Here is a 72,089-nt window from a genome sequence, read left to right as displayed (position 1 = left end):
AATCTCTCCCTTAATTCAACAATGTTACTTCTCCCTCTCAATCCAACATGTCTAATTTCAATCCTTCTACTGAAGCTACAATCAATAGTCTCTCCCAAACAATATCTTCCTTACAACAACAAATAGCTTCTATGAATCAATCCAAGTATAATGTGCCCACATTTGATGCAGCGAGCCCATTATCGAATGACATTGTTAGAGTTTTCCCTCCTAAACATGTAGAAGTCCCTCAATTGGAACTTTATAATGGAAAAGGTGATCCTTTAACTCATGTTAAAACATTCCAAACTTTGTGTAGTGACTTTGCTCATGATCAAAGGTTGTTAGTGAAATTGTTTACTAGAATATTAAGGGATAGAGCTTTGCAATGGTATTTTTATTTGCCTCCCTATTCTATTACTTCTTTTCAACAACTGGCTAATACTTTTATTCAACAATTTCACAATAACATTGGTCCTAAAGTTACCTTGACTGATTTGATGCATTGTAAACAAGGTGTTAAAGAAAAAGTGATTGATTTTATTGGTAGATATAAGAATTTGTATTCTCAGGTTTCTTTTCTTGTGCCTGATCAAGACATCCAAAGAATTCTTATTGCTAATTTGCAAAAAGATATTAGAGATAAACTTATCTTAACTGAGTTTACTTCCTTTCCATAGTTGTGCACAATACTTCACAATTTTCAATTGTTTGTGAGTCAATTGGAACAATCATCTCCTTCCATGGATCTGAGTGATAAGGGTGATAGTTCTCAACAACCATTTGCAAAGTTCAAACCAAACAAAGGATTCATCAAATTCAATGACAACAATAACAACAATCAACTGGTAGCTATTACGGGTGTGCCTCCTTTGTCTAAATACTTTAAAAGAGAAAAATAATTTACTCCTTTGAATGATTTTTTGCATAGCATTATGTCTCAATTAATACAAGGGAATGTGTTAAAACTTACCCAAATCAAACCAATTGATCCATCTAAGACAACTTCACCTTACTTTTATGCTAAATCCTTTTGTCCATACCATCGTCAGCTAGGTCATGACACTAAAAAGTGTTTTTCATTGAGAAGTAAGATTCAAGAATTGATTGATAACAATACCACATCTATGGTTGGTGTGAATGATAAAGGAAACAAATACATAGATCCTCCTAATCAAAACATTTAGATTTTCACTGATCCTTTACCATCCCATTCCACTAATGTGATTGAGACCGATCATCTTGCTTTCTCTCTTGATGATGTTGGCCTTGAATCTAATAATGTGGTGAACCTTCTAGATCCATAAGAACCTCCTAAGGATATGTGCATCACATTTGATCCTAGTGAGACCATTAAAGAACCCAATGGCCCATTATACATAAGTGCAAAAATCAAAGGTATACCTGCTAAAGGAGTGCTTATTGATCCTACTTGCATGGTTAATATGATAACTGGAGGATTTCTTTATACTTTGTAATTGCATCAAGTGATATATGATAATATCGATGTGGTAGTTAAATTTTTTGATGGTTTTTCTTGTCCTGCTATTGGTTATATCACACTTCCTATTGATGTCAACACTAAATGCTTAGATGTTCAATTTGTTATCATTCCTACATCTGATCAATTTCGTGTGAAGTTGGGACATCCTTGGCTTTCTTCCATCAAAGTGATCGCTTCTACTATTCATAAGTGTTTTAAATTTCCTCATAATGATAAAATCATAACTATCAATCATAGCATGTATCAACTTGTAGTAAGGAATGAAGACATTTATCTTGATTACTTTTGGTCCAAACGATTCCATCCTCTTCAACCTAGAACTGATGCTCTCTTTAGATCATATCAAAATTGGAAAAAATGAGATGATTTTATCCTTGATTAAACCTATAAATCCAACACTTGGCCTTCCTCTTGATGACCATACACCCATTCTCAAGGATAAGATTATTCTTCCTCCTAAGGAAAGAAATAATCTTCTTCCCAAGGAGACATCTAGTACTTCTCCTTCTAAGGATAAGTTTATCTTTCCTCCTAGGAAAAGTCATATTCTTTTTCCTAAGGAAGAATCTATTTCTTCTCCTATGAATGAGTCCACTCTTCCTCCCAAAGGTGGAAAAACTCTTCCTCCTAAACATCAATATATTCCTCCTAAGGCTAGACCTATCCCTCCTCCTCATGATGGACCCGGTCTCCTTCCTACACCTCTCATTCCTCCTTTATATGGTGTGGTTCCTCCTCCATCTTATAGAGATAAATGATCGGCCTTTCCTATTGTCCAACCTAAAAGACCTCAACCCATTCATCCTTCCCTTAAAAAAGAGACAAAGCCTATATCTGATGAACCTAAACCTTCAACCAAAACTAGATGAAACTGTTATGCGAGAGAACACTGACGAAGACGTCATGCTAGAGATCATGAAGTTGTTTCCCAAACCATTTCTTCTCCTAAAACACCAACTGTTGACATGGTTCCATTTTCTCCTGAACAAGATGTCAAACCTAATTCTCCAAGATGCAAAATGATTAAGACAAATAATGGTTCAAGTTCTATTCCTATTAGAGCTCCTATTTTTATTAATCCTAATGAAGAAATAGGTGAAAGTGTTGTTAATGATGAAAATTTTGATCCTAATATTTCTGATGATGAATATGAATATGTTGATGTTGACAATGATTTATCTGCAAAATTTTCAAAAGCATTAATCCTAGCTCCTAGCAACAAACAAAGTGACTCATCATTAGAGAATGGTCCTTGTTTGGAACTTGTGATAGCTCCATCTACTGTGCTCAATGTGGCTCCTCTTGCATGTTGTCCACCTTCCTGAAATAATGATCAGCAAGATCGGGGGGAGGATGACATGCTTGATCAGCTCCATTCGCACCGTAGATTCTCTTTCTCTCTCCTTTCTTTCTTATTTATGACATTCTTCTATTTTTTCCCCTATTCTTCTATTTGTTGTCCCTAGTGTTGTCTACTCGAGGATGATGCAAAGCGTTGAGATCTCTTTTGGTCTCTTCCATGTTGACTCAAAAGACACACGTGTTCCCTTCTTCCATGGTGGTTTCCTTTCTTTGGGGGATGAGGAAAATTCTATGCACACACACACACAAACACACACACACATATATATTCATGATATACATGAGTTGTCATAAAAAGCATACTGACTCCAAAGCTAGGTTAAACCACCTCATTTTTTATGCTTTGTGTTCATTATCCTTTGATTTATCCTCTCTTGGGGGCTAAATTATTGTGATAATGTGCTTGTCTTTTTGGGTGTATCCTACCTTACAGAAATTGCTCCCGACAAGGCATGTGTAATCGCTTTAATGTGGGGGCATACGCTCTGCTCATGATTCTCTCTCTTGATACTTAAAGTTACTTAGCGAATTTTGTCTTTGCTTTGTAATTTTTGGTACTTTTTCTTTTCACGACTCATAGTAAGGGAACCTTACTATTTGTAGTCATGGTTCTTTCTTTCTCTCTCATGATCTTCCCTTTTACCTTATCATTGAATTTGTAAGATCCTAAAGTCCACCGAGGGCTTGGTGTATCTTGCCTCTTTGATGTGGTGAAAGTTTTTCAATCTAAATTCCTTGTACTTTACCGCGAGTATTTGTGTAAACTTATACTCCAACTAAAGTGGGAGATAAATGTAGGGTCCTAAAATTGTACCCCTCGCAATTTTTGATCGCATTTGGGTCTTCACCTTAGTGTTTGCGCCCCTCAGCCTGATTGGAGACTTGATTATGCTCATACATGTAAAAGACAACATCCTAGCTCAAAGGTGCACCCTATGCCACCTTGATCCTACCCCAAAATAGGGCAAGACTAGGGCATGGTTCCTTGGTCCTCACTAGGACCGGGGTGTGGCACCATGGTCCTCCCTAAAGGGGACCTAAATTGGACCCCTTGACCTATCTCAAATGTGAGTGAGAAAACACCCCTCTATGTTTGCTCATGTCGGAAAATTAGTCAATTCATCCTACTGACAAGTATATAAGAGGATTTCCCCTCTCATTTTAATTTCTATCACACACACATAAGAGGTCTTCAAGCATTCAAGAGCAATTGAGCCTTTTTTAGTCTTCCTTCAAGCGTTGGAGCAACAATAGAGTCAAGATTTCAAGCATTGAAGAGGAGATCATCATTCTAATTCATGAAATCATAATTCCATGTTGAGGAAAGAAAAACTTCACAAGGAGGTATAAGCATTTCATTTTCAGTCAATTCAACATCCCCTCAAAGAGGAGGATTTCTACTTTCAGTCATTTCAGTTGCATTATTTCAACCACTTGGTTAATTCCAAAACTGGGGTTTGACCTAAAGGCAAACTCCTATTCCCAACATATTTTTGTTTCCTTCTATGTGCTAGAAGCAGGTGCATAGTTGTGCCTCTAGAATTAAGCTTTATTTGCAGAGACGAAAAACCCTTTTCGACGCGCAAAAAGTTCGAAGGACCAAGAGGGTGGGAATCCTGGTCTGGACACACTATCCCTACTACTTTTGGTGGATTTCTTAGAGTAGCTCTGAATCATCTCAAACTTCTCAGATCCAGGTGCACGATGAAATACCAAATCTGTAGCTAACTGTTTTCTCATATTTGTCTTCATTTCCAGCACTTCATCTTAATTCAACTAGTCAACTTACAAAAGAGGGTCAAACACATTCAATTTCAATCCATCTACTTAGTATTCAGTCCTAATCTTATTAGTGATTGGATCTAGTGGATTTATCCCCATCTTTTGAATGTAACGGTATCATCTCCTCCAAGTGGAAATAGTTGATTTGGTGATTTCTCCTTCTACCTTGCAAATTGCCAAGTCACCTAATTTTCCCCTTTATAAGTGTCATGGTCTTGGACATCAGGGCTTCAGGATTAAGGGGGGACAAAGTGCAGATAGTGAAAAAGTTTAGTTTGATGTTGGTGTGAGCAGAATCAATGCTTTAATCAGGCCTTAGAGGACAAATGCCAAAATGAAGACAAAATTGTAGGCGAGTACAATTTAGGAAGCTACAGTGGCTACTCGGTCCAATTATTATAAACTATATTTTGATGAATGGAAAGGCTTACCAAATTATTACCACTCTTGGATCATAGAAGTTGATTTGGTTAAATATAGTCAAACAATCTCATTCTATGAATGAAAATTGATAAAATATTAGGGGTCAAAAGAAGGGTTTCTTCTTCCCTACATCAATTAAGTTTGCAGACTTCACCACATCTAATAAGGATGGATGAGAAAGAATCTACTCAATATTGCAAACTCAAAGAATGATATATAAATCTCCAAGGGATTTTGACCTAGAAGGTTTCATATGCCATGTGAGGGTGAGCATCAAAATACTTTTTATTCATGTAATGGTCTTTGAGGAGGATGTGATTAGAAATTGTACCACTATTGAGGAAATTTATGATGAAAGAAAGAGGTAGAATACAACCATGAAAGTAGAGGAGATGAGGAGAATGGAGAATCCCAAATTCCCTATTTTTTTTTGCTAAGAGAAGCATCCATTTATTATAATTTAGAGATTACTAGAGAATTTTGATACTTTGATTCCAAGAAGAGAAGTAAGACCCAAGAGGCGACCCATTTCTCTTATTGTCAAAATTAAAGGCTTGACGAGCAATATCCAAAGAAACTAGGGATAACTAACTTGGAGAAGCTCAAGAAAAGAGAATTGACATAGTTGATGTTGAGGACAAACCTCAAATTGTTGAAGAGCACCCTATAGTTCTGGAGCCTCAATCTTCTTCAAATTCTTCATCAAGGATGATAGTTCCATCAATACCTCAAAGTTGAAGTCTTGAGAATTTTAGTATTATCGAGGATCATACTAATGGATCAAAGCTTTGTCATTTACTCAATTTATTGATGATGACAATTTTGTGCAAATATAAGAATTCAAATGCTTTGTCATTCAGTTAAGAAAAAATCAATATCATAAGTTGGTGACGAAAACCAAAAATAAAGCAAACCCCTCAAAGTGGGATGATATTGCAATGCAAATGTTAAGCAAGGTGAATCTTAAGGTTGGTAATATTCCACCTGAGAAGGGGAGAAAATTGGTGAAAGAGAGTGAGATACTTTTACTCCCCAACTGAGGTTTTGCCACAATTCTTTTCTTTGATATAATTAGGAGGCAAGATAAAATACTGTACAATTTATAAGTAGAAGCAGAACATGACTTTTCCAGTTTATTGTTTAGTGTTAGAGCATATTTAGCTATTAGTTATTTTTACAAGTAGTTATACTTTTTTGCTTAAGTTCACTTAGGAGTGCTTGCTTTTAATTTAGGGTTTGTGCATTTAGCTTAGCTAGAGTTGAGCTTTATTTACAGTTGCACTTTATTTAGCTCCCCGTGCTTGTACTTTAGTTCTCCTAAATTCATCTTTGTGCCTTTTTTATAATCACCTCTTTGTACAATTGTAATTTTCATTTTGTATTCTTTGCTTTTGAGTAATATAACATTCATTTGGGGAAGGTGTTTTGTTCGTCATTTGATCTTGCAAGTTTTTGTGTTGCAATCTTTTATGTTACAAAATTCAACATGGTATCAGAGCTCAATCTTTAATTCAAAATGGTATCAAAGCATGGGTTCGACAAGCCCCTTCTCAAGCTTTGAGGATTTTCTTTGCTCAAAAGTGTTGTAGGGTCTTATATTTGTTTTTTTGTGGATCTGGTGGTGGGCAATTTTTTTTTATCAGTTTTAGAGAAAAATGGGCATCATCGTTGCATTTGTAGCATCAAAAAACCCTAAGATTGACTATCATTTTGTCAAAATCTGAGCAATTGAAATTTGGGGCTAATTTGGCTAAGGGCACATTTTTCGACGTAAGTTTTAGAGGTAGCTATATTTTTGGCTAGTTTGGAGTGAAACAAAGGCCACCATTGTGCTCAAAAGGCCTAAAAACCCTAAAATTGCCTATCAATTTGTCAAAATTGGAGATCGAGGAATTCTTTGCAAAAATTTTCAATAGGATTCCATTTTCGAAAAGTTTTTTATTTTGTTTCTATTTTCGAAAAATTTCTATTTTTGGAAACTTTCTATTTTTGGAACTTTATATTTTTGGAAACTAGCTATTTTGGAAACTTTCTATTTTTGGAAATTTGTTATTTTCAGAAAGTTTCTATTTTCAGAAAAATTTCATTTTTTGGGAACCCTTCAAGCCTTCCAAGCCCTAATTGACATGTAGTTGGTTTTTTGCCCATAAATTCGTCATACAAAGTCAAAATAGGGAAAACAAGATATCATCGAAAAGGTGATTCTGACACTCATATGATTTTTTAAGTAGTTATGTCAGATTCTATGCAAAGTATTCATACTAGGCCTCCAAAGTCAGCCTTTAGTTTTGTGCTTTCAAGGCCATTTCTTCTACATCCAGAATTTGTTTTTTGACTTTTGTACATCATCGTAAATATCTCAACATCTTCTATCCATATCTTCTATTGTTTTTAATAGATTATGTTCTAAGTAGATTTTATTTAGTATTTTGTGTTTTTCACTATTTGGTCAATAACTTGGATGTTTTTGCACTTGAGATGGATTTGTATGTTGGAGGTTTCTCTACTTGATGTGTTTTACATGTTATGAGATTCTTGAGGTTCGAGCATCTTATGTCTTCACCAACATCGTGTTATGCGCACCTACGGCCCTCTAGTTTTTCATCCGTTTTGTTACATCTGTTTTTGCATATCTTCTTTTTCTACACGCCTCCTATATTTTTCTCTACTCTTCAACTTCTTGTATTAACCCACTAGCTATACTTAGTGGTAATCTTCGTACAGCTGAGATTTTTCCCTCCAAAAGAAAAATCAAACAAAATCTTATCAAGCCACTGCATGATTTGCCTTGTCTCATCATTCCAGTCTGGTAGTCGTCCACATTTAATGTTGCCTTTTCTTCTTCTTTCAGTAAACTCTACAATCTTTTGAATACCTTCTATCTTGGGCACACATGGATCTTCCTACCAAAAAGATTAAAAAATAGACAGCTCCAACAAAGAAAAAAAATCTTATCTCAGATTTTCATTCGTTCACATTAAATAGCTCTTTCCTTCTTTGCTCAACAAATCTCGGTAATCTGATTTTTTATTTTGCATGCAACCTCCACTTTGAAAATATATATTTGGCTACAATTCTGCCCAACATTTACTCCTCTTCTAGTTTTTTACTCAGACTGAGATCACATTTGATATGCATGCCTTTTCAAAAATTTGTCCACCTAATATCTCACATGTCAATCATCCACATGGCAGATGGTGGGACCCATCAACAACTCCTTTTGTTCACAAATGATCCACGTGTGGAAGAAGTCCATGTTGAATTCACGATTTGTGCTGAAGAGTTTTGTGGATTGACTAATGTGTGTGTTATGTGCATCGTGGAACAACAAAACCTTCCTTCCTGCGAGCTAGCGAGATAACACACATTCCACTGTTTTCTTTATCCCGCATAATTTTTTCTCAACCCTTCTTACCCTTGCGGGTTGGTGGGATGCATCAATTTTCTTCATTTTGTGTTGCCCTGCAAGACCATTTTTCTTCAATCCTGCACACTATGGGATAGCAGGGTGCCTCTATTCTTTCTAATATCTTTATCCAGGGTGACCATTTCTCTTTGATTTTACTTGTCGCGGGATAGCAGGGGCCTCCATTTGCTTTGCCTTTTTGTTTCCCCACAAGATCACTTTTCACTCATCCATCATGTCGTTAGATAGTGAGAGTGTGGGATAGTGGGGTGCAACAAATCCTTTGCTTTTGTGTTATCCCGTAGGGTCACTTTTCTTCAACCATTATGTCGCGAGATAGCGGGGGCGCATAACCTGTCGTGTTATTGACATCTCCATTGTATTTTAGCATTTTCCCACAGGGTCATCTTTCTTCCATCTTTCATGCCGCAGGGTGGCAAGGCGACTAACCTATTGTGTTATGCGCATCAGTGGAAACTACCTTGCAGAGATGTTTGTCTTGCACCTTTCTTGTTGCGGGATGGTGGGGTGACTAACCTATCATGTTATTGACATTCCTTATCATAGTTTGCAGTTTTGTATATAGTGATAACCTGCATGTTATGCACTCCTCCAGTCCTATCACAATAGCCTTTGGTCAATGCAGAGAGTTGACCATGAGATAGCAATAGTGATAACACGGTGTGTTATGCGCATATTGATGCAATAGAGTGTGAATAACATGACAAGTTAGTTAAACTACAACCATACTTTTTTTGATTCAGATCAACTTGCCCAATGCATTCACCACACTATGACTCATGTCATCCTTGTCCAATTGCACATCCCAATAATACACATCAATCTTTCCTTCTGTCTATACTTGTGTGCAACTAATACGACCCTGTAACTGCATGCAACTAACTTGCATGTTATACATACTGCAACTGCACTTTTTTTGAGTCAAACCAAATTACTCAATGCCTTACCAACTCAATGGTTGATGACTTCTTTGTCCAATAACCAGTCCCAAAAGCACATCCCATGCTTGCCTTCTATATCTTCATGTGGGACTAACATGTTGTATTATGTTATGCCACAACAACACTTTTTCTCTTGGTCAAACCTATTTGCCCCATGCCATCACATCTCTATGGCCTTGTTCCTCTTCCACCTGCAAGTTCAATAGCTGACTCCATTTTCCTCTCTATCTTCTTTGAGGCCACCAACTCCATGCAACCTCCATGCATACTCATTCAACCTAAACAACCTTGCTAACTTGATGCAACAGAGTATCAACCAATCTGATCTTCCTCTAAAACACTCATCATCCAACATCTTTGTACTTTGCCAACTTGAGATAACATAAACTCTATCAATATGTTCTTCATCTAGGACATTTATCATCCCGCCTCTCTATCCAATGGATGTCTCTACATGCCTTTGCATCTTTGACCAGTGGGTGTCTCAGCATGTCTATGCATCACCATCTAGTGGGTGTGGAGCTATCACTTTGCATATTTTTTGTCAAGTTGCACTTGTCCTATGTGGCACCTATCATCTCTACATCTTTATCCGCTGCATCTTCTCAACTGTTGACATCAATGACAATTTAAGTTGAGTGTGGTTGACATCAATGACAATCTAATGCCAACAAGAATATAGATTTAAAATGAGATAATAGGAGGGAAATAAGAGATCCACTAGACGTTTAAAATATTCTGAGCCGTTTCCACTGACCAAGATAGGTGACAAGTGTCAAAATGTGCACAATCAACATTTGAATGTTAATATGTCATAGGACGAATGTGTGGCATGTGGATGTCCATGTGACATACTAGTATCTAGACAAATCATGCTAAATAATGACAAGTGGCAAGAGAAACACACAACTAACATGAAACAAAAGGTAAAGGATAGCTGCTGAAAGGTGTCTTGAGCATCCTGAGAGGGAAAAAGGTTGATGCAAGGGCTAAAATGAGCCTACTCAAATGCTAGGGGAATGGACACTAAAGTGGCTACAAAAGTGTAGGTGGAATTGCAAAGGGGTATGCAATTTCTGACTCTACAACATCATAGTTCAGACATGTGGACAGTTGAGCAGTCTTCTATGGCACACATCTTGAGATTGCCCCTTCCATGATCTCCTTTCATGGAGTTGCCTCAACCTTGGGTAGTGGATTTGTTTCTTCTTAAAGGGAGACACGTGTCTTGCCACTCTTGGACCATCTTTAGCATTCATCGTTGAGCCTTCACCTTTGATATTAGAGCTTCTCTCTTATGGGGGAATACATCATCTTTTCTTTCCTCTCCCATGGGGGAAATATTGATTGTACTTTTGTGAAGGAAGTTGTCCTTGGGGGGTCTATATAAGGCCTTCCTTTCCTTCCCTTTTTAGCAATTCCTGTTTCTTTTCATGTATTGCATCTCTCACTTTTAGAGAGGAGTTTTTTTCCACATTCATGTTTCTTTTCTCCCACATTCATATTTATTTTCATGTATAGCATCTCTCACTTTTGGAGAGGGTTTTTTTCCCACATGTTTTTCTCCTTTTCTCTATTTAGAGAGACTTCATTGGTTTGTACATGGGTACCTAATCATGCCTTTAGTTGTTGGGACCCATCTTGCATTCATGCATTTTACTCACCCTAAGTTTCACTTAAGGGGGGTGTTAGAGCATATTTAGCTATTAGTTGCTTTTTTATAACTAGTTATGCTTTTTTGCTTAAGTTCACTTAGGAGTGCTTACTTCTAATTTAGCTTTTGTGCATCTAGTTTAGCTGGAGTTGAGCTTTATTTAGCTCCTCACGAGTGTGCTTTAGTTCTCCTAAATTTAGCTCTATGCTTTCTTTATAAGCACCTTATTGTACAATTGTAATTCATTTTGTATTATTTGCTTTGAATAATGTAGCACTCATTTGTGGAAGGTGTTTTGTTTGTCATTTGATCTTGCAAGTGCTTGTGTTGCAAAAATCAACATTTAGTCCAAGATTTGAGATCTTATAAATTTAGGCCTTATCCAAAAATACAAGTAAATCAAATGTGATTCAAAATATTGAGGATTGAAAGAGAATTAAATTATAAAAAAGAGTTTTAGATGCTCCTGCTTGAAAAGCCACAACCTTGGCAATTGATACTACCTTATTTAGTCAAGCTACTACTAACAAGATTCAATCATATCATGAATTTTTGAAGAAAGAGTGTATGAAGATTGCACTTAATAATAAATATTTAAGGGTTAAAATAGAGGTATTGACAAGTGCATCAATGTATATAAAATATACTCCATCTTCAACCCAAGTATTTCTATCTAATAGAGAAGCAGTATTGTCAAAAATCAAGGGATTGAAAGATCAAGTAGAAGTGAAGGGAAGTAAAATGCAGATGGTGAATAAAATGGTCATTGATCTAGTTAATCATAGGTTAACCAAGATAAATAAAAAAATTGATGACGTATACAAAGGATATTGTGACTTGAGTTATGTCTTGGTTAAACATGATTTAAATGTTGAAAATCTAAACTTTATAAGAGAAAAATGGCTTCCAAGGACTCAAAGAATCAGAGATATGGTTAAGAAATCATAATTTGATCCTAATAAGACAATGGAACTTCAAGGAGTCCTTGAGAATGTTTTATTTCTAGAGCAAATAGTCACACATATAATGAAACTTGATAAGCAATAGAAGGAAAAATTAAAGATAGTTAATCAATTGGAATGCAAAGTGATGCCTAGCATCAAAGATGAATAAGGTAATGCCAAAACATTAGAGCAACGGACATCAAAGTTCAACAACTTAGGCCCATGGGTGATTTATTTAGTTTGTTCTAATGGTGATTTAAACATGAGTCAGATGAATTCAAATTTGGATTAAATGCATGCTTTGGAAGTGATATGTGATAATTACCAAAAGGAGGCTAGAGTAGTCATAGATGCAAAGCATATAGACCATAATGAAAAGATTGCCAAGATCCAAGAGTTCTAATGGCTAGAAGATATTTGAATGGAGCATGGGACGATAAGTATGAAGAAAAATGCACATGTTCATTTTAAACAATCATTAGATTTGAATTAGACTAAATAAACTCTACAAATGACTAAATTCTAACATCTCCCTACAACATTGGCTCCTAATATCTCAATGTGTAGAAATTTTTTCTATTCTTGAAAATGGAATCAAGTTAGTTTTTGCATATTTTCAAGATTTCTAAGAGATCTCATTTTCTTCTTGTTTGAGCTCAAGTTTCTATTTTATTTTCTTTAGATATGACATGCTTTCCTTTTGGCATGATTGGTAATTGATTGCCAAATATAAATATGACAAGTGTACAATTGGCTTTAAGCTTGTTTGCTCCCTTGTTTTTATATAAAAAAGGGAATTTTGAGCCATTTTATCCACTTCTAATTTTGATTTTTTTTGGAGAGCTCAAACCTTTTTTATAAAGTGTCATAGCTTGATGTCTATTGTAGAAAGATATAGTTGATATCTTGCATGTTTGTGTAGCAAAACTCAATTTGGAATACAAAAAGCTTCACAATTTCTATTGCAATTGTCTCCATAATATTGTATCTCAAACTCTTTGAAATATAATAGACAAGCTTCATGTATTTCAAGCCTCTGATGTTTTCATAGTGTATGTTCAATTTGTTGCATATTTTTAAGAAAGATTATTAAAATTGCTTTGGATTGAACATGAAGGTTTTGGGTGTGATGTTGAGGATCTAAAGTAGAGTTGTATCATTTGCCATGGATAATTTACAAAGATCTGCGTGGCATACATTAAAAATCACAGCCACACATTCGATTGGATCCATTGGGTTAAAGAGTTGGGAAGATCGTTATTATTATTTAGTATATCCCAATCTTGCCGTGGATTATATGTGAATTTTCTCGTGTATATTCATGTTACTATGGGAGATTCAAATAGATAGATTAATTGATCATAAAAAATTGTAAAGCTAGGTTTATTATTATTATTATTATTATTATTATTATTATTATTATGCCTATAAATTCATAATATTTATTTTTTACACTGATCACATATTCATTTATCTTATTGTATTCATTGCATTTGCGTTTGCGCTTGATTTTTAAACCTGTAAATTAAATTTCAAAAGGAAAACATCCAATTTTGTTCTAACTCATGAAAGGTATAACTAAAAGCAAAGATCTCTTGGTTATTATGGTTCTAGTTCATAGGATGGGATTGTTTGACTATATTGAAGCAAATAAACTTTTGTGACCCAAGAGTTCTAAGAATTTGGTAAGTCTTTCCATTTAACAAAATATAGTTTGTAAGAGTTGGATCAAGGCATCTTTAATACTTCTACTCCCTCTTCTTCTTTGGCAAGTGTCTAGCCCAACTATCATTTCCCTTCTCATTTTGCTCATCTATCATAAGATCATTACTATCTATAGTTGAGTGTGAATATAGATCAGCTACATTATTGGCATTCAAGCTTCTCCAATTGAATGTTGTTTTGGTAAGTTTTGTGAATTTTTCTTTTTTTATGCCTTCTTTGATAGATTGTCCCATATTGCCCATAATCTAATGACTACTTGAAGTGCCTCCTTAGTGATCTGGTAGGGTTTGTCAAGATAAAGATACGTGGTTGAGCACTATGCAAATCCATTTGTCTCATAAGGTAAACTTTGGGAACTCTTTACAACATCTTGTTGATTTTTTTCCAACTAATTTCTCTAAAAACCCTCTAAAGGTTAGCCACTTCTTATATTCAAGGGCCTTACCCTTAGGCTAAACCCTTCTGCATTTTTGGTTCTGCAAGACCAATGGGGGTAGCCCTATGACAATACCTATTGATCTACTTTAGATAATTTATGACGTATTGTGTAGCAAAAATATTCTAACTTATTCAACCAAAAAAATGTTAAATAATCCCTTGTTTTAGCTATTTATCTTGGATTAACTACTTTTCTTGCTTTGAGAATATGGAATTTAAATCTGACCTACCAAATACATGAAATTAAAATTTGATTTTTGATTTAGTTTGATTTATGAAATGAAAGACTCAAATCCCTTAGACCAGTGACTCATTGGTGGCTACTTGATCCAACTCTTACAAACTATATTTTGTTAAATGGAAAGACTTACCAAATTCTTAGAACTCTTGGGTCACAAAAGTTTATTTGCTACAATATAGTCAAACAATCCCATCCTATGAACTAGAACCATAATAACCAAGAGATCTTAATTTTATCCAAGGGGAGGATGATGTGGAGCATTTACAATCACCTCCACATTTAGTTAGGTGGGAGGCGATTCAGTCCTTTTAGGACTACTACCATGCTATTTTTAGACTTTTGTTTTGTAGTTTTTTTTTTGTTATCTATTGACAATTGTCTTTCGTTAACTATTAGTTGAGTTAGTTTCATAGGTAGTTCATAGGTTTTTAGGAAGCAGTCTAAGGGAATAAATAAAAGAGAACTTAGATTCGAAAATGGGGAAAAATAGTATACACAAAATAGGGTATACATTTATGAATTATATTAAGTGTGAATGTACATCATTGTATAATTTAATATTTTTTGAGAATACATGATGTTATAATATTTTGATGTGTATTTTCATATATGTATACCATGTTTGTTCCTTGTCCGTAATTCTAAGTCTTTGCTTTTAGTTATACCTTTCACGAGTTAGAACAAAATTGGATGTTTTCCTTTTGAAATTTAATTTACAGGTTTAAAAATCAAGCGCAAACGCAAATGCAATGAATACAATAAGATAAATGAGTATGTGATCAGTGTAAAAAATAAATATTATGAATTTATAGGCATAATAATAATAATAAAAAACCTGGCTTTACAATTTTTTATGATCAATTAATCTATCTATTTGAATCTCCCATAGTAACATGAATATACACGAGAAAATTCACATATAATCCACGGAAAGATTGGGATATACTAAATAATAATAACGATCTTCCCAACTCTTTAACCCGATGGATCCAATCGAATGTGTGGCTGTGATTTTTAATGTATGCCACGCAGATCTCTGTAAATTATCCATGGCAAATGATAAGAGGAAACATAAGTAGGGTATAAAAATCACTGCAGAGGAATTGCAAGAGCACAAACAAAGACGTGGAGCGGGCGAAGTTTGGATTAGAACCGGTCACACTTATCCATTGGGTTTCCTGGGTTAAATCTAGAATTGGTTTCAGTTGTTTTTTGAACTAGTGACATTATTTCAAAGGTTTACAAGCGAATGCTTTGATAACTGGGGTTTCAGTTCAATTGCTGAACCCTTTGTCGGACAGTGCTATTTTTCCACCACAATTTTCATCCAATCCAGAAGTATGCTGATAATCCATTTGAGAAATTTCATTTTTTCTGGTACCGACTTTCTTTTTCTTCCCAGTTAATGTGAATTTGATGATTTTTTAAGTTTTAAGTTTCAAGACAGTTCATAATACTTCTGCAATGTCATTTACTCCTGCTTGTCCACGATGGCCATTGAGTGCTCTTCATTCTCTGGCATCCTCAACACATTGCAATGGTGCGTGTCTGCAAATGTCAATAAGCCCTTGCTTGTTAACAGCAAAACCTAAAATCAATAAACAGATATGTACAGACTCCTCTTATAATGTCAACAAACAGAAGACGTACTCAAACAATCCCAGACATCTTAGTGATAAATTTGACAGGCTTTTGTCAGATAGGGATAGTAGGCAGAAACAAAAGTACCCGTGGAGAAGTGAAGAAGAAGAATCAGAAAAGCTTCCATGGCAAAAGGAGGGCTTATCTCCAAAGAAGCACAATGGTCCTTATTCTTTGAAGAATCCTTCCAGGGATAACAAGAAAACAGGCACGCTTAGAGACAAGCAAAATACGGAGTTCAATTCTTCGAGAGGGAGACCGCCATTTGGCAACGGCCCCATTATGCCTACTGCTCCCTGGATGCAAGGATGGAGCAATGTTCCAATCAAGGACACCAAGAAGAAGGCCGAAAAAAGTAAAGTGGACTTGGATTCTGAAAATGATGACTTGGGTCAAGTTCAGCATTTCGACGGAGGTAAACGGAAAACTGCAATGCACAGGATAGTTAACAGGCTTAGAAATCTTAGTAATATTGAAGAAGCCAGAAAAAGGGACAGAGATGATAGTAGTTCAAATTCACCTGAAGAAACATATTTTGCGGAAAAGAAAATTATGCCAAGTAACAACATTGGAACTTTACTTGAGAAAAGCTGGGGTGATACGGATCAGGAGATTCAAGAAAATGGAAAGGGGTCCATGAATATTCCTTTGCCTTGGGAGAGAATCAATGCGATTGCAAAATCGGCAAAGCCTGAGAGGGAGAACAGAGTGAAAACCCCAACATTGGCTGAACTTACGGTTCCTGACGCAGAGCTAAAGAGGCTGAGAACGCTTGGAATTAGACTGAAAGAAAGAATTAATGTACCAAAGGCTGGACTCACTCAGAATGTTCTTGACAAGATACATGATCAGTGGAGAACCTCTGAGCTAGTGAGGCTCAAATTTGACGAACCATTATCTGAAAATATGAAGAGAGCTCATCAACTCTCAGAGGTCAGCAAGTCTTACTTAAAATTTTAAAGGAAAAGAAATATATTTTAAATTATCCTTATGCTTCTGTAGATCATAGTTTCTCTGCTACAAAAAAGAACTTTTACTAGATGATTGGGTTCTGAAAATCTGTCTTATCCATATCACTACCAGTATACTGGTAACTTACAATGCACGTATCTTTATAGTTTTATGAGAATTCAATTTTTTTATTTCATTATTTGTCTCTAGGCTAAAGATATCCATCAGTTTTCGATGAAAAATAATCGGTATTCATTAGTCTTCAGCATCATTTGTTTTCAGGATAAAACTGGAGGATTTGTTATTTGGAGGGCAGGGAGTGCTCTTGTTCTTTATAGAGGAAGTAACTACGAGCCTCCTTCTGTAAGAGCTGCAAGGGCTCAGGCTAAAATCAGCTCAGGTGTTGGTATCCTGGTTGCAGATAACAAGCCATTTGTACCTGATACAAAGTCAGCTTACCCAGTGACAAGAAGGAAGACATCTGATGTATTGAATGGAGATGCATCAAGCAGATTGCTTGATGCCTGTAGTGCAGCCAGTGCTCAACTTGGCCATGAAATTATTACTAATGAGGCACAGCTCATTCCATCTATAGGAAAATTGGATCCTGAAAAGGAAATAAATTCCATATTAGATGGATTGGGCCCTCGTTTCATTGATTGGTGGGGGAATGATCCCTTGCCAGTAGATGCTGACTTGCTTCCTGAAGTGGTTCCCAATTACAAGACACCTTTCAGGCTTCTTCCTTATGGTACGAAAAGGTCAAAATTGAGTAACTCAGAAATGACCAATTTGCGTATGCTTGCACGGCCACTACCGATTCATTTTGCCCTTGGTAAGCCATTCTGTGTTCTCGAACATTTTAGACAAATGTCAACTACATTTTAATATTGACTACCTTGTTATTTATTTCTCTGTGATTTTTGTTATTTAATCACGATTCATTGTTCATAAAAGGGAGAAATAGGCGTCTTCAAGGACTGGCCGCTGCTATTGTAAAGCTTTGGGAAAGAAGTGAAATCGCAAAGATTGCTGTCAAGCGGGGGGTTCAAAATACCAATAATAAACTAATGTCTGAGGAGATTAAGGTGAATACCATGTTTTCACCTGACATCAGTATCTGACCTTGGTTGAACTTTGATAGGTAGAAAAATAATGGCAATTCTGTTAGAAATGATTGTAAATCATAGTTTATTTCTCTTACTGCTATATCTATGAACACTGAAACCTGTAGATAGACACATACATGCTTTGTTAACGATTATCATTAAGATATACCATATTTCTCGCTCTCCCTCTCATGAGCTTTGTTTGTGTTGCTAACAAAATCTACATCTTTTGATCCATCTCTCTTAAATAAACTAGATCAACCTATCATATTTTTATCTCTTGTTTCTGAGGGGCAATGAAATTGATGAATATTTTTCATATCAGGGAAGGGCATTTGGCCTGTTTTGGAAGGAATATGCTTCTTATAGCATATAGTAATGAACATTGCACACATTTGAAATGATCACTCAGAACTTCCTTCATAAGCCAAATCAGAGCAATCTTTCATTGCACTCTTGCACATGCAGTTACAAAGTTACAAGCATATTAGACATTAGGTGCATTAAATATGAGGTTTGGAAATAAATTCAGCTTTTAGACATTAGGTGCAGTAAATATGAGGTTTGGAAATAAATTCGTCTTTCAGATCCATAAATTGGATTTTTCACTGTAGCTTTGCAACAACTTATAATTTCAATTATGTGCCCTTTCTGGTCTACCTTCAGATGAGATATTGTGAGAGTTGAATCTGTTATGTGTTGCACTTGGCATTGCTTGTGGGTCTGTGCAGATGGTTGCATCCTCCTCCGTGCAGACACTTTGGGGTTGACAAGACATATAATCTCCTTAAGACATATTTCTATTGACTGAACGCATAGACAAATGTTGATGACTATATCTGCTAGTTTGCTTTTGCAGCCAGTCCAAGCCTTCTGATTGGAATCTTGGCCTGTTTTAGTTAGTTGCCATTTCTTCTTTGATCACATAAATCTTTTTTCCTGAATTTTATTAGCAGTTTGCTGATGACCCAATGGTAACATAATAGCATCTTTGAAATAGTGTGCCATTTTTCCTAAATTGCTGTCTTCATTCTTTGTAGAAAAACTATGATGTATTTAATATTTATGACAAAAGATCTTCTTTTAGCACCTTGGAAGATACTATAAGTTGTACTTACCATCATTTCAGATGGCCACTCCATATTCCTAAACCTTTTTGGCTTTGTAGCAATTGCATTTCCTTACTACTTTGACCCTCAGACTGATGGTAAGATTAAAGCTAAGCCATAATCGGACCCTTGTGCAGGCTTAATGCATATATAGTCATTTTAGTAGACACTGAGATAAATACCTCCGTATCATTGAACAAAATCCTAACAGGAAACTCCATGTTTCTACATGTCATGAATATATTGCCCGAGGAAAATTAGTAGTACATGCCAATGCTTTTGTTTAGCAGTTAGCACATGCATGTGCTGAAGACAAATGATATTCTTCTTCAGACTTGGGCAAAAACTTAATTCCTGTTGGACAAACATTGAGTCTGATATGAATTAAATTGGGATGCAGAGTCTGACGACACGTAGTCTAGCATATGCTAAAAAACTAGTAGAATCCTAATTGAAGCCTATTTATTACGATTTCTATATCTTCCTACAGGTTTTTAGATTTAATACCTCCCACCTTTACTAGCTTATCTATGGCCGCTTGCTGTGGTCAGCACCATCAATTTCAAGCTATGGGGAGCTGCCACATTTAGAAAATGACTTATATGTACATCCACTGTATACAATTATGTTTACCAATCCCTTTGTCCCAGCAGATGTGCTATTCAATACAAAGACGCTAATAGAAACAGGTAACCTACAATATACCATTCAGAAAAAATAGAAGCTTGCCTTCACAAGCTATTTGGATCTCCCAATTGACACTTGAGCAGCACATTACTCATTCACGACAGAAATTGGAGACAGTCTCTTTCAAATAGGGAGGAAATGAGGAGCACTTCAGATTTGTAGTGCTCACATTTATTGTTTTCTGTTAGTTCTGTAGAATCTAATGTCTAGTGAAATTTGTAAATATGACATATAGGAGACACTTTGGCTCTGCAATTTGGAATCACATTGTTTCACTTTTCAGTTATGAATGGTATCAGAAGAGTTAGAGATTTTTTACCGCTGTAAATATCCTGAACTTTCATGAATTGTATCATTGGTGTTAGTGGATACAGAGTTCAATCTCTTACGACAAGTCTCTTCTGTCTTTTTTGCACTTTGTAGGATCTGTTTAGGATTTACCATCTTCCAATAGTGTCATGCCCCGCCACAAAAATAGTAATTTATTACTATTAGAATCGCCAACATACCAAGGAGCGGCACACCAAGGAAAGAGGTGACTATTACATGCAGATTGGCCATCCCTTATTAATGTTAATTTAATACTCTGCAAAGATGGTCAGCAATCCTTATGAATATCAATTATCCTTAACATTCAGCAAAGCGGGGGTCATTTGGTGATTGTTATTCATGGAGGGCAGCGCTTCATTGCAAAGGCTACATCATTTCGAACCTAAGGAGTATAAACCCTTCTAATTGATGATTTACTTGGAGTGAATGATATTAATAATCATTCATGTTAGGCGATGGTTATTAGTTAGGAAGCAAGCGAACATCTTGAACAGCTGCGACTGGAAGGGAAGGGCGGCATGTGTGAACAGGTGTATCCTTTCAAGTCAAAAGGATACGACCCTCTCCATTATGGAGGGTATAAAAAGGAAGGAGGCCTCATTGGAAAAAGTATCTGTGAAAGATCATTGAATAAGAATTCTGAGTTTGATTTGAATTCAGAAAAAAAGGCAGCCAACTATAATATTTGGTAAAATGATTGGTATGCAACATGGTTGAATCCATTATTTGTTATTAAATCAGTTAGAAAGCATTGATTTATTTATTGTATTAAATTGCCAATCGATCAAGATGCTTAGGACTAGTAATTATTCATATGATTTTCATAAAACAATCATATTAGGAATTGGCAAGGAAACATATTAGGGAGATGCAGGAGTATGAGTTCCCTCAATTAAGTAGACCATCCATTGAGTTGGATTGCTTGTGGGCCAAGGGTCAGATTGACTTGGTTGGTTGTTCGGTGCTCTTGGGCTTAGTTGTGGAGGACGATCTCCCGGTGCTCTATTGTTCTTTCCCCTCAAGTTTCTAATATGGTTGGTTATTAGGAATAAGCTATTAGTGTGCATGTTTACAATAGAAGTCTTCATTATTATTTTGTATGATGTTAATTGATTATTTTCCTAAATTCAATTGCTATTGTGTAATTTAGTGAAAGAATACTCGTGTAAATAAATTGTATTATTGGATTTGTTATTTTTGGGCAAAAATCATGTACTCCCTCAACAGGTGACATTACAAATAGCTAAGTCTATATCAATTCAGTGGTAGAGAATTTGTTGGGTTACATGTGCTGGTTGTCCACAAAAAAATCCTTTGCAAATTTATCAAAATCGTAAAGATTTAATAACGCTTTTGATGCCAACTAAAAGTGAACAATTGACAACTGGAGAGATTTAAAGAATTAACACTATTAGAATGTATCTTGCTTGAAGGTTGAGACAACACAATGCTCAAAGAAAACCTTTCTTCTTGAATCTGTGTATTACTAATGCCCATTCTTGAGATCTAGGATGACTGAAGTTGATCAAGACCCCAAATAAGCCGACGCCACCTTAGAGGAGAATCTTGAGCAATTATGAAATATCTGTATGAAATATTGATAGCGTAATCTCTTATGTAAGTCTATATCATTCTTGCATTTTATGGCCAACAAAAACTTGTCCAGGATATGTTGTGAAGTGTGCAAGTAGGTGGTGCCTAAGAAGATAATGTTGTTTTCAAATTCTGCATTGTAACTATTTTGTTTCCTTTATATTTGAAGCCTTTCATTCCATTAGTTAGTTTTGACTTGTTATAAAGCCGTTTTGATACTTAAATCATTGAGTGTAAAGGGAGGGAAAGAAGACTTTGTTGTCTCAATCCCATAAAAGCCCTGAAACAACTTGGTACTGGAACTGAAGGCTCAAGTCATGTAAAAATTGCCTAATTTTAGAGGACCATTTGTGATCCTAATTTCACATTACCTATTAATTACATTTATCCTAAGTTACCGAATCGTGGGAAAATAAGGCCGATTTCGGGTACGAAACGTGTTGGAATTGGAGGCAGCTTGGAATCGTTGGAAAAACAGCCAGGTTCATTCACTTTGTTTTGCCCACTTTCCGACCTCTGAAAACCCTAAACAAGAAATTTTGTACTCCCAAAATGAATAAACATGGATCTCAAACTTGACTCCGAGGGCATTGCGACGATTTCCATATGCTGGCTCAGCTCAACGCTCGCAAATAGCTGTGTCCAAACTATTTACTCTGCTCGAACGAAAATGTTTTAGACGAATATAGTTTGCCTGGACGATAATGACCATGACGGAATCCATGAATGCTGTCGCGAACCTTCATCGTTATAAGATAGATTTTTAAAAAGTAATTATACATTATATTAATATATTGTCCCGTAAACTATATGTTACTAGTTATATAATTAGATTACAAATTTAAAATAATACAAATTTTATAAGATATATATTTAGTATTCTGATAATAACTCAAACTGTTCTTGATGATACTTGGGACTCGCCCGGGCTATAAGATATATATTTAGTATTAATTTATAATTATTATATTTAATTTTTAATGATGAAATATATAAAATAGTTTATTTTAAAATTATTATACGTTATATTAGTATATTGTTCGTAAAACTATATCTTAATAGTTATATAATAGAATTATAAGTAAAATAATATTAAATTTATAAGGTAGATATTTAATATTAATATATAATTAATATATGTAATTTTTAATATATATAAATATTTTTTTAATTTATAATTAATATATTTAAATTTTAGTATACATATTTATGTTTTTTATACTAACGTACCCAAAACGTACCCAACTCCCTAAATTTTTTTTGCCGTCCCTGCAAACCGTACCCACTTACCCGATTCTAATTCGGTAACTTAGTATTTATCTGAAAAAATGCCGAGCGATAGCAATTTGTAGTAATTTTATTTTACTTTAGAATTATTTTATTTATTACATACACGGACACATAAATTTTATTGTATCTACATTACTTTATTTTTTTATTGTTGTTTTACTTCTGTATGTGGCTTTTAATTTTACATTTGGAAAAACCACCGTAATTATAATTTTGAAAAATCATTTATTTACATTTAATTTTCATATTTATATATAGTTTTTTATTATTTAAAAATTCATTAAAAATAAAAAAATTATAAAATAAATATTTTGAAAGGGATTAAAATTTGATTTTTCTTAACGTTTACTAATAAATTTATGTAGTAAATAAAATAGTTCCAAAGTAAATTAAGATAGCTTTTACGTTTTAAGTAAATGAAATAGCTCCAAATTGATATCTCTCAACATTTTCTAGATAGATGTATTTAAGATATCTATACTAGTTAAAAATTTATCTCAAATCAACAAATCAAAATATTTTCTTAATTTTTTTTTATTGATTATTACACATAAATTGAAACTTCATATAAAATTTGAACTGCTTGATATCAAAATAATTGCTAGATGTAAATTATTTCTACTGCCCAAAACAATTACACACCCTTGAGTTTTTTTTGTATTAAATATAAGGAGTAAAGCAGTACATAAGTGTCATACAAAAAGAATATCCTCGAGCCAGGGCACCCTGGCTATAAGAGTAATATAGAAAATAGATCCACTAGACAAGACAAAATAGATGAGAGTACGAGCTTTGCCCTAGACTACGAGTACAAAAGCATCCCTATACAAAGAGAGACTATACATATTAAGTCTGCAGTCCTATACAAAGAGAGACTATACAAAAAGCAAGTCTGTGCATTACAAGCTGACACATCAGGATCTATTAAAAAAGTAATCATCAGGGGTTTATCCAAGAAGTCCACCCCAAAGGGCCCTCCATCCATATCGCTGTCCTGCCCTCCTGGAAGATCACCGGGATAGCAGCAAAGGTTTGTTGTCTTTTGAAGTCATAGGCCTCCCTAACCGCGGTGTCCAGTGTCGAGGAGAATGAAGTACTTTCCTTGATATGCCTTGACCATGCAGATCCGTATGACAGTTCCGAGATGTATATTCTAACAGAGCCTTTGTCTAGGAGTCTGTCAAATTTTTCTTCTGAGATCTTTATGTACATGAAACCTTCTACCAATCCTCCTTAGTGTACTGCAAGCTCCAAAGAGTGTTAAGATGCACAAAAATACCATCATCAAAAAGTAAAGACTTATAAATCAATTTAGTGCTATCCCTGGGCAGAGGGGGCCCATTCATCCATGTGTAGGAGGAGGACCTGGCCTCCCTCACTACACATGGAATGGATAGGTCCAACCTGTCACATGCAGCTTTAATCATGGAATAAGTCCTCCCATTGGACTGGGGGATATGATATCTGAGTTGCAGAATGTCCCAAGGGATAAGAGCACCATCACATAAAATATCATTAAATGTATTAATACCTTTGTGTGCCCAACCCTTAGCTGAGCATCCTTGGATGAGAGCCAGGGGTTTGTCATTATGCAATAAGTTCTACCAAATAGATTTTTCTCCAGCAATTGTATTGTTATTGTCAACCAGCCCATTGTTAGCAATCAAATGCCTAGTATATTCCTAGGCTTTTCAGATAGTTTTGAAAACAGGGGATCCTGTTGGGGATACAGGGAATCTGCCAGCAATTAAGTCAACAAAGGGGAGTCGTTTCCATCCTTTGTCTTGTTGAGGAGTAGCAAAACTAATATTGTTTCTCACAAGGATTTTCCAAGGCTCATCTCCTTCTAGAGCATGGAATATCCATTTAGTTGCGAGTGAGATACCCTAAAGGCGAAGGTCCTTAAGTCCTAGCCCGCCCATGCACTTGTCCAGACAACACCAACTCCATTTGACAGAGTGCTACTTCCTGTTGCCTTTACCATTAGACCATAAGAATCTTCTAATACTCTTTTGATTATCATTAATCTGATAATTACAAAACATCCAAATGGACAAGTAGTACAAAGTATAGGATGAGAGGATCTTCTGACAGACTTGCACTCTGCCCGCAAGAGAGAGATACATCTTGTTCCATTTGTTAAGCTTATGTTCCACTTTCGCTTTAACCCACAACCACATATCCTTCAAGTTGGGTTAACCAAAAAGGGGATGCCCAAGTATCTAACTTGCTTTGAGGGACCACCCCATTGGAATTCAAATTTGGAGAGCCACCCGGGAGGGGTGTCATCCCATCCCAACAACATGGATTTGGGAGCCAAAACTTTGGCTCCCGAGGCTTCACAAAAGATATTTAGTTTGTGAAGAGGGGAGCGGAAGTTATATTCTAATTGCAGAAAGAAAGCTGCGTCATCTGCAAATTGTACATTGATTGTTGGGAAGGGTAATGCCCTGTACTTTGGGGGAAAGTGAAGCATCCCTGAGTAAATAAAACATAGCATCAACAGCTAACACAAAGAGTGCGGGGGCCAAGGGGCATCCTTGCCTGATAGATCTGTTGAGAGAAATACTCTGCGACCGAGAGCCATTAATATCAATTTGAGCTAAAGCATCTTTAAGTAGTACCTCCACCAACTTGCAAAAATCTTTAGGAAAACCTAAGGCATCAAGCATCATAAGTAAAAATCTCCATTCCATTCGATAATAAGCCTTTTCAAAGTCAATGAGAAACATAGCCACTTTTAGATTGGTGGTCTTCGCCCAATTCATAGCTTCCTAGCTTGTGATCAGATTCTCAAGGATGTACTTGCCCTTGATAAAATCGGTTTGAGTGTTACTCACCACCTTGGGAAGGACAATTTCTAATCTGAGTGCAAGAGTCTTGGCTAGGATCTTGTACAAAACATTGAGAAGAGTGATACGTCTCCAATTTTTGACAAGTGATTTATCCCCATCTTTGGGAATAAGTTTAATAACCCCTTTATTGATCTCTGGACCAAGAGTTCCAGTGTTAAGGGCTTCTTGATAAATTTGAAGTAAATCCTCGGAGATCCAATCACAATTGACCTTTCAGCAGGGAGCCCATATGGACCAGGGCCTTTGTCGTTACTTAGACTCTTAATGGTCCTCTTGATCTCCTCGATGTCGAGGGGCTTACTAAGAGAAGTAGTATGTAAGTCTGAGACTTTTTTAGGAATGAGACCTCTGCACTGTCTAAGAGCCCGGTAGATCGAGAAGGGACCCATTCCGAGGTAAAGAGATTCTCATAGTATTGGAGAAAGGCCTTCTAAATATCCTTTGAATCGGTCAGCTCCACACCATCCTCCCAAATCCTATCAATCCTCTCCTTAAACTCCTTCTATCTGAGCATGTTAAAGAACTTGGAGCCCTTATCGCCATGTTGCATCTACTTGAGTCTAGCACGGACTTTGGCACCTCGAGCTTTCTTGTGTTGGATGTTTCTGAGTTTATCTCGAGTATGAGTAACTGCCAGGGCACAATTAGGATTGTTGAGGTATTGCTGAATTAGAGCTTCCTGAATGAGGAGTTTGTCAGTGAGCTCTTTCTCTTCTTTCCTACCATCCTTAGCAAACTTGGTGCCTAAAGTCTGATAGAGAGCCCTCCAACTCTCTACATTCCTGTTCCAATTGTTAATAGCAGAGTGATCTCTAAAGTTCCATTTACTGATTTGTCTGACTATGAACAAAGCATCCTGATATCGAATCAAGAAGCCTAACATTGAGCATGAAGTTGTTAGTCCTTCTGGGAAGAGGGGAGGCGCTAGAGTTAACCAAAATGTGAGCCATGATGGGATGGTGGTCTGAGAGGGTATATGGAATAACCTTGATCACACATCTAGAGGGATCCGGATTGAAAGAGCAAGCATCAGAGTTTGCATAGAATCCATCCAGTCTCAAATATATCCTCTTGGATCCTTGCTGGGCATTGCACCACGTTTACCAAATGTTGTTGAGCTCCTTTTTTCTGCCCTGGAGGGGGTCAAAGAGGTGAAGCTTTTTCTTCATCCTATCCCAGTATAACTTCTCACCACACTTCCAGTCCATGTTAAGCCCACTAACCTTATCTTCAGCTTCTTCAATCATATTAAAGTCTCCTCCAAAAATCCATGGACTATTAGGGAGACTAGTCAACCATTTCCATAGCTCTATCCTGTCTCTGTAATCATTTGGGGCGTAAATAGAGCAGATGCCAGTTTTGTGTCCATCTTTCTCCAATATTACCCATGTAGCTCTATTGCAAGGAGAGGATCCATTATCTACAATTAGTGAAGATCATTTCCTATTAATCAAAATGACTGCCCCACCTCTACCTTTGTCATGATTGGTGGTGAAATGAATAGCATCCCTCCAAATGAATTTGAGATTTACCTCTAGTAGAAATTTGGAGGCTTTAACTTCTTGTAGAAGCAAGATATCCAGGTTGAGAAATCTCCTGATAATGAGCTTTCGATCAGGGGACTCAAGACCCCTAATGTTCCAGGTGATGAGTTTAAAATCCATCACAAACAAAATTAATTAGGAATATCTTGGCAACTTTGAAGCCACTAAAGCATTTGGGAACATCACTTTTATTGTTCTTTGTCTTAGGGAGAGGGGATATCTTCTTCTTGCCTAATGGCCTCCTTCTCTTTCTTTTAACAACAGTGAAAGGACCTTCACCGTCTGTGGTAAGGGTGTCCCCATCTTCAGTCTCCACACCCGGGGAGAGCTCCTCATTGTTGGCTACATCGGTGGACTGGGATCTCTGCTCCCCATCAGGATCTTGAATTAAGGGGTTGGAAATGACTCGAACAAATTGATCAGAAACCAGATTCTCAGGGGATACCGACGTCTGACTACTAACAATGGGCTTGGCCATGATGATTTCAATACTCTCCACCTCTCGGTCACAGACAATGGGGAGAGAGTTTTGCAGAGATGATGAATTTTTCTCATTAAAACTACTCTTGTAAGGGGGGTCAATATTATTGGTGTTAACAGTAACCATATGTTTAGCATCCTTATTAACAGAATTAACATCTACATAATTAACAGAGATAGCATCTTTACTAAGAGAATTAACATCTACAGAATTACCAGAATTATCAACAGAAATAGTATCCGTATTAACAGAGTTCACATCTACTGAATTAACAGAATTAACATCCAGAGCATTAGCTTCCTTATTAACAGAATTAACAACAGCAGAATTAGGATCCTTATTATCAATAGTTATCTTATAGGCATCACTATCCTTATTCAATTTATCCACAAAAATAGATTTTCCTTCAAGATCTTGGACCATCGATTTAACAAACGAGTGTTTACCTTTAGGGCCGGGAGGAGAAGTAAGATTAAAGGCCCCAGAATGAATGGTCTTGGGATGAGGGAGGGATTTCAATTTATCCAGCACCAACTGTTGCGTATTTTTGACCCTCATCCTTCCTGATTTGGGGGGGGGGTCATCATTCATCTGAGCCAGAGATATTTCCAGCGCAGGAGGCAGGTCAGCATTAAAGCTCCCGAACTCCATATTTTCATCAAAAGACGGGAGAGGGCCAGCCGGCTTTGCCATAGCCTCAGCTATCGATTTACTCATCTCATTTAACTTGTCTAAAACAGGGGCTTGCACTTCCATCGGTTCAGCAAAGGAGGCTATATTCTGGTTTCTCTCTGGGCCTTTCTTAGTAGTCGGGTTAGGGTTACGTTTAACCAAAATAGGGCAGTTTTTACGCATATGCCCTTCACGTCTGCAGAGGAAGCATGCGTTCAGCCCCCCGAGAATCTCAATGGAGCAGGTAATGAGATCATCATTCATCAAGATTTCGATGGTGTCGGGAATATCTTTACTTGGGTCAATCGTAATGAGCGCCCGAGCATCAAGGTTTGGGATCAAACAGGGCGAATGATCAACCCTAATAATCCTGCCAACTGACTGAAGGAGTTGTGGAATGAATCTCCACAACAGCGGGGGAAGACTCTTGATAATGATCCATCTAGGGCTCGAAAGGGCAAGGATCTCTTTGCTAACCGCCTCAGAAGACCACTTGATAGCTCTGAAAGTACATTTGCCAACCAGCCACAATTGTTCGCTAACAACTTGAGCCTGCGAACTAGCATCTTTGAAAAAAAATAACATATAAAACCTTTTGAATCATTCTGCAGAAAGAAAAATGCAGACCTAGTTTTTTAATCCAAATGTTCTTCAACCATTCATCCATAAATTTGTGGGCCGGACAATTAGAAATGTTCGTGGCCACTAAAAAATTGCAACATCCTTCAATCTATTTTTTTCTGCATCAATAGCATCCAACATGGAAGAGTTTGGAGTTACAAAGAGGGAAGAGCAAGAAGAGAAAGGGGGCGTACCTTCTTTTCCGTCGACCCCATCGCACCCTGCAGGAGAGTCTGGCGCCCTAATGTCAAATTTGGCTAAATCAGAGATAGGGTTAGAGTCCAAATCAAGCAACGCTGATTTGAATGACTTAGGAGGAGTCGAGCCCTCGGCACGAGGGCCACTACTGGAATCGCTTGACATAAATGTTCGAGCGTGCAAGAGGGCATAAAGAAAAACAAAGAGCCCACGGAAATGACCGGATGGCGGCCAGACATTAACAAGACAATAAATGAAGAAGAGTCGAGAGAAAGAGGCAGAGAAACTTACCTACGTGGCACTCCTCCACGTCAGAGGCCAAGAACCCCTACACGAACGCCGAAACCCTACGGACTCGACGCAGTTGCAGACCATCAAACTTTGGTATTTTGAGCATATACTTTTCTCTACACCCTTGAGTTTCATTTAATATATACAAAATAATGTTCAATTTTTAAAAATTTCTTGAGTTTTATTTTCAGACTTTCTTGCTACACTTTTTTGCTTGGTTAGTTTCAGCTAGGCTGCACTGTTATATTAAAATTCGAATAAGTCATTACATCAAAATGCTCTCAGGCAGATTGCCATTGAAAGCCATCACGAGATTGACCAGAAACATACATTTACAATTACATTTATCGTTATACTGCTTAATGATTAGACAAAATCCAAGCCAAGACTTTAAATGTTACATACTAAACCACTCAGAGCCAAACAAGGATAGAACCTTTGCCAAACCCACTCTTGTCAAATTCATGAACCCATTCCAAATCAAATATCGGCACCATATTGTTCACCCACATCAAGAATCCACACCCCTTCTTGGCCTTGGCTCGATGCTTGCTGAGAGTAACAGTATGGAAGTTGGCCAGGAAAGGAACCCACTTGACCATCGCAGCCTCCTCTAGAACCTGAGGAAAATCATGGGGCTCTGGAATCCCAACAACGTGCTTGGCCAGACCAAGCACCTTATCAAACCCTCCCAGGTAAATTTTCTTAAAGAGAAGCAAACAGAGGGCCTAGATCAAATCCTTAGGTTCATCTAAGTCATGCAGAGAGGCAGCAAACTGGGATGAAATGTTTGTGTTGACTTGATACCTGCATTCATCTTATAGATATTAGAAAGTCATTGCCCAATACCCATTTAACAACTCTCAGAGTGCATCCATTGAATTCCTTTAGAATCACCTTGAGGCATTGATCAGAAATCGACCCAAGAAAAGCCATTTGGCTGTGGGGCAACATTAAGCACACAAGAGTATCCATCCTCACCCTCCCAGCCAAAAGGAAGACAAACATTATATGAATTGCCATTCTCTACCACCAAAAGATATAGGCTCAGTCCGCCCATCGCACATGCCAAACATAACACTGAACTGGAGGTGCAATGATTTCTCCTTCAAAATCCCATAAGTAATACGATCATCCTCACGAGTCAAGCAATAATTAACATCCTCCAAACCATACCCACAGTACTTTGATACCACATGGCAATAGAATGGCCTGAGCTGTCAAGCAAACAGGCATGAAACCCACATGTCATTTAGTATTGCGAGATCAGCACACGGCCTACTATCTCTTCACCATTTTGATTGAAAGGCTGTGATCATAATGGCACGAGGGAACCATCAATACTCTGTAATGTCCCGTCAATAGAATACCTTAAAATGTTGGGACAATTACTTTGAATTCTCCTCTTTACTTTAATCTGTATGTATGCTTAGATCCAACAAGGGAAGATGTGCCAAATATCTACTGTTGTTTTAGATTCAATTCAACAAAGTGTATATGCGATATGATATAGGTACTAATATGATTAATAACAATGTCTGTTACAGGGTTATGAAATATGTTATGAATGTAATATTCCTTTCACTAATAGTGATAGTCAATGGTACTATGTCTGACATAAACAAAAGTATACAATTAAGATGTATTACTGACAGCAATGTATTTGCTATATCTGGTGTGATAATGTAATTATGCAATATGATAATATTGCTAAGAACGATATGTTGCTGTCTCAGATTCTGATTTATATACTTGCAACTAAATAATCGATGCTGTTTCTGATATGCTACCTTAAGGCCTATGATCACTGCTGTTGCCTCTAATCTGAAGTTTTATCCTTGCAACCTATAAATACCAAATTGCAAATGCTCGATTTGAGCAGATTCAGAAATGGATATCAGAAATAAAAATGAATACTCTCCCTCCTTTTTGAATGATGACTGATCTCTTATATCTCCGTCCTTGAATGGGGGGGTTACGTGGGATAAGACATATCCTCCCCCCTTTTTGAATGACGACTGATCTCTTATATTTCCGTCCTTGAATGGGGGGTTATGTGGGATAAGACATATCCCATGTCCTTTGACAAACGCACCCTTCCTAACAATTCTGATCGCACCTCTTGAGTTATTGATGAAGCTTGTACGCTTAACTGATTTTGTCTAATGATAATCACATTCATTCGTAATAATTATCAATCGCTGCACTCTAATTGTTTAGTTCTCCTTGAATATCTTTGTTACTGAAGATACTAAATTGTTGTCTAGATGTGCCTTTCCCGATATCAACTATAACAGCCTCCTAAATTGATGCCAATAGTAATATTCTTAACTAACCAATGTGCGTCAGCTAGTATGATGGTAATCCCGCTCCTTGGTTTGCTAGATATCATAGTTAATTGCCTTCTGTCGTCACTTAGTCATTATCGTATCATAACTGCTGTTCCTCCATGCCCATATCAGTTATGATCGCTGTATAATCTAACTCCATTATCAATGTAATTGCTACTCAGTCATACGTTGATTGCCGTTCATCTTAATCGTTGTCTCCAACTTATATTTATCGATACTTGCCAATGCTTATCAACAACTTAGCCGCTCAACTGATCTGCATATCATACCAGTACCTATTAATTGTTGACCATCATAAGTATGATCAGTATTCATGATCATCGATTGCTTGGCTTTTGTTCTTCATAGAAGCTACCATTCCCATTGACTCTTAGAGTACCTATTACCAATTCCTCATTCATCGATGATCTTGTCTCCATAGTAATCGATTCATTAACCCATCGCTTCACTCATGCTATCTATTTGTATTGATTAGTATTAGCGATGCTGTTGACCAATCATAGATTTGGCTGTTATTAATTATCGGTGCTTGTAATTAATTATGACTCTTATTCCTTATATTTAAGGAAAAATCGTCTTATTTATAAGACTTCATGATTTTCCTGAATGCAAACTATCTGTTCTAAACTATAGGTGTTCAAGGTCTTGATCCCACAATTGTTCATTGTTGTTATCTTTTTGGCTCAAAGATGGGGACATGGCAGTCTGCCCTCCTTGAAGATGCTTGCTCACAAGCATTCTCAAATTTTGTCATAAGGGTTCTTGACTTTGGAACCCTGTAATTACATTATGAACCACATATGCAAATATACATATATACATGTCTCATTGTAGGGATTAAGCGACTACATCATACATAATGCAAGCATGTTAGAGTTTGGGAGGAAGAGACGGGATGGGTTTGCTTGGAGCCATTTCTACACCAAGCCCAAGAGAGGTTGTTATAGCCCCCTTGCTACACTTGGCGGCTCCTACTTGCTTTCCCATCAAGGCCTCATTGTTGATTGTAATTAGGGAATGGCGGATTCCAATTGCCTTGGGCAACATTGTAATCCGCCCAAGGGGCCAGCCCCTTCTCCAACGTGTAGGGCAGGGCCCTATACCTCACGACACTTCATTAAAACCCCACGCTACATGATAAAACTCCACGCCACATGCAAGTTAACACGCTAACATGAATAGGGCCAACCCTCTTATAATGCATTTCGGTTAAAGAAATTAAAGGTCATTAATTTACTATAGGCCGACATAAATGGAGCTTGCATCACATATAAGTAAAGACATTCACCTCATTCAAACATAATTCAATATCATTCCATGCGAAATATATATCTCTGCCTAATGCAAATTTGAAGAAGCAATATTACAGCGAATCATATTTGCCATTACAGCGAAGTATATCTGCCATTAAAGGTGCAAAATTCAATCATAAGAAGAGCGAACTGAGGTGCTAAGGTTGCAGTCCAGCAAAGTGCAGACTTCAGATGCAACATAATGCAGACCTAGGGTTTGGACCTGATTACTGTTGGAAGTGTTAAAGGGGGCAGACTTGACAACTTGATGCTTGTGAAGGGTGCAGTCTTGTGGAAGATCTTATCAGCCCTAAGAGCAAACATCTTCAAGTGCTTGAGATAAGTGTTGTAATCTTTATATGACTATAATCCATAATCAGATCTGAGGATCTTTTCTGGCTGGGTTTTTCCTCCTAGGAGGTTTTCCCAGGGTAACTGTGTCTTGTTCTTATTTCTTTGTTCATTTCTATGTTATGCCTAAATCTAGAAATCTTTAAATCTTTCAGCTAATCAAACAAAATTCTGATTTCTGAGTTTATATTAATCTGAAAGTAGTAAAAACAACACTCATCTCCCTGAAGGCACTTGCCTTGTTGTGAAGTTGGGGGGAGAATATAGCTAGGTTACTTGACTCTTATGAGCCCCTCGCAACCTCTCCGCTCAATCTCAAGCCCACAACACAAGATGGGTTTTATACAATTAATCTTTATGCATTCCCTCTTGCAGGATCAGGGGGAGACGTAAGGGGTGACTTGACTCCTTGATTGTAAGTACCCGCTTTTAGGTTACTTACGAGTCCCTTGTGACCCAACTCTTACTCTTCAAACCCTCTCCCATAAGAGGATTACAAATAGTATTTAACATGTATGTGAAAACACAAAGTATACATATGAATGCATGAAGACACCGAGCATACACAAAGTATACACTTGTACAAATACAGAGCATACATTTGGAGAACTATATTGTTAGATTAGGATTAATGCATATTATCTTTAATATGTAAATATCAAAAATCATACCATAAGTCTGCTCAGAATTCTTGAGTAGTAAGTATCCTCCTTTCCTCTCCTTTCGAATAGGAGCTACTATGGTATCGGTTCCTCCATGAAGCTCCATCAACGGATGCTTCAATCATATGGACTTGACTTCCCTTTCTGCATGTGTCTACGCTCCCATGGTTCATTGCACTTAAAGCACAAATTCCTCTTTCTTTGACCATCTCGTCGTTTTTGGCTATTTCCATCTTGGCATACATGTCCATGTTCCCATTTCTCATTACAATAAAAGCATGTTTTTCCTTGGAATTCCTTTTTATGTCCCTCATCTTTATGATGATTTTTGGAGTGTGTTAAAGTTTTGGACTTATCTTTGGATGAGTGATTATCAAATTTCATAGCCTTTAGGATTGCTTCCTCTAAGCTTGTGGGGTCCATGGCACGTACTATATTGCGGGTAGATTCTTTTAATCCTTCCACAAAGAGGTAAATGAGTCTTTCTTGAGAGATTTTTGGTACCATGACAGCTAAATTTTGGGAGTTAGTTCTTTGAAGTACCATTGTGGGTGCTTTTGATCAAACCTTTTGATGAGTTTTTGTGTAAAATCGTCATAAGTGGTTATGTGTTGATGGCCTTGGGTGATATTATGCACATGCGAACACAGAATAAAATACCAAGGTATCTTATCCTCTCTTGAACAAAGTTTCCCGACTGCTGAAGATCTCGCTGAAGGATCAATCAGAGTAACTCCAAGGTTCTTGTATGTAGGGTCTCTACGTGTGGATAAGCTTCTCGCGGTATGATGTGATTTTGCTGGAATCACAAGGGGACTTAAATTCGATGACCTGAGCGTCTGATTTGATGGAATCACAAGTCCTATTTATTGATTGGAAGATAAAGAAATGGCAAAAGATACAAGGTTCAGGAAGTCTACTCTAAGACCTAGAATGCGAGAAGATGGATGAATGACTGGAGTCCTATTGGGCTGGGTCTCACCATCAAGTTGAACAATTCAACACCAACTCAGTGCGATCTTCTAAGGGATGTTTCAAATATGTCCAAATCGTACACCATCAGATACTGATCACCATTTAAGATAATGTGTGAACAACAGAGGTGTTATGACTTGGGATTAAGCTCGTTCTATGCCAGTTGACCATGCAAGGCACTCTTACAGTCAGCAAGAGGCTAGTGGTTTGCACTAGGTGGATTTCATGTGAGTGCATTCAATAACTTCTTTCATTCAATTTAATTATCTATCATGTAAAATGAAGATTCAACAAGAGACCATGCATATTGCAAAGAAACAACACACTTCACCATAACTTCAATGAAAATGGAGTTTATTTACAATCAATGGCAACAATTTCTTGCCTTGTCCTCCTAATCTACTCTAATTGCTATTCTATCAGTTGACTATTCACTATTTCTCACTATTCACTGACAATTAACCTTTTACAAATGAGGAGCCAGGGTTTTATATAGGGAGCCCTTTACAAACAAACGACTCTGATTGACTTAGAACCAATGGCTAGGATTACAAGATAAAAACCCTAATTAGGGTTTGTTACAACAAACTTCCTCTAGCCAATGAGAAAATTACATTCTAAGAGTGAGGACCAATAGGAAGCAGGGGTAGGTGCCTTGAAGTTTGTGCCGTCCCCGATGAGTCAGGTACATTGAATTTGGACACGTTGAGGTGGACCAATCCGATCGAAGGAATGATGACTGGGATGCCACCTTGCCTAATGCTTGTGACTTGGTTGATCCTCCTCTGTCTTTGATATGATGAATGATGTACTTCCTTTGTTTGACCAAGCTTCCTTATTGTCAAGTCTTCCTTCTCCAGTAGCATATCTCGCCCTGAAGTGCTGGCAAAGCCTTTCTTTGTCATCTTGTGGTAGAATGAGGTCTTGAGGCTAACTTGAACTCCTTGAACAATCCTAGTCATCCAATGCCTCAAAGCATCTTGAGTCTTCCCCTTTTTCCTGTGGAACGTCCTTGATGATGATTGATTGGAAGTGGTCGTCCATGCCCTAGCCTGGTCTTCTTCCATTTGCAAAATAAACCAAGGATGATTAAGGACACATTATAAATTCATTCAACATAGCATTTTCTACCTTAAAACATCAACAAGAGTTATCAAAATGAAGTTCGCTTGAGATCCTTCCTAGGGAAGGGCCCCATAAAATTTCGCTCTGGACCCTGGCCAAGGACAGGACCTATTTGGGATTTTCGCCCTAGACCCTTTGGAAGGGTCAGGAGCGAAATTTACATTCCAGGACAATTCTATCACTTCTTTACTCCAAAATTCCTCCCAAGGCAAGCATATGCTTAGTTTTCTCTTCTCCAAAGCCTAGAGATCCATGTCTTGACCTTGGTTATGGGCAAGTTAGGTGAAATTGAGAATTTCGCTTTGGACCCTTTGGAAGGGTCAGGAGCGAAATTCAAGCTTTAGACTTATTTCTTGACTTCCTTCGCTTCAATTCACCTAACAAGGCAAGAATACCTCACTCCACCTTCAACCATGCCATAGGAATCAATGTTTTGGCTTCACTCAAGGAGAAAATGGTTGATTTGGAGAATTTCGCTTTGGACCCTTTGGAAGGGTCAGGAGCGAATTTCTCTCTTTGCTTGTTTTCCCTCACTCAACTCCATTTCTTTCACTTTGTTATTACTTGATTCTCCATTTGAATCCTTCTCTCAACTTGACAACACTTACTTGGCCTCAAAAATGGCTAATAAGGAGAATTTCGCCAAAAACCATGGCCAGGGACAAGACCTATTTAGGATTTCGCCTTGGACCCTTTGGAAGGGTCAGGAGCGAAATTGAAATTCGCTTTGGACCCTCTAGAAGGGTCAGGAGCGAAATTTGACATTTTGGTCTCTCCGTCAGGATTCATATATGGAATATAACATTTAAGTATAAGAACTTATACTTTAAGTTATATTCCATATATATTGTCAGGATTTTTGAGAGTGGTTTCGGACCTCCAGGAGTTATAATGCAAAATCTAGTTTTTGGAGGATTCTTCAATTTTCCAGACTGTCAAATTTTAGGATCAAGATGACATTCCAGACTTGGCCAAATTTCAGGACATTTGAAGATCAGGATGACATTCCAGACTTCATCACTCACCAGTTTGATCTAACTCGGATCTTCAAAGATGATATTCACTCACTAAGCTTTATTGACCTCCTGAAACTCAAACAAGACACTATTAGCAACAAGAGCAAAACCTTGTCCTAAGGAAGACTTTCAAAGATGACCCTAACCCGGAGCATCCACTGACTCAACTTTAGCTAAAACAGAGCCTGCTCTCTTAGTGATCCCTCTGGCAACACTCAGCATGCAAAGGCTAATAGACAAAACCCTAAAAGACCTAGAAACAAACCCCAGAAAACAAAAAAGTAGGGGTCCCCATTTGCAATGGGGCGATGTGTGAATACGTCACAACAGGACTTAGTGATAGATAAGTATCTAACTTTTGGACCCATGAACGTGCTGTAAATTTTCCAGATCCGTCAAAGCAAGGAAGGGTTATTTTCCTTATTCTCTCTTTAAGATCCTTGTCAGATTTTCTTTTTCTTTTCATGTTAGGGATGGTCTTCATTTTGTATCACAATAATCTCTAAAAGACACATTCCCTTTAATTCTGGGTCAAGTTTAGAGTATGCTTCTAGGATTGCATCAACATTATCCACAGGTCGGGTTTTTGCTTCTTCTCCTTCTTCCTCTTGAACTTCATTAGGTAGGAAGGGGGCTCTGGTTGGCCTCATATTGGAAGTATTATTGTTATGATTATTTTCTGAATGATTGGAATTGGTGTCCCTTCCATTACTTTGGTGGGGTCTATTCTGATTGTTACTGATTGATTGTATAGCTTAAAGGAGAAGTTGATTGGTTCTCTCATTTTGTTTAATCAGCTCTTTGGTGGTTTGAGCTGTTTGCTCCATAAAGGCTCTCAAATCATTGCTTATCTATTCACTAATCTCGTTTCCCCTTCTCTGCATTAATATATACTCCACAGGATGGCAGGAAAGTTGCTCTGATACCACTTGTAATGTCCCGTTAATAAAATACCTTAAAATGTTGGGACAGTTACCTTGAATTCTCCTCTTTACTTTAATCTGTACTTATGCTTAGATCCAACAGGAAGATGTGCCGAATATCTACGGTTGTTTCAGATTCAATTCAACAAAGTGTATATGCAATATGATATAGGTACTAATATGATTAATAGCAATGTCTGTTACAGGGGTATGAAATATGTTATGAATGTAATATTCCTTTCACTAATAGTGATAGTCAATTGTACTATGTCTGACATAAACAAAAGTATACAATTAATATGTATCACTGACAGTAATGTATTTGCTATATCTGATGTGATAATGTAATTATGCAATATGATAATATTGCTAAGAACGATATGTTGCTGTCTCAGATTCTGATTTGTATACTTCGCAACTGAATAATCAATGCTGTTTCTGATACACACCCTTAACGCCTACGATCACTGGTGTTGCCTCTAATCTGAAGTTTTATCCTTGCAACCTATAAATAACAAATGGCAAATACTCGATTTGAGCAGATTCAGAAATGGATATCAGAAATAAAAACAACACTCTCCCCCCTTTTTGAATGACGACTGATCTCTTATATCTCTGTCCTTGAATGAGGGATTACATGGGATAAGATATATCCCATGTCCTTTGACAATCACACCCTTCCTAACAATTTTGATCACACCTCTTGAGTTATTGATGAAGCTTGTACTCTTAACTGATTTTGTCTAATGATAATCACATTCATTCGTAATAATTATCAATCGCTGCACTCTAATCGTTTAGTTCTCCTTGTATGTTGTTGTTACTGAAGATACTAAATTGTTGTCTAGATGCACCTTTCCCAATATCAACTATAACAGCCTCCTAAATTGATGCCAATAGTAATATTCTTAACTAACCAATGTGCATTAGTTAGTATGATGGTAATCTCGCTCCTTGGTTTGCTAAATATCTTAGTTATTCGTCTTCTCCTGTGACTTATTCATTATTGTATCATAATTGCTGTTCCTCCATATCCATATTGGTTATGATCGCTGTATAATCTAACACCATTATCAATGTAATTGCTGCTCAGTCATATGTTGATTGCCGTCATCTTAATTATTGTCTCCAACTTATATTTATCGATACTTGCCAATGCTTATCAACGACTTAGTCTCTCGACTGATTGCATATCAACCAGTGCCAATGCTTATCAACGACTTATTCGCTCGACTGATGATCTTGTCTTCATAGTTAACCCATCACTTCGCTCATGATATGTATGTGTGTTGACTAGTATTAGCGATGCTGTTGACCAATCGCAGATTTGGCTGTTATTAATTATTGGTGTTTGTAATTAATTATGACTCTTATTCCTTATATTTCTAAGGAAAAATCGTCTTATTTATAAGACTTCACGATTTTTCTGAATGCTAACTATCCATTCTAAGCTATAGGTGTTCAAGGTCTTGATCCCACAATTGTTCATTGTTGTTATCTTTTTGGCTCAAAGGTGGGGACATGACATACTCTGGTGTCTTATGTAAGTAAACCAACCTCCTTGGTCAATACATGAATCAGGTACAAGCGAGCTGGCTGCTAGCTCAACAAATGAGTGATAGGAGACTTCAAATCTGCATTGGACCCACTGAAGCATCAGTTGTTGATATGACCAGAGATTAAATCTGGGGACAATACTATTACTTGAGCTCGTTAGGACGGGCACTAGCCAGATTAGCTGTTGCATTGGCGAGTGCATTAGCCTTGTTATTCCTCTCCTTGTATATATGTGATATCGAGAATTCCTCAAAAGATTTAAGAGCATTTGCACATTCTGAGACCAACTTGTTGAGTTTCCAGTTAGTCGATTGCTGTTTTCTCAATGCATTCACCATGAGGAACGAATCTCCTTCGATCCAAATCTTCTTGATTCCCAATTTTAAACCTTCCTCAAGACCACATCTGAGATCCAATAACTCCACTGTTCATTTTTGGTGGCAACAGTAGACTACCTTGATCACATTACCGAAGTGATCTTTGAAAATGCAGCCTGCACCAGAGATTTCGAGATACCCCCTAGAAGCACCATCGAAATTTAATTTTATTCAACTAGCCTCAGGAGGATACTATTTTTTAATGGCTCTGAGAGAAGCAGAGGACTTAACTCCTAAAACCCTATAAATAGGGGGGCTTTCTTGCTACACTTGAAACAGGAGAAGAATGACAATTATAATCAAGTTTATGTTGATTTAATGCAGCTTCCTTCATAGTTAATGTGTCATACTCTATACAAAATTGTGGAAAAAAGTTTTCAAAGATTTATCAAAATATGATGGAGAAACTGACAGTGTTGAAGAGGGCATATCTTTATTTTTTTGTGCTTCTTATTTTGGAAATATAATGTTTATTGTTAAATAGTGATTTTTTGATATGTAAATGCCTGCCAAATTTAAGGTAAAATGCAATAGGTTTTTTTAACACAATCATGGCATTACATTCTGCCCCTTGCTGCCATTGTAGAATGCCTCTTGGCATTAATGATTAATCTTGTTATATCTTAAACTTTTATTCTAAAGGACGACTAACACATCTGACTACCTGAAGAGTTTACTCCACAGCTTGCAGACTTGATATTCTGGCCAATTCTATTTCTAAATTCGACTTCTTGCAAGTGAACTGGATCTTGCTATATTTCATGAATTTTCATTCACACAAGTCCAGTACTCCTAGATAACTAATGTGCAAAATTCCCAATGGTTAATATCAGTTTGGCAATAACATGGTTCTAGCTGAACCTTTCTTATCCCCAGTGAAAGGGAGCCGTGTCTTTTAATCATTGCTAATTCATCCTTATATACATTAAAACTAAGTCCCTTATTGTTATGCTCGCTGTTCAAAAATATTTTTTGCCTTGTTTAAAAAATTGCATGGATGCCTTCATTGTTTCAAACAGGGGAAAGATTACCATGTAGTGATTCATCTTTGTTCCCTCAATAAAAAATCATGGTACTAATTCTTGTTATGGAACATATGATTTGTAAAATATTTCTGAGCTTTATCCTGAAAATTCTGAAAAGTGTGAAATGTTCAGGAAGAGGCTTACTAGCTTTAAATTTCATATGCTGACACTTTCAGTCTTAATATTTTCTTTCCTTCTTGTTTCTCTCTAGGAGCTTCAGGTCAAGGGATCTGTTCCTGAGAAAGACATCATTTAGTTGATCATCATCTTAAGTTGGCATATTTTATTTGGAACAACCATATGCATGGCAGATATTACATTTAAAATGCTCCTGCTGCTAACGTGACTTCTGCTAAATTCTGAATAATACTATTAGTATAGAGTTTTCTTTCAACGTACGAATTACTCCCAAATTCCTCACACTCCAGCCATGTTGCTTATAGGGCTGATTGTGGATTAGACATTCTATGTCACTTTTTTCTTAGTTATTCTTGTTCTCATAACTTAAAGTGATAGAATATTGGATTGTCAGTATGACATGCAATTTTATGTGGATAATCTCTATTGTATTTGCTATTTACTTAGAAATTTATTCTTGTGTTAAATTTGCAGGAACTTACAGGAGGCATCCTACTTTTAAGAAATAAGTATTTTATTATAATTTATAGAGGAAAGGACTTTCTACCTCCACTTGTTGCCAATGTATTAGCAGAAAAAACAGCAGAGGCAAAGGTCTTTCAAGACGATGAAGAAGATGCAAGGTTGAGAGCAGCTGCAGCAGTGCAGGCGAGGGCTGATATGGGAACTAGTCTTGCTGGTACACTGGCTGAAACCTTAGAGGCCAGAGCACGCTGGGGGACAGAATGTGAAGATCCACAGAAGACAAGGGCAGCAGCTGCTGAGGCCAAGAAGGCTGAAGCAGAAAGGAAGCTTCAGCAGAAGATAGCTATTGTAAGTTTAGTATAACAATCATCTTCAATTTTTAAGAGTCTCAAAATAGAATATCAGAAATCTGTTATGTTAATTTTGGCAATACATGTGTCAAAAAAATCACATGCCTTCAGAGTTATGTTTCATGTTGGAGCCTAGACATTATGCTTCATTTAAGATTGAGGACATTCTTGAGAATATCTTTGTACATTTACTCCAACTTTTGGTTAACAGGCCCAACTAAAGAAGCAGAAAGCAGAGAAGGAATTATCTAAATTAGAAGCATTTTTGTCACCTGCTGAACCACCAGAAGATCGAGAAACAATAACAAATGAAGAAAGGTTTATGTTTCGCAGACTTGGCCTGAGAATGAATGCATTTTTACCTCTTGGTGAGTCCTGTTTGGATTAGAAATGTAGGTAGCTTGAGTCATTTTGTTGCAATCAATAGCACTAATTTCAGATAGAATCATCACTACATTGTGAAAATCTGTTCTGGTCTGTTCCAGGGAGGCGGGGAGTTTTTGACGGTGTAGTTGAAAATATGCACTTGCATTGGAAGCATAGAGAATTGGTGAAAATTATTTCAAAAGGAAACAGTTTCGCATGTATTGAAGACATAGCAAGAACCTTGGAGGCTGAAAGTGGGGGAATATTAGTAACAGTTGAGAGAGTATCCAAGGGTTATGCTATGATATTTTACCGTGGGAAGAATTATCAGCGTCCAACTAATTTGAGGCCACAAAACCTCCTAAACAAGAGAAAAGCATTAAAACGCTCACTCGAGAACCAACGGAAAGAGGTCTCTTTTATATTCTTTGACACAAGCTTTTGTGCGGTTATTTTTTAAGGGTCAATTTAGGATTTATTTACTTGAATTCACATGGGAAACTGAAACAGTTATTATATGAAGTCGTGGTCTCTGTTCTTGCTACTGTTCATATAAATATATTTGTCTATTATTGATTAGCATTGTCTCATGTGGACAAATTTTCAGTCATTGAGTTTTCACATATACCAGCTGGAGCAGAACATAAAACAGTTGAAGCTGGACCTCGTATGTTTCTTTCTATCTGGCTTCTCAATATTTGTTTTAAAATCTATATAAATTCTTGACCATAACTGGTTTAGATGGGTGCTCTAGCAATTGTATTAGCTTTATCCATTGTATAATAAATTAGAGTGCTTATGCACCAATTTTAGCATTCATTGTAAGCCTGCTGATGAATTGGGTAAGTGAACATTGAAGGTGTTATATGGGAATCGATTTTAATAGATTTTCTGCTTACTGTTTTTGAGATAACGACATTTAACATATTTGTGTTTCCTTTTTATCTTCAGAACAAGGCAGATTATGTGGATGAGGGTACACATGCTCCAGATTCAAACTCAGAACTGGAAACTGAATACTCTTATACATTTTTAGAGGTTTGGATTGAGTAAAATTTAGTAATAGAATTATTAACAATTTCTGTCTTTAACTACCAACATGGAAGGCCAAATGTTTCTAACAAAAGTTATTTTGTTTTGTTGCCATGCAGACTGATGATGAAGAGTCAGACAGCGAACATTTTTACAGTTACAGTGAAAATGAAGATACATCTTCTGGACATGACTCAGAGATGGATGCAGTTGAGGCAGTCCAAAAATCTGAGCCTGAGACTGGATTACAGGACCATATGAGCAAAGAGTTCGATCCAATCTTTAGTGGTAAGAGCAAAGACCTTTCAAAATTAAGAAATAGCATGATGAGAATGATCAATGTTTTGAAAGGCTTAGTTGGTATTCCTAGCTGAGCTTGTATTATGAAATTTGAGGATAGCTATATTCTGATTGAGTTCTCAAAAATATATTTGTCCACATAATCCAGGATGAATCAGTGGAGAGAAGTGATTGAAGTAAAGTTATAAAGCTTGTTTCGATCCTTAAATTGAAGGAACCAAAGGTATTGAGAAGGAATAGAATCTGGTCTTTCAGTGTGGGAATTCTTTCAATAAGAGATTTTTGTGAAGATAATCAGGGGATAGTTTTGAATGATCCAAAGATTTTGGCATTCTGTGGAATCTATACAACCATGGTTTCTTTGTGGGATTTGTACTCGAATTTGGTAGCACAAGGACATTCAAATTATCAATTAAACAACCTGCTACTGAGAATGGTCTTGTTTTGGCCACATTAGCAGTGTGCTAGTTGTAACATCTGTTGCAAAATGAGGGTTTCTGTGCTTGGGCCTTAAGAATGACAGAAGGTCCAATCTTGGTTAATCATAATTGGCATCTATAAGATATTCCATTCAGTTCAACTTTCTATCTTATCTTTGAGTCGGTTACTCAAGTCCTTGACAGCCTGTTGTTGCATCCGATTATTATGACTTGTGATCATGTTATGCAAGTGCATGGTAAACGTGCATGTAGAATGTCCCTGACCGTGGTTCTTTTTCATAGTTCCACAAAGTCTCAGGATGGAATGGACGGATGAGTCTTGGGGATAGGGTGACCAAGGGCTTTGTTTTGGGGATAATGGGGGGAATTTATATATCACGTGAATAATTAGATATTAAAACAAAAAACAAGTGTGTAAGGAATATTAAATCAAACTTTGAAATGCTAAACATATTGCATTGAACAATAAAAATGCTGAATATCAATATATTTATATAATTTTCAAAATTCAAATACAATTCGCAAATGACTTTATTGATTCCAAATTTGACTATATCCAAATTGGGCTTGAGTTTTGATCCTATTGGTGTCTGTTTTATCATCTACCGAACATGATCCTGTTGGTGTCTGTTTTATCATCTACCAAATATTAGAATAAAATACCACAAGGATACTATATCCTCTCTTGAACAAAATCACTACTTGTGCCAAGATTGCGAGAAAGACCACAAGGCGACTCCAAGGTCTATATGTGTGAATGAGTGACTTTAGTTGGATAGCCCTTCGGGTAGTGTATGCTAATAATCTCAAGGGGGACTTATGCTTATCAACTAGTATCATCCACAGGTTGAACTTAGGCAGATTTGACAATTTATGCTCTATGTTTTTTGATTTTTTGATTTAGGACTTCAAAAAAAGATAGAAAGATGAGGGTTTAGGGATTCTATACTACTAAGCTATGCCTATGAACTCAAGAGACGGTAAAGACTAGGTGAAACTGTTAACGACTCTTTGTTTCACCACACAACTACGCAAAGCGAGTGCAATCTCCTAAGATTATGCTAATATTTTCACACTTAGAAGGAATACCAACAATTGAACAATATCATTCCAAGTAGAAGTTAAACATCCATATTAAAAGCTCAGGCTAACTTTACACATTGAAAGGAAATCATCCATCCAACAAAAGTATGAGAAAGCTTTCACCAATCAATACTATTAGATCTATTATTCATTTAACAACTTGAAAACAAATTTCTTAAACAAATTTAATCCAAGTGTTGAAAGGAATATGCAACCACGTAACCATTTAGCAATAAAAAGATTTCAAAACAATATTGATAATGAATTTTTAATTTCTCAAATAGCTCTATGCAACAATTTCATAAATTTCTCCACCAGAGAATGAAATGAGAGAATGGGAGTTTATATATAGTTTTTGAAAGCAAAATAAACGGCCGAGATCAATCTAAAATCGACGGTTGAGATCTAAACAACCTATCCCTAGATAAAGTTTCTAAACTAAAATTCAAGATCAACTTCAAGAGAGAAGTGGCAGAAGATGTTATTTTTTAAGATTTTATTCCTTTCTTCTGATATTCAATGAATTTGGACACAATTTGGTCCACTTCCTCCATGGTGACATGTGGCAACATGTTGATCCTGAATTCTAACCCTTCCAAGTTGTCTGCACATAGAGCAAAAGTGATCTTCTAGTCCAATTCCTGTTTGTGAAAGACATCTTTAATGGAGATGAGGTTTGACGCCTTAGCCAAATTATTCTTCGAGACTGGTCCTGTGATGGCAAAGAAGATGTTTTGAACTCTAGCCTTCAAATTCTCCAACTACATATCTATCTCTCAGATGGACTCTTTCCCAATCATTTTTGCAACTACAAGGAAGATCTTGTCCTGAATTGCCTTTATTTGTCCTCCTATTCTATCAACATCATCTTTCACCTTCTCCAAGACCTCATTATGTGCAACCAAAGTCCAATGCCGACTATGGAAGTCATAGGCAGCCCTTGCTTCAATTATCTTCTGATCAACCAACTCTTGAGATAAAATTCCTTTCAGTTCTCTAAGGGATGGTATGATTCTATTCTGGACATCCTTGAAATCAACCCCATTTCTGCCATATTCTCAATCCTGGAAAGCAAAGAAGAAGTTTGATCATATGGTGATGAGATTCTTTCTATGAACTCGGCTGCTTTTTCTTTTATACTTTCTATCCAATCTCTAGTTTCTCTGGCTGTTACTGCATCTTCCTTAGAACTTTTGATTGCCTGTTGTGAATCCAAAAGTGAGAAAACCTTTGGATTGGCTTGATTAAGTGGCGTAGTAGTCAACTGCCAAATATATTATTTCAAGCGCTCAACTTCTCTCTTATGTTCATTTTTCTTTTCTGTCTCCTCATCTAGTTTTGCCTTCATGGATGCAACTGAATTGTCTAAGTCCTCTTTTACTTGGGACTTTGTGCTTGGGCCTAAGTCAAAAGTGGTGATCTCATACTCATGAGGAGCAATGTCTCCCTTTGCTTTGTTCACCTTAGGCACATCTATCTGCACTGTGCGGTTGCCTGTCTCATCTCTCTGGATGGTAGAAAATATCTTGGCTAGTTTCTTCACATCAATTTGCTCTAATCTGGCCAAGAAATCTGCCATGCCATCCTCTTCTTGTTCTTCTACTACTGGTGTGTTCATCTTCAATTCTCTCCCTCAGCCATTCAGGAACAATGGGCTGCTCAGTGCCCTCTAGCTCTTGGTCATCTTTTGTTTCTATATCATGTGCAATACCCCGAAGAGCAGAAATCATCCCTTCTTGAAACTCTTCCTCTTCAATATTTGTGTCATGCTTTGATTCTAGGATTTTTGTGCGAGTAGGAGATGGTGGCCGTTCATCTTCTTGATGGACTAATTCTTCATTTTCCTCATGAATTGAAGAAGGAATTTCTATTTCAGCGAATGATTCATCAACATTTAATATGTATTTCTCATTCCTTGATCTGGTGGAATGAGATGGTTCTATCCTTTGCTTCTTTTGAGCGGGTTCTTCATTCTCAGCTGCCTTCCCCTTCCTTTTAGCACTCTCGCTTGGTATGACATTTTGTGTTGCTTCTTCATTTGAGGAATATCCTTCTGCTACTCCCATCAGATTATAAGTCAAATTTATATTCTTTTGCTTCAGCCTGTGACACTGTTGATTAACCCACCACTTTTTATATGTCATTAATGACCGCATCAAGGTGGTCAAGTCTGTATGCTCTGGTGCCGACCATTTGATAGGAGGAAGAGGTGCATGTTCATCAAAGCCAGGTTGAGTATGCTCTCCACTATCTTCTAATTGATTTGGTATGAGAAAAGGTTGACTCTCTTTGATGAAATTTATTGATAGCCTGGAGTATAACCTTTTCTTGATTTCATACTCATCAACAACATTTGCCCATAAATCTTCTATATCTACTTTATGTCTGAATCTTTCCTCTTTCACTGATCTGATGTTATTGTGAGGATCATAATTGGTTTTGGATTGGTAGAATGTGAAAGGATACCACTGCATCTCTAGCCTGGCACTCTCAGTTGCCTGCACAGTTGAACAAGATTCTTCCATATTTCCAATGAAGAATGAGAAAGATATGGCTGCCTTCTATCTTACTCTTTTGAAGCTCTAATATGTTTCCAACTGTCTGAGAACTTCCAACAGGACCATCCTATTAGTTGGGTAGATTGGCAATTGGTAAGGACAACCAGTGAAACTTTGGATTTTGATATAAGTAAATTGTGGAAACTGGATAAACCAGGATCCGTACTTTCTGATTAGACTTTTCGATTCATGAGAAAGTCTATTGTGGGTACCTCCTTGCAGTGTTCTTGTGATGTACATCAAGAATGCGTCATGGGCTCGAGAACTTTTGTCCTTAAGCTGTAGCTGAGGATAACAATCATATGACCGGAACTCATTCTCACCACCTCCTACTATGCCTTTACAAATCAATTTTGAATATTTGTAAGTTGCAGCCAGTAGATAAATTATGTAAGAACTCATGTGGAATGTCTTTTTCCTTTCCAAGTTCATCAACTGTTCATGAAGGTTATCGCTAATTATGCGAGACCAGTTGAATAACTTGGTTCCTGAGGTGATTTCATCCATGAAATAATACATCCATGTCTCGAATAGCTGACCCTTAGGGCTGCCCATTACTCTATTCAATAGTAGGATGATATCACCATACTCTTCCTTGAAGAATGGACGTAACAAATACTTTGACACTTTTCCTTGAGGTCTTTTCTTCTCAAGCCAAAACTTGTTTACATTCATAGCACAAAGTTTAGACTAACTATCATAGACCCTCTGGGCTTGCTCCTTAGTCTTATAGGTGGTTTTACTATGCTTTGATATACCAAATGTCTCTTTGATGGACAATTTTGAAAGATTTGCTAGGACTCTTCCATTTGGTGCAATGATTTCTCTCGATTGTGCTTTATAGTGCAAAGCACATTTAACTATTAGCTCGACACATTCTTTGGTTGGTGGGAATCCAACCGCCTGGACAATTCCATTGTGCATCATTTTGCATGCAATAGGTGTAGGAATGTTTCCATCATGTCCATACATTCTTTTCGTTCATACATTCTTTTCTTGAATTCCTCCATATCAACATGTCCAAGGTCCGTGTTAGTGATATTCTTCCGTTTGGATTTGATTTTGGACTTTAGCTATACTCCTTTGTTGGCGAACTTCATTGCTACCTATAAAAACACATGAAAACTCCATGTTATTTTCAGAATTTAATTCTGATTTTAAGTTCTTTTTCTGAAAATTTTACTTTCAGCCTGTTAAAAGGTTAAGTCTTTGAAGGGTATGGTCAAGAAATTGATAAAAATTGAGAAAATAAGACAGAATGGTGAGAAAATTCAGTCAAATTGAGTTTTTGAATCCTCATTATGACTGAAATTTATCTCCGATTCTAAAAATCTGCCTTAAAATCAAAGAAAAGTGCTTAATTTCTTGACTTTCAACACTCAGATGAATATTTTTTTGGACAATTCTTCTTCAAAAATTCAAAATTTATAAAATTTGAGAGAAAACTTCTCCTCAATGCTCTCCAAAATTTTCAACCTGAATAATGAATTGTGAAAGTGAATTGGTTGAAAATATATAAAGTTTAGGGTTCTTAAATTTAGAAGTTTTTAATTTGTTTTATTGTTTTTTTTTTATAAATAATTTTTTTTGTTTTAATCTTTCCAAAATGGAAAGTTTTCTTTCTTTCTCTCAAAAATACGATTTTATCCAGAAATCTTCTAGAACTTTCTAGAAATTTTGAATTAAATATTTCCTGTGACAATTTTTTTTCCCAACATGTTGGTCTGATTTTATGTGAATTGTGATTAGAATATTATCTTTCTGGCATGGCAAAATTGTTCTCAATTTTATTTCTTTGGCTAGGTATCTTCACATATTTCATTTATGACTGGATGAATCAATATGCCAGTCTATGATTAACTAAAAGGGTTTGGACAATTTCTTCATGCCTTAGGGTTTGTGATTTTGGAAGGAATTTATTTCAATTTGCACATCCTATGTCTTGGCATGCTTCATGTCAATTGGACAATCACCTTCCTTTAACTTTCTTGAATTTGGATCTTGTTTGTCCTGCCAATTCATGTCTATGATCAGAATTTGGAAGTTTTATTTTTTATTTTTTGGTCAATCATCTTTGGTTGATCTTCATACTTTATAGGCAAACTTTCAATATGTTACCCTAGGTAGGGGTTTGGTTAGTTCGTGCCATCTTTATTGACTGCAGATAAGAGTTCAATTTAGACATGGTTCCTCATGTCTTGGACAATCATTAGCAGTTTTAGGATCACGATTAGACCATTTGATCTTGCTTGGACAAAATTTGAACCATCCTTCCTTTGTGCTTAGGAAATTTGAAGGGTTTGGGAGTTTTCTATCCATGGTAAATTTCAAGATTGATCAGACAATTTGTATTGTACTTTTGTCATGCTCTTTATCATGATTTGCTTGATGCTTTATTTGTCCTATTCTAGGCAGACTTGGATCATGCCATGCCACGTTTTGTGAGACAAATTTCAACTCTGGATGCTTTCTTTCTTGGTGGAATTTATAAGCTTTGGACAAGTTTGTATCATACTTGGAAGATCATCACATGCGTATCAAATTTGATCAATCTTTCTCTTCCAAGGTGGGTTTGGAGATGATTAAGAACTTAGGATATTTAGCAAACCCTTAGTCTGTTATCTTCAACCTTATTGATCATGATTGCTGTAGTTGGACAATTCAGTTTGGCTTCCAAATCCTTGGACATGTGAATTTAGATTACTTTCTTCTTGGCAGGGCATGGTTTACATAAGTTTGCTTTATATTTGAAAGATCATCAAGAAGTTTGTCAAAGTATTTCTTAGAATATGATAGGATATGACCGCTTTATCTTTAGAAAACCTTCAATTTGTTGTGTATGATGATCTTGGATGAGTCTTGGGTATGCATCTTCCTTCAAATTTGTCTTGCTTACTTATCAAGGGCGGATCTGACAGTCTTCTGGACAAGGTGAAGTGAAAATTTGAAAGATTACTAAGGAGATTATGTGCAAATTTGGATTCTCTCTCCCGAGGCGGATTCAAGGATGATCAATGGTGAATTTAGAATTTTATCAACAAACCTTCAATCTGTTGTTAATGGCGAACTTGAACTTCTTGATTGTCCCTTTCAAACCCTTGAACCTGCTTTATTTCTCCTTCTGGAGATGATCAAGGCAAAATCTACACCTTCAAACTGTCACCAATGGGGAATTTGAGGAATATATCGAACTTATTCCCTTCTAACTCTTGAATTTGCTTCACTTCTTCAAGGTGAATATGATAATATGATAAGTTTTTGGCATGAATTTGGTAATCTTTTATGTTTTTGAGCTGCTTACTTTGATCACCCTTAGCGATTTTTGGAGACATACTTATGCTTCTCGAATTTGGCAAAGAGAAGTGTTTGTAAATCCTTATCTTTATAGCTTCTTGGGCGGCTTCTAGAAGCTTTATCTTAACCTCTTACTTGGCATACAAGAAAGTATTTTTAGGAATGATTTAATGCTTTATTCCACCTTTAAGGAGTTCAAACTCCTTTGCTTTCTTCTAGAAGGAAGTTTGGAAGATGATTGCAAAATTAGAAAGTTTTATTGTTTTATTCTTTCTCTAGGAAGTTCGAACTTCATCTTTGGAAGCTTCCATCACTTTTTAGAAAGTTTTATTTGTTTTAATCTCCTTCTAGAATTCGAACTTGAGGAAGGTCTTTGACATGTCACATGTTTTATTGCTTTAATTGCCTTTGGATGACAAGTCATCACACTTGCCAATTTCAAACCCTTTGAAATGCCATGTCATCATTCTATTGCCATCTTGGAAGGTCTCCTTGTCTAGGCGAACTTGGAAAGAGTTTGGACATATTTTTATTATTTGCTTTATCCTCCTTCCTATGGCGAACTTTGTCAACTTTAGGCGAACCTTAAAGAATGCTTGACATGTCTTCTTGAGCGAACTTTAGATTCCTTGTGCCATGCTTCATTAAGGCGGACTTTGTCAATCCTAGGACAAGGCAAGCTTTAGAGGGTGTTGGACATGATGAAAGTTGCATACACTTAGCCATTTTCACGCCTTGGCTTCTTATTTGTTTAACCTTGAGTAGGAGTTTAATAACTTTCGCCATGAGTTAGTTGACCCTTGGTAGGAGTTTGCCATCTATTGGACATTTTTAGCTTGGACATGAGGCACACTTAGAAGATTGTCAGACATTCTTGTGTATGAATATGCTTAACCCTAAGTAGGAGTTTGAGTAACTCTTTCCATGGATTAGTTAACCCTCGGTAGGAGTTTAACATTTGTTGAGCAATTTTACTTGGACAACTCTCTTATGCCTTGGCAAACATTGATCCCGCTTAAACATCTTCCATACTTGACATCCTTGGATGATTTTGATTGATCATCTGCCATTCCACTTGCCTAACCTTAAGCGTTGTAGAACTTATCTGCCATTTTTACTTCTTCAACTTAGGCAAAATTTTCAGTGTGCCATTTCCAATCCCTTCCTTTTGACTTGATCAACATTATTCATGCCATGTTCATACCTTGCTGGTTCATCTGGAACAAAAACCCTAATTAGGGTTTGCATTTTTCTTTTTACCCTTAAAGACAATTTTCAAAATCTAAGAACATGGGTAGGAATAATTTGGCATGAGGATCGAAACCCTAATCTCGAGAAAAAACAAAAAAATTCAAACTCTTTCTTTTAACACTTAGAAGCAAAATTTTTCAAATATGAAGACATGGGTAGGATCAAAATGACCTAAAGAACAAAACCCTAATCTCAGAATTTTTTTTTTTGAAGCCTTGCTTTTTATACCTACAGACAAGATTTTCAAATTCCGACAAAATGGGTAGTAATGAAATGACTTGAGGAACAAAACCCATATGCAACTTTCAAAAAAGTAGAAAAAGAAAAAAATTCTAAAAATAATAGGTTGCTAGAAATGACCCAAAGCAAATGCGATCCTCGTCCTTCGGGCCTTCTGAATGCTTTGACAACACTTAAATGCAATTTTGAGTGATATTTCTCAATTTGACTCAGGATGACCTCAAAACTCTAACTCTTAAAGTCTCTCAAAATGAAGATTTATGAATATGCAGAGCTAAGACAAAAACCTAAAAAGCAAAAAAAGGGGGTCCCCATCTGTGATGGGGCGATGTGTGAATTAGGTCACGATAGATCCCTTTGAATATTTAGGCCCCATTTTACCCATCATAGATAACTGATATTAGAAATATCTACTTGGGTCCTCTTTGTTATATATTTCCTAAGTGTTGTTTTACTTTCATCCCTCATGTGCCCCTCATATGTTGGACAATGTATAAGTCCAAAAAGTTTCTTAGTGTAGGATGTGTTATGCTTGATTTTCTAAGTGTGTGCAATTTTCCAACATTATTAATCATCTTTGATCCCCAATTCTTGCTCCATTTCATTGTGTTATCTTTTGGAGTCAGTTTTACCCATCCCTTTATTCACATCCTTATGGCATTAGTTATGAGGTATCCATGACTCTTGAACCTCGACACTTTGCATTGTATTATTATTTTTGTTTGTGGATTTAGACTTATCCTTACCTACATACTTTGAGGTAAGAGTTAAGGTGGCTCTTTAATCCTTCTTTCAAAATGAGAGGTGCAAAGATCTTCCTATTTGCCTACTTTTTTCATGAAGCATAAAGCATTCTTGATCCCTGACATTATATCCTTACTTTTTTCGAGATTGAAAGACTATTCATCCTTTTAAAGGTTATGTCAATAGGTTCTTCGGTCCTCTAACTCACCAATGGGTCAACAAGCCCATGTTAGAGGTTTGCCAATTCTTCTAACCTTTGATGCCCTGACGATTTTCTTTTCAGTGAATCATAATGAAGAGGTCGTTAACAAGTTAAATGGTTTCCTAAGTCTTGGAAATGTCAACAAGATTCAAGAGTTAGTCAATTCACCAATAGGTGAAAGTTGGAGGTTATCAAGTTCTTCTAACCTTCAAAATGACAATAGGGTGAAATAAATGGGATGCAGAGGTTCTAAGATTCTTTTAATCTTTGAAACACCAATTACTTTCTTGAAGATAGTTACATGAAGTTGAATGTTAGAGTTTCACAAATTCCTCAAAGCTCCAAAATATCGACGAGATGAAATGAAGTGTAGTGTAGTGTGAGAGGTTAGCAAATTCCTCGAACCTCTAAAACTCCAATGGAAGGTTCTTGAAACCTTTGAACCATTGAAAAATGTTTAGACAATCTTCAGATATTTGCTAGCTTCTAAAAGTTTAAAAGATTAAAAAAAGTGCAGATGCCGACGATTGTCGTGTTTCACGTAGGGATTGTAATGGCATGATTTGATGGTTGGGAGATTCTATTTTCTTTCTTGTGCACACTTGAGCTAGACCAAATGTTGAAGGATATATTTCTCCTAAAAGTGCAACACAAATTAAAGCAACATGATCTTCCTCTTGCTTAGCTCACACTATAATGAAACTCTTAAATTTTGATGCCCTTATGTGGTTAAATTATTTGTTTATTAATGACCTTCCATTATACACAGTATTATGAAACTTTGTAAAATCTTTTGAGAACCTGTAGTTGATGAAAACCATGAGAGGATTTTCAAATATAATGCCCTTTCTTAGGTTGGTGATGTTGTAACTAACTATACATGAGGGCTATCCCACAATAATGGTTCCCACTTTTGCCAACGAAGAAAATTGGCGGAGGCAGGGAATTTTTCTTTTTTGGGGGTTCAAACGAACTAAGGGTGTTCGAGCGAACCCCCCCATAGGGTTCGATCGAACCTGCCATTGGACATGGGTTCGATCGAACCCATTTTTAATTTTTAATTTAATTTAATTTTATATATAAACCAAAAATGACAATTTAATTGTCATTTTCAAGTTTGGAGTTTTCTATGTCTAGAGGGGGTTAGAGTGAACCCGACGTCAGCAACAACTGACGCTTCTCACCTTTTAGCTTTTGACCTACATTATTTCAAGTGCACAAAATAACCTTTTTTTTTGTTTAATAATGTTTTTTTAAATTAAATTTATTTAAAAATTAATAAATAATTTGTTTGTTAATTTATTTTTTTAATTAAATAATTGTATATTTATTGTTTTTCAGCATTTTAGAAAAATGTTTGAAAATTTAATGTTTTGATTTAACTTCATTTGTTTTTAAAATTAAATAACTGTATATGTATTTTTTTTTCAACTTTTTAAAAACATGTTATGAAAAACTTAGAAAACTAAGGTAGTAAATTAAAACTTAGAAAATGTTAAGAAAAACATTAGCAAAATAAAAAATTAGAAAAATGTTACAAAACTAAATATAGTAAATTAAAACGTTAGAAAAATTAATAAATTCAAATTAAAAAAAAAAAACATTAGAAAACTTAGATAACAAATTTAAACAAATTAGACAAAATAAATCCTCTACATGACCCCTTTTCACATCCTATTACACACACAACATGACCCCTTAGGACCCCTTAAGACCACATATGCCCCTGACGACACTATATGTCCCCTTAGGACCATAGAGGATCACATAGTGGACCCTAAGGGGTCATATGTGGTCCTAAGGGGTCACGCATGTGTTCTAACCCATGCGTGACCCCTTAGGACCACATGTGACCCCTTATAAAATCTTAGTGTGTACGACATACCCCTTAGTCCATCACATAGTGTCCTAAGGGGTCATATGTGGTCCTAAGGGGTCACACATGTGTTAATAAATGTGTGACCCCTTAGGACCACATATGACCCTTTATAACATCCTAGTGTGTACGACATTCCCCTTGGGATCACATAGTGTCCTAAGGGGTCATATGCGGTCCTAAGGGATCACACGTGTTCTAACACATGTGTGACCCCTTAGGACCGCATATGACCCCTTATAAAATCCTATTGTGAATGACATACCCCTTAGTCCATCACATAGTGTCCTAAGGGGTCATATGTGGTCCTAAGGGGTCACACATGTGTGACTCGTTAGGACCACATATGACCCCTTATAACATCCTATTGTATACAACATGTACCCCTTAGGATCACATAGTGTCCTAGAAGGGGTCATATGTGGTCATAAGGGTTCATGCATGTGTGTTCTAACACTGTACACGTGTGACCCCTTAGGACCACATATGACCCCTTGTAACATCTTAGTGTCTACGACATACGATCCCTTAAGATCACATGTACAATGTCCCAAGGGGTTGAATATGTGGTTCTAAGGGGTCACGCATGTGTTCTAACACATGCGTGACCCCTTAGGACCACATATGACCCCTTATAACATCCTAGTGCACATACAACATTCCCCTTAGGATCACATAGTGTCCTACAGGGTCATATGTGGTCCTAAGAGGTCACACGTAGATGTTGTAACATATGTGTGACCCCTTAGAACCGCATATGACCCCTTATAAAATCCTAGTGTGTACGACATATCGGTCCCTTAAGATCACATACATTAGTGTCCTAAGGGGTCAAGAATATGTGGCCCTAAGGGGTCATGCATGTGTTCTAACACATGCGTGACCCCTTAGAACCGCATATGACCCCTTATAAAATCTATCTTCCCTTAATTTGCTCAGCTAGCATGTGTTTTAATTTTTAAAAATTATGTTTTAACTTAGTACATGATGTATATATCTTTAATGATCTCTCTCTCTCTCTGAAATTAATGTTATCTCTGTGTGTGTGTGTGATGAAAATGATCTCCCTCTCTCTCTTGAATTAATGTTTTAATAATTTAAAATGTATGTATGCGATCTATATAGATAAATTTATAATGTTTTAATTTAGTATCTATATGTATATATCTTTAATGATCTCTCTCTCTCTCTCTCAATGAAATTAATGTTAGATCTCTCTCTAGATGTCATGATTTAAATGATCTCCCTCTCTCTCATTAATGTTTTAATAATTTAAAATGCATCTATGCGATCTATATAGATAAATTTATATATGTTTTAATTTAGTACATGATGTATATATATCTTTAATGATCACTCTCTCTCTCTGAAATTAATGTTATCTCTATCTCTCTCTCTCTCTCTCTGTCATGAAAATGATATCTCTAGATCTCTCTCATTAATGTTTTAATAATTTAAAATGTACATGTATGCGATCTCTATATATAGATAAATTTATATATTTTTAAATAATGATCTCCCTCTCGCTCGAGCTTTAAAATTATTTATTTAAAAAATTGAATTATGCAAGAACTTCATGTATATATATATATATATATATATATATATATATATATATATATGAATTATGCGAGAACTTCACATGTGTACATTTTAATTTTTAATGAGCTCAAGATTAACGATCTCTCTCTCTCTCTCTCTCTCTCTCTAGAATTTAACTGATTTTAATTTTTAATGTTTTAAATTGAATGCACTTCATGTGTGTGTGCTTACGTATTTATTTTAACTTTATGACCTACCTAGATAGAGGGCGTCCTAGGATCCAGTCCATGATCAGGATCCTCCTGCACAGGCTCCTGATCAGGATCCACCCACACAGGCTCCTGATCAGGAGCCACATGATGATATAGATCCTCCACACCAGGATCCCCCGTTGCCCGATATTGCTACCATTTTCCACTACAGTGACCGTGAGCTACAAAGGTTGAGGGTCATAATAGATGACCCATGGATTGATGGCGTGTACAAGAGTACATGCGAATCCATTTTTGATAGTTTGCGGACATTGAGGGACCGCTTAGTTAGTCACACCTCATTTTCACTTGAGGTTATAGCTGATATTAATAGACAGTTGAGGAGTGAGCTGAGGGGTCGTGATTCTTTTGCTAATGTGGTGAGGGTGGTCTCGAAGGAGACCATCAAGGAGAGATGTTTTCCACAGTATCAAGAGAAGAGTAAGGTGAGAGGATATTAGGTCACGAGATGTATCGATCCATAGGTTGCATCGTTGATTTACCCATGCTTCTTAGCTGCCCATGGTCGTTATCCTAATAACGACTGGATACTGTTATACTTTGCACAATAGGTATTTGCTGAGGTTCATTGTCAGATGAAACCAAACTACCTTGATATTCCAACATATTATGGACAGGGGAGGGGTAGGACTGCTAATAGAGATGCATATCGTAGGCGTGATAGAGCTCCGCCTAGACACAGGGACCTTGTTGGCGAGTGATTTCCGACATTAGTCCCAACCCTCGCCCCCATAGCAGATCACGTTGTGATTACTTCTTAGAGAGAAGCAATTGATAGGATTGGACAAATTGCATCAGCAACAACCACCATATCATCTGACAGGCTGGGTAGATATATGATGAGCCGAACACGTTCGAGATCATCCATATATCATGCATCTTCTAGTCACGGGGTGGCTTCAGATTTAGATGATCAATACATTACTACTGTGACCCCCTCCCTAGATGAGGTAGCGACTATAGTAGGAGGTGGTAGACATGTACAAATGTCGCAGTATTTAGTTGAGGACCTGCTACATTCTTATTGTTTTATTTCATCTCGACTTGGGATACCATTGGCTACTGTTAGAGAGGAGATTCTCAGAGACGGGTAGGCTACCGCTGCATCGACGCATACCCTAAGGCAGTCACAACATTCTCATCACTTTACGCATGCTCTGGGTATTAACCCACCTACAGATCACTCTGTTGCTGTAGAGGAGGAGATACGAGCTGATCAGGTCCATATCACATATGAGGGCTTGGATTTATTTGAGGAGCAGCTGCGAGGTTTGAGCCATACTGGGTTTATGGATATGCTACTACAGTTAGACACTTCATCCACAATGCCTATTCATCTAGTTAGCCCCTTACACTCCTCAGTCATACATACAACCAGAGAGAGATATGCAAGCACAAGTGATGTGGTTGATATGATCACAGGACATGATCAGACTATACAACCTACTCCTGATACACAGGTATGTACATGTGCGTTTAAATTTTTACAAGATGTATATGTTGTAATGTACGATAAATCTATATAGATCATTTAATAAATAATAGAAGATAACTTGTATCATTTAAATTGATCCTGGACTAATCCTTAAATACATGTATATATGTACATATGTATAACAGTTAGCTCATGTCACTCTTGAGCTCTGAGCGTGTGCGTAGGAGATATTCTTTTGATGCTACACAGGTTGTTAGTGGACATGTTAGTCATGCTTTTTTGTATATATGTACATGTATGTATGTGTGTTACAATTTACAGTTTAATTTAAATTTAACTAGTCGGTTTTGATTATATTTAAAAATATGCACATATGTATGTGTAGAGATCTATATTTAATATTTAAATAAATTCCACTTTTGCAGGGGTCTATTGGACATCCAGACTTTCACCAGGACTCTCCCTTAGATGGTCGCTCTATTCATGCCCGACATGATGCATGTTGATTTGCTGGACTTTATAGCTCATTTGTTTATCTTTTTATATATGTACATTTTAGACTTTCATATTATATATTCATGCATGTATGAAGTTTCTAGATTATACTTTATACAGTTTGTGTTTGATCAAATTATATATTTCATGTATGTATGTTAGATTATGTACTTTTTACAGTTTGTGTTTGATCATGGATTATATATATCATGTGCATGTATGGTTAGATTATACTTTATATGTATAGTTTGTACATTTGATCTTGGATTATATATCACATCATTTGTATTTAGATTATATATGATCATGCACATGTTAGATTACTTACACACTTTATATGTGTGTGTGTGTGTGTGTGTGTGTGTGTGTGTGTGTGTGTGTGTGTGTGTGTGTGTTTGATCATATTTGCACATTTGATATATATACTTTAAATATTTATTTAAGTTAAATGATGTGTTTGATTATATGTAACTTATTAGATCACATGTGTATATGTATGTGCATGTTTGATTATTCTTTTAAATTATATTATATAAGATCATCTAAATTGAATTGGTGTAAATGTTCAATTTAAAAATTGTTTTTAAGAGTTCTCTAAAACTTTCAAATTTATATATATATTTGTGATTGGATTTGTGTACATGTAGGTAGATTAAAAAAAGATTGATATGTTTATTTAAATTTTACTACATGTAACATGTATATGTAGATATGCATTGAATTTAAATGACTTTGTGAACAATATATCCACTCCACTGTGCAAGCCACGAACAATATAAAAATCACACTTGTTCATATCAAATGAACAAACTCAAGTTAATGAACATATTCAATAATTTAAATTCTAGGTGTACTAAATAGTTCACACCACATCAAGTGGTTCAGACCGCTCTTCAATTATTACACACATGTCCTAATTTAATATCAAATTTATACATACATCCTAATTTAATATGCATTTTTAATTAAATTTACATGTGCATTTGATATTAAATAAATATATGTCCTAATTTACTTTACATACATGCTAAATTATTTTAACAACTTACAAATTACATATGCATACATTCATTTTGAATTAGATAGACTATATACATCCTAATCAAGTGCATACATTGGGCCTTAACACATTTTCAACTCATCCACATGTCCCAATTTACCTTACATACGTGCACATAAGTATTATTTAACATGTACATTAACTTCATACATCCTAATTTAATATAATTAAAAATTTCATATTTAACTAAACAATATATGGTCCACACAAGCCATATATATATATATATCAAATATTAAATTCAAACACTTTAATGTATTTAATAAATTATCCAAGTTTCAAAACAAGTTAAGTTATAATTTATCAAGTATTAATTCAATTCATGGGTTGAAACACATGTACTTTGGTTTACTAAATAGTTCATACCACATCAAGTGGTTTAGACCGCTCTTCAATAACACTTAATATTTTCTCACAATCTTCACTATCTAGTCTCCACTTTTGAGACCGCCTGTGACGTAACACTATATGAAGAGTTAGGCCAACAACAATGACCAAGTGGCTATACTGATATACCTTGTTGTCAATTTGGTATTCAATGAAATAAATCCCATGTTGAACAATTTTAACTTGTTTGAAATATGTCCCTTGCACTACAACTGAGCCTGCATGCACATGTATATAAGAAACGAGAAATTAAAAATTTGCACGTAAGTGAGCTGTGTATATATAAAAATTAAAACATGTGCAGATGTGCATGTTTAAAATAAATTTATTAAAATAATTTAAACGTTTAAATCAATTCAAACTTGTGGGAAAGAACATTCCATCGCTCATTTTAGATGTTGTTAACTTCTTTCTCTCTTTTGTGCAACACAATAAATAATAACTAACACCTTCTATATTTTCATCTTCTGCTATGACTGCAAAAATATCTCCTGCAATTTGAAACAAGTTAAATAAATTTAAAATGTATGTACTCGATTTAAAACTTATATAATTTATTTACATGTAAGCAACATTTTTAAAGGAAATAAATATATATAATTTAAATATATGTGTACGTCATATACCTTTTTTAATCAATCCTGAAGTATGGTCATAATCACCAGAAATCAAAGGAATGTCTTCAAAGATTTCGTCCTCATTTGAATCCTTGTATGTGTCAGAAACATCTAGTGGCACCAATTTCCATTCACTAACATATCCAAGCTCTTGGTTCTTGCAATCAACATAGTTTTCCAAAATGCAATCAGAACAAAAACATGAATAATCCCTAGTGTACAATGTCCATGGGCAATTATCTGTACTCATGACACAATGCAAAGATCTTGTCCTCTCCACGCTCTCGCATCCATGCATTGATCTTCTATCCACATCTGCAAAAATGTACATGTGTACACGAACATACATGTAGATCAAGTTGTTAAATTAAAACATTTGAACTAGGAACATTTTAAATTTTTTTTAAAAAACATTTAAATAAAACACTAAAAGAGAACATGTACCGGTTATTTCCCAAAACACTCTATATGGAATGGGTCTGTATGTTCTCGATGATGATTCACCAAGATAATTAGGTTGCACAAAGTGTTTCTTACACCATTAAACAACATCATGTGCATCATCTATACGATCTCATGTATAATTTATTTGATGCTTTCTTAGAGCACATTTGATACAAGCTCCTGCACCATCATGTTCACCCTTTCCATGACACTCTTAAAAAAAACTCCAAACATGTGGTATTTTGTCATTTCGATGATATCTACATAGTGCATAAAATGGCCTCGAAGATTTGAATTGTGCCGCACATCCATCAGACCAAACAAAATGTTTAACTATTGTTATGCCTCTCTCTTTCAAATATTCAAAAAACTTCTTAAAGCAATGTTGTACAAAAAATGTGTCATGCTCCTTATCATCACTGATATAGAAGTGGTACTCTTTCTTAATGACACGATTTTTAAATATATTATCAACACCATCCAAATCTATTTGTGCATGTTGATAACACATGCACCATAAGAGTGATTTGCTTTGAAAAGTAATACTCTGATTGAATCTCTTTTTGATGTGCAAAAGAGTAATTTTCTATGAAGTCCACTACAGATAGAATAGTTCCAAGTGGGGAAGTGTCTCTTAATGTTTTAAATTGTTCTGCTTGCCACTTGGCAAAAAAACCATGACATATGTATCGTTTTATCAACTTACGAAAATTTTCCATAAATGTTCCAATATGTATTTCCTCTTCTACATAATCTAACCTTGTAGATTCCTTTCCAAATTTTGTTTCAAATTTTTTGTACTTGTAACTCTTGAAATTTACCATCTTCCTCATGTTAGTATCTTCATCTCTCAAAGGCAATTTAGCCAACTCCCTGCATGTTCCACAAATTCCCTTTATGCAATTTATTTGACTGGTTGCATTATCATCCGATTTATCACATAAGATGGATGCTATGAATTGACTTGTTCGTTTAGGAGGAGCTTTTTCATAACCATCACTATCTTCTCTAATCTTTCGAAACACTTGAAAGTACAAATCAAATTTGATGTGATAACGACAACAATAAGTTTTGAAGATTTTATTTACCTTCACATAATATGGCCTTAACCGCTCAAACATGTTTTGTCCAATCTTTATATGAGGGTTTGTTTTAGTAAACACCACATACAATTCATGTTTTGTTGTGTCTAACCAATGTTTTAAATGGAGATCATAACAATCAAGGCCAATCGTTTGCTTGATAACATCTCTACTATTTGATGGAGGACGAGTATTATTATTCCAAAAACTTGTCACGAAGTTCCTTACAACATCTTCAATTCTATTAGAACGAGGAGCTCTACACATAATTGGCCAATTCCCTTCTGAGGCAGTATCATCCAAACTCTTTCTCCTTTTCACATATTTTGATATTGTCCTTCTACTAAAACCAAACTCAGATGATAGTGAAGAGATTTGTCTTTTTTGAGGCAATCTTTCATTTACTAAAGATGTCAACATCACTCTTCTTGAAATGGTCTTATCTATTGTTCGATATTTTTAACCAATATTCACCAAACCTTTCTTAACATTATCAACAATAGATTTTTGTAGCTGAGAATTTTTCCTCTTTTGACTTGTTGTATCTATACCCAACAATTTCAGTGGATCTATTAAGTCTTTACGAGTAAGTACAATTGATAATAATTGAGCTTTCTCTACTGTAATATCAAGATTGTTGAAACGAGACATTATTTCTTTTGCACTTTTATTCATTGACCTCTTTTTAGTATGTCTAGGTTCTTCAATGAGATGTTTCAACTCATCCACATCCATTTCAAGTAAATGATCTAAATTTTTATAAGAAATATTTCTCTTCACCTGTTTAGCTAGATCCACAATATGCTCATCCATACCAGTGGTAGGAGGTAAGGAGCCTGACCTCTTTCCTTCAACCTCCATTGGTTCAACTTGGGCAAGCTCCTCCCTATGTTCATCAACTATATTGTGTTCTTCAACAGGTTCGTTTTCCTCGACTCCCGCTTGAGAACTCCCTTCTTCTTGAGCTCGTTTTGCACATAATTTAAGATGACTGAGAATATTTTTAATGCAATGAAATTCCAAGTTTAATTTGAAACCAAATTTTCAAGTCATTTAGTAAGACCTAAATATTATGTCATAAGAGGTGGACTATTATGTCATATTTAATACCTATTATTGCATAATAGACCTCCTAATATCACATGTAATAGGTCCTAATATCTGCATAATATAGGTCTTAAGGGGACTCTTGAGTATAATGTGAAATGTTTTTGCATACGTCCAGTCATATAAATAGAACCTATTATGACATAATAGGTTCTAAATTTATGTCATATTTAAGACCTATAATCACTTAATAAGTCCTAATATCACATAATAGGCCTTATTATTACTTAATATGACCACGTATGCAAAAACATTTCACATTAATATACTTGACTCCCCTTAAGACAGATATATTATGTGATATTAAAGGACCTATCATATGCAATTAAGTAGGTCTTAAATATGATATAAGCTAGAACCTATTATGACATAATAGGTCTTATTAATTATGACTTAATACATGGCCATGTATGCAAAAACATTTCACATTATACTTGACTCCCCTTAAGACCTATATTATGCAAATATTAGGACCTATTATGCATGTGATATTAGAACCTACATTATGTGATAATAGGTCATTAATTTATCACATGTACATAATAGGCCCTAATATCTCATAAATATAGGTCTTAAGGCCCAGAATCAAGTATATAATGTGAAATGTTTTTGCATATGTGGTCATGTTATTAAGTCACAATAAGAACTATTATGTCATATTTAAGATAGGTATTATCGCATATAATAGGTCTTAATATCACATAATAGGTCCTAGTATCACATAATATAGGTTTTAAGGGGACTCAAGTATAATGTGAAATAGTTTTACATACACTTGAAAACAAAGAAGACAACATTTGTTTGTTTGAAAGTGTTTGATTGTTTTGATCATGCAAGCACAAATCCTAGGGCTGGACGAGATAGTGGTTGTTGAATCTCACTTGGGGGGTTACCCCAAGCTACGCAATTCAGAGCAGATACTTAGGTGCTTGACCCCGCTGGCTCTCCTCCATGACACTCACTTCTCCGGGGCAGCCAAGCACCAGTCCTCACAAAAACTCCTAGTGGCAAACTTTGTATCTGTACTAAGAACCGTAAGAATGCGAGCCACTTCAGAGGTCCAACCTCCTACGCCAAAAACTAGAAGGTTTTTGGCTTCTAACACAAAGGTGTCTAGTAAGGGCATTCGTTCAGGTGGCTATAATCAACAACGTATTACGCTCCGTTAAATGGAAGGCCTCCTAGCCTATAGAGGTTGCGCTCTATAGGGTTTATAGGGAGTCATAATGCTATTATAGCAGCATGTAACACTTGTTGCTTGCAACTATCGTCACAAACACATTTATTTATAGTGGCTTGGAAGAGTTTGGCTTTAGCTTGTTACCACTTTGGGTCGTTCCCTCTCACCGAGCCTTAAGGGATACTCGGGAGGTAGACCCCTTTCTAAGGATAAAACAAAAATAGCCTATTGCTGAAGACACAAAAGACAAGTTTGTTAATTTTAGAGCACCAATTGAAGTGTTTGCTAAACCATAGAGACACATGGTTTCAAAATCTAAATTAAATTATATATTTATGGACTATCTAAATTAAATTATAAATTATAAATAATAAATGGGAAAGAGAGGGGTTCTAAAGATCTAAATTTTAAATTAAAACCATGATCTATTAAAAATGGACTTAAGGGGGGAGAGAAAATGTCAATTACACAACAAGCAAGTTAATGGAATTTGAAATTTGCAAATACACATATTATTTCAAATTAAAACATAATTATTTTTAACTAAAATGAGATTATTTTTAATCCTACTATTTCCAATTAATTTAATAAATATAACATCATTTAGAATTAATTAAGATAGAATTATTATATAAATTAAATTAATTAAATTAATTTAATTTAATTAATATTATTTAAAATAATTTTCATAAAATATTAGATAAAAAATATTTAACTAATACTAACAAATAAACACAATTTTTGGTATGTAATACATATAAAATTAAATAGAAATAAAAATAAAAATACATACTTGCATCGTGATATCTTTGACTTCTTTGTTCTCGATATCTTTGTTCCGTTACGGGAGAATAATTCCTTGAAGTCTTATTTTGCCTTCTCTTCTTGTTCCCCATGCTTTTAAAATAACCTTCAAATATCTTAAAATTATTGCCCTCAAAATAAATTTCAAATGTCTTCTTTCATCCAAAAAGCGAATTGTTTTAATCATTTGTGTGTAAAAAAATGAAAAAAATTATGTATATTGATATGATTGTACAAAAATGTAATTTTTTTTTTGGGATCGACCAGGGTTCGAATGAAGGCCGACAGTTACAAAAGGTCGGGTTTGTTCGAACTTGATCGTTACATGAAAGTACGCGTCATTATTTTTCCCAGGGGGTTTGAGTGAAGGGGGGTTTGATTGAACCCCTTATGGTTCAATTGAACCCCCATTCGCTCGAACCAATGTTCGTTCGAACCCCCTTTTTAGAGATCTCTCCGCAATTTTTTCAGAGTTCTGAGAAGCTTTTGCCTTCAGACCTCTAGTTCAAGGCACAAATGAAAGAATCTTGATAACCCAAAAATATAAGATGGTAGTGCTCGGAGCAAGCTTTCCAACAAGTATAATTTTATTACATTGTGAATTTATTATGTTCTTATTTTTTAATTTTATGGAATATTAGTTTTTCACTGAACATGAACTTCTCTGTTCAATGCATTGGGAAAAATAGGAAACTAATTCAAAAAAATACTAAAAAAAATCTATGACCCAGGTATTTATGTCTTCTTTCTAACAAAAATAAATAAATTGAATTTTGATATATATAGAACAAGTTATGTATTCAAACTTAAACCTATGTTTGAATTATAACTAGTCGGACTTCAAAACTTAATAAAATGAAAAATATTCAACATATCACGATCAAACCAATAACAAACCCTGTATATTGATGTTACAAACCAAAATTTGAAAGAATTGAGTTTTTATCATTTATAGAAAAAAAGTTATGCATTTCGGGAGGCACATCACTCTTAAAAAATGTAATTTGCTGCAAAAAACTACTTTTCGAAGGAGATGAATTTTTTTTTAAAAAAATCTTCAAATTTTTTTGAAAAAAATATATTTAGAATCTACAAACAAATGCTAAAAATCAGTAATTTACATCATCTTCAAATTCTTAATAGTTTAAAAGTTATAGTTGTCAGAAGTTTAAGATTATTTTAAAAATATTCATCTTATTGTCAAAAGTGGCAAAAAAGTGGGAACCATTATTGTGAGTTCACCCATGAGTATAACTTCAAGGATTATTAACTAGTTTTCTATCTTGTGATGCATCTATGGTACAACTACCATAAATAGAGGTATGTGACTTGTAGGTGCACGTAATGTTCTTGTTGGACAAACGCACAATATGTTGGCTAAACCTTGGTGAATGTTCCTTCCTCATGTTGGTAGGTGTGTACCTAAAATAGATGGTGGGTCCAACATCCACATGTCCATGAGGGGGCTTGCCTACGTTGAAACTTTGGGGGGATAAAAATCTCACTCTTAACATCGGCAAGTGCCATTCACCATCTAGGATTTTGAAATAGTGGTTGCCTTGATCGGCATTAGAGCCGAGGTCTCAAGATCAAGCCTTGTAGAGCATGGTGGACATGCAATGTCCTTGTTGGACAAAAATCTAGTATGTTAGCTTTAACACCATGGACGTTCCCTTGTCGTGCTAGCAGGCATGTACTCGAACTAGATGGTGGGGCCAACAATCGTGTGTTCACGAGGGGCCGACATACATTGACACTTTGGTGGGACAAATATCTTACTCTTAACACCAATGATTGACATTCACCATCACTAACAATCCCTACATGTATTTGATATTTTTTAATAAAATCTTGTAGCATATGGTTTAACACCATGAAAATCTATATGCAATGTACATCAACTCTATAATATTCACAACATAAATTTTCATTATTCCCTTTTGGTTAACTCTCTATGTGGATCTAATAATGACTAGGTGAAAGAGTAATCATATTAAGAACATTATCCAATGGCTCAACTAATTTTATAGCATTACTAAAATATTCAAGCTTGAAGGTAATAACACTAAAATCATTGACCACATAATTGTTATTTTTTTTGATAAAAGGTTACAAGCCTAAATTTATATTGATAAAAAGATTTTGATAATTAGATAGTGCTGGCTAGAAGCAACTAAATGTTTGAACATGAGATACAACCAAAAGCAACAAAACAACTAAATATTAGATACAAGATTGCAATTCAAAGGTAGATAAAACAAGAACTTCAAACCCTTACATAGACACATGAGAATACAACTATACAAGAGCCATTAGACAAAAACATTTTAGAGTCGAGACTAGAGATATCATTCATTTTTTAACCTAATCTTCATTGAGTGGAGGGATGTTGATTGTAGGAGGCAAGGGAGGACGATGAACATGAGCAAGTAGAAAATAGCTGACATGAAAAACATCTTGGATCTTCTCAACTGATTGAGGGTCAATACAATGTGTTGTTATAGTAGTATTTGCAAAGAATTCACATTGAGATTGAAGACCATGTTTAAGGGCACTGTATGCAAAATTGAAGGGCAGACAATTATATTGATAGAGGGGGTGAATCAATATAATACCACTTTCTAATTTAAATCAATAATCCAATCACCATCTAAAGTATTAACATAAGTATGAAAAATGATTATGCAAGAAATGAGCACATCCACATAAGAGAACACTAGATTTACGTGGAAACCCTAAAGAAAAAAACCACAGCGAGAATAGCTACTTGAATCTATTGCCCAAATCTACCCTCACAAAGAAATAAAATGATCTTACAAGTATTTATGATCACTAACCCACAAGAAACACCAATCCTCTTCCAATAGATTTGTCGACATTGAACTACATGAGACACCAATCCAATCCCCTAAACTGAAAACCAACCCAGCCGCTGAACACCAACTCAACTAGATCAAATGGCACCAACCTATGTTACATACAAATAGAAAAAATACATATTTGCACTTATTGTTCATGATCAAGCGTAATTCTTCTTTGTCATTTTTCTTTGCCCTGATTAAATTCACCTTGTTTGATACTCTTTTTGCTTTGCTACAATATACATATCATTGTGCACCTCCAAACTTGCGTTAGACTAAAGAAAAATGATAGCTGTTGATCTCCATAGGACCTTTTAACACTCTTGATCTTCATTAAGAGCATCCGATAAGATCTTTAGATCCCGCCAGGCATGGACCAATGATGCAACAATGCGGTGCAATTTCACAGACAGAGTGCACTCATGCACTAGCCATAGATTGTCTGAGAATAGTGTCAGCATGTCATGATCTCACGATTTCACTACTTCAAAGCTTGAGCCCACCATCAAGCTCACAATAGACCACAGATGCATGATAGTTGTTGATCTTTGAGTGATCTCTCTGACACCACTGATCTTGCTTGTACATGGATTTAAGAAAGATTAATGGTCAAGACATAGAAAAATTGAAGTCTTTGAGGTGCTTGGATAGCCCGTTGTCTAGGTAGGTGGAAGAGGTCGGTAAATTGAATGTCAACAAACTTAAGTTGCGACTTAAGTAATTGACCATCGGTCAAAGCAAGTCTAACACAAAATTAGAACAAAAGTGAAACGGGCCTGGCCTGTCCTTTGGGTTTAGGGGTTAAGGTCCTAAGAAGAACTTTAGTATGCCAAAACAAAACCCCTAACCAGATAGAACATACCTAATCTGCACCAGAGGAGTTGAGGGGGCAAACCAAAGATCAAATCATAATGATAGATCTTTTTGCACATTTCTCTAAGATCAATAATGACATTAGATTTGAACTTTCAACATCTTGACAACATCTACAATATGACAACTTTGCATTGCAACATTTCTGGTAATAATCCTTACATCGATGAGAAAGCACTACAACACAAACAATTGAAGGGTTTTTCCTTAGATTCTTGTAATAAAACATACCCCCTATCAAAGATTTTTCCTTAAATAAATCATATCCTTTTACAACCTCATTAACAGTTTGCCCTAAAATATATGCATCTTGAACATAGTCTACAATTAATTGTTATAGAAGCCCATAGGATTGAACCAAATCCATGCAATTTGAAAGGAACATGAAACTACCTGCGAGGGGTACAATGTATGCAAAACGCTATATAGAATTGACCAACTTGTGCATCATGCCCAAAACTAATTTTCATGATTATTATTCATATATGAGTCAAAAAAACCCATGATCAACTAAATTGTGATTCATTAGAGGATTCAGATGAGAGGATTTCTTCTCAAAGGGAAATGAAGGTGACAATGAGATTTTGGTATACATGCAACTCACATACTGTAAATGAGAAAAAATGAAATAGGATAAGGGTTTGGTATAAAACTAAAAAAATGCTCACATTTAAAAAATAAGATAAATAAGAAAATCCTAAGCCTCAAAAAGTGGATTGGGTAAAAAACAAAGGTATTTACACAATGCAACTTTAAGCCCTAAAAAAGATAAATCAATAAATGTTGAATTAGAGTTTATCCAAACCCTAATTAAATCTAAAATAAATGATAGACAATAAAAAAAAGTAGATCCAAACTCTAATGTAGAGTGAATAAACTTTAGGGATGAAAAAAAATTGAGAATTGACTTTTATTAAAATGAAAAGAAAAGGAATTTAACTTAAAAAATAAAAAATCTTAAGGTAAATAAATAATCAAGAATATCAATTAATCTTTTTATAGAAATTACATTGATAAATACATTGAAATAAATATTTGGAATTCAAATAAATAATGATACTTATTTTGAAACTTGATATAGGTTTGTCATGCTATTTAGAAATGAATTTATCAATTTATTATATCTTTTTTGTGTAAAATATCAAATGAATGCTAGAAGTTCTTGTTCGCTTCTATGATTGCAAAATTGACTTGTATGCACATGAATTTGAACTTGGTCCACATAATTCAATTTGATTTATTTTGATGTCTAGAACCTATTTGCATTAATGTTAACCATCTACTTCTAAGAGGTTGTTGCATACATCTTTCAAGAGCTATCTAGACAATAAATTTTCTCTCCTCTGGTTAAACCACTAGAATTGATTTAATGTTTTGGAGAAAAGGATCAAAGATAACAAGTAATCAATCAATAATTTTTAGGATATTGCTTTTCACTAATGATGTCATGTTGATGCTCTATGTTGATATAGATGTATTTTAATTGCTTGTGCTTAATTAATTCTAAATGATTCCGCCATGATTTAAGGTGAATTATGATTTGTCTTTAAATGCAACACAAGACGCACGTTGAAATGTTCAAGTCAACACATATCAATTAGTTGAAGGGATTCAATAAAGACTGAAATTTGGATTTGGAATTGAATTTTCAAAATTCAAAGGTCATTTCTACATTTTACAAAATTGACTTGAGTCAAATTTTGAATTTGCAAATTTAACCCCATATAAAAAGAGATAAACCGAAAATGAAAACCAAAAGTTAGATTCAAACTATTTACTAACTTTTATGATAAATAATATTACTTAAACACTAATCATGACACTAAAAATAACAGTATTAGAACTCAAAACAAAGTATAAATCTCATAATTCACCCTTGCAATATCATTATATATATATATATATATATATATATATATATATAATTTTTCCAATTTAAAAAAATATTGTTTCATTTCATCGAGATGTTCCATGAATATGGTGGTGGACCCTATTATTTTAGGGTTTGGTGTAAGGGAGGGGCATATTATAAAACACGGGTAGGTCGTAATCGTAATGCAAAAATAAATGCATAGGCATGCAATCCAACTTATTGTTGCTTATTTTTATTAAAATGTTAGGTTTTGACAATATCAGTCACTAACG

The 72,089-nt window shown here is 35.7% G+C and overlaps 1 protein-coding gene across 2 annotated transcripts; it reads left to right on the top strand.

The window, feature by feature from the left end:
* The first annotated feature begins 15,366 nt into the window (after positions 1–15,366).
* Positions 15,367–59,591, top strand: LOC131054253 (CRM-domain containing factor CFM3, chloroplastic/mitochondrial). Of its 2 annotated transcripts, none has more exons than XM_057988727.2 (10): positions 15,367–16,994; positions 17,295–17,847; positions 17,970–18,100; positions 42,059–42,397; positions 42,611–42,767; positions 42,885–43,177; positions 43,373–43,432; positions 43,717–43,803; positions 43,917–44,085; positions 59,460–59,591. In XM_057988727.2, exons 1-10 carry the CDS (start codon positions 15,885–15,887, stop codon positions 59,528–59,530), a joined length of 2,970 nt encoding a protein of 989 aa, XP_057844710.2. In that variant the 5' UTR covers positions 15,367–15,884; the 3' UTR covers positions 59,531–59,591. The 2 variants fall into 2 exon arrangements, with proteins under 2 accessions (XP_057844710.2, XP_057844711.2); XM_057988728.2 differs by lacking the exon at positions 59,460–59,591 and adding an exon at positions 44,246–44,677 and having other exon boundaries at positions 15,368–16,994.
* Positions 59,592–72,089: the final 12,498 nt, after the last annotated feature.

This window comes from Cryptomeria japonica, chromosome 2 (genome assembly GCF_030272615.1).
Source record: "Cryptomeria japonica chromosome 2, Sugi_1.0, whole genome shotgun sequence".
NCBI classification, from domain to species: Eukaryota; Viridiplantae; Streptophyta; class Pinopsida; order Cupressales; family Cupressaceae; genus Cryptomeria; species Cryptomeria japonica.
Note: the sequence above shows the minus strand (reverse complement) of the source record. Positions and strands in the feature narration are given on the sequence as shown.

Excerpts from the sequence above, each read along its gene's own strand:
- LOC131054253 (XM_057988727.2), top strand. The coding sequence starts at position 15,885 with ATGTCATTTACTCCTGCTTGTCCACGATGGCCATTGAGTGCTCTTCAT. Across the intron at positions 18,101-42,058 it reads TAATGTCTGAGGAGATTAAG|GAACTTACAGGAGGCATCCT; the intron begins GTGAATACCATG and ends TTAAATTTGCAG. Across the intron at positions 42,768-42,884 it reads GAATGCATTTTTACCTCTTG|GGAGGCGGGGAGTTTTTGAC; the intron begins GTGAGTCCTGTT and ends GGTCTGTTCCAG.